This window comes from Cygnus atratus, chromosome 25 (genome assembly GCF_013377495.2).
Source record: "Cygnus atratus isolate AKBS03 ecotype Queensland, Australia chromosome 25, CAtr_DNAZoo_HiC_assembly, whole genome shotgun sequence".
NCBI lineage: Eukaryota > Metazoa > Chordata > Aves > Anseriformes > Anatidae > Cygnus > Cygnus atratus.
In genome coordinates this window covers 4,698,431-4,767,976 of record NC_066386.1, presented here as the reverse complement: position 1 = coordinate 4,767,976, position 69,546 = coordinate 4,698,431, and the positions used below count along the sequence as shown (strand labels likewise).

Below are 69,546 nucleotides of genomic sequence, written 5' to 3'. Positions count from 1 at the left end.
GAGGAGAAAGGCCTTCAGACTCACCTTGTTCCCAGGGAGATGGAGGTGAGAGGAGTGGATGAAGAGAGTGAGGAGATGGGGCCTCTTTTATACCTCTCCTGCATCGCCCCAGGCCCACAGTCACTCTACGCAGGCTGTAATTTTCCATCAGACTCACCTCAAATGCAAAATAGCCTTCCTAATGGCACAGGTTGTGCTTTGGTTTCCGTCAACTCTGCCATTTCATTTCCTCATTTCAGATTTGCCCAATTGGCATCAGAATCTCCTTTTAAGTAACAAGATGAGAGGTCAAGCATTTCCCTGGGCGGGAACACGTCAGTAGGGCAGCAGATGAGTCCTAAGTGCTGGAGGGTGTATTGGGTTTCCGTGGCAAGGTTTTGGTAACGGGGTTCTGCAGGGGTGGTCTCTGTTAGAGATGTCACAGAATCACAGAATTGTAGGGGTTGGAAGGGTCCTCAAGAGATCACCGGTTCCAACCCCCCTGCCAGAGCAGGTTCCCTAGAGCAGGTTGCCCATGTAAGCGTCCAAACGGGACTTGAATATCTCCAGAGAAGGAGACTCCATAACCTCCCTGGCCTGGCTATTCCAGTGCTCCATCACCCTTACCGTGAAAAAGTTCTTTCGCATGTTGGTGCGGAACTTCCTGTGATCATTTTTTTGGCCATTGCCCCTTGTCCTGTCCCCACAAACCACTGAAAAGTGGTTGGCCAGATCCCTCCGTCTCCCACACTTAAGATATTTGTAAACATTATTAAGATCCCCTCTCATTCTTCTTTTCTCAACGCTGAACAGACCCAGAAGCTGCCCCATGTTAGATAAGAGCCAGTTTCAGCTGGCTCCAAACTGGCCTGCTGCTGTCCAGAGCCAAGCCAATATGCAATGTTTTTTTGGGCTGTGTGAGAACAGAATTAAGAAAAGGAAAACTACTCCTGCACAACAGCAGCTGGGACAGCGAGGAGTGAGAAACAGCCCTGCAGACACCAAGGTCAGTGAAGAAGGAGAGGGAGGAGGTGCTCCAGGTCCTAAAGCAGAATCATAGAATCATGGAATCATTGAGGTTGGAAAAGACCTCCAAGATCATCTGGTCCAAGCATCCCCCTACCACCAATATCATCCACTAAAGCATGTCCCCAAGTATCACAGCCAATCTTTCTTTAAACACCCCCTGGGATGATGACTCCACCACCGCTCTGGGCAACCCCTTCCAATACCTAACTACTCTTCCTGAGAAGAAATTTCTCCCCATTTCCAATCTGAACCTCCCCTGGCGCAACCTGAGGCCATTCCCTCTAGTCCTATCACAAGTTATCTGTGAGAAGAGGCTGACCCCCAGCTCCTTTCAGGTAGTTGTAGAGGGCAGTAACATCTCCCCTGAGCCTCCTCTTCTCCAGACTAAACAACCCCAGTTCCCTCAGCTGCTCCTCCCAGGACTTGTGCTCCAGACCCTTCACCAGCTTTGTAGCCCTTCTCTGGACACACTCCAGGGCTATGATGTCTTTATAAACAAAGATATTAAAGAGGATGGGCCCCAACACCGACAACCCTGGGGAACACCACTCGTGACCGGTCAACAGCTGGATTTGACTCCATTCAATCAGAAGTTCCCCTGCGGCCCATGGAGAGGCCTCTAGTGGAGCAGACTGTCCCCCTGCAGTCCATGGGTAGCACAGTGGAGCACATCTCCACACTGCAGCCCATGGAAGATCCCCCAGTGGAGCAGGTGGATCTTGCCTGAAGGAGGCTGTGGCCCATGGAGAGGACCACAGTGGTGCAGGCCCTGGGCCAGAGCTGCAGCCCGTGGACAGGAGCCCACACAGGAGCAGGGGTTCTGAGGGGAGCTGCCGCCCATGGGGGAACCCGTGTTGGAGCAGTTTGCTCCTGACAGATGGACCCCGTGGTACGGACCCATATTTGCAGCAGTTCTTAAAGAGCTGCTGCCTGTGAGAAGCCCATGCAGGAGCAATTTGGGAAGGAATAAATCTTGTGGGAGGGACCCTAATTTGGAACAAGTGTAGAGAGTTACTGTGAAGGAGGGGCAGAGTCGAAGTTTGATGGACTGACCACAGACCCCATTGCATGTTCCCACATGAGGGGAAGAATGTAGAAGAGGGTGGATGGGGGGAAGGTGCTTTTAGTTTGATTTTAGTTTTTCACTGCTCTAGCTTGTTAGTAATAGGTAATTAATTACATTAATCTCTCAATTCTGAGTCTGTCTTGTCCATGACAATAATTAGTGATTGATCTCTCTGTCTTAATCTCAACCCTTGATCCCTTTTCATCGCACTTCCTCCCCCTTTCCCTTTGAGGAGGGGGAATTAGAGAGCAGTTGTGATGGAGCTCAGCTGCCCAGCTGAGTAAAACAGCCATAGAGTAGGTCAGAAGGGGTAGAAGATGAGTCCCAAGTGCTGGAGGGGTCCTGCATATATATCCTGCTGCCTATGCAGTGCCCTCCTGGATGACCAAAGCCTCCTTCGCCTGAGGACACAGCACATCCTTCTACCACTTGGCCTGGCTCCCAGACTGCTCCACCAGTCACAGCTCATTGCCTGCATAGGCAGATGGGCTGTGCTGCAGTTTTGAAATGCCCTGGCACAAGGCTGCTCCTTCTGGGGTGACATGTTGTCTGCTTGTTTGACCTTGTTCCCTCTTGTGGCAGTGTCCTGGGCTCTTCAGGCAACCCATGTTGTCAGCTGCTGTGAGGAAGGCAAAGGTTGCTCTCTTGAGCCCAATGATTGCCCACCAAGTCCTGGAGAATGAGGTCCATTCTCACTACCAGAGGACTGAGTTGTGCATGGGGACAGTGTCTTGCTCCACCACTCTCCTTGCCATACCAAGCACTTTGGCCAGACTCGTTCCCTGACCAGTAGCACACCCAAAGACCTGCCCTGTTGTGTAAAACATGCTGACCATCCTGTGAGCTGCCTGAGTTATGAGAGTACTTGCCAGAAGGTCATGCTGGAGGATGATGGCTGTTGGGGCTGCCTGGAGCGTGGCACAGCTCAAGTTCGGGCTCGCATGGAGCTGCCTGGCCAGAGGGGGATTTGGCATGCATGATGCTCAGGCCTGCAGACAGCAGGCACTCTTGCTTGGCCTCACGCCAGAAGCGTGGCATGTGACCAATCCCAAATTAGAGCATGACTTGTCCTGGGCAGGGAGAGTCTCTCCCAGGAAGCTTGCTTGCTGAAGGCATTCCCTTGCCCTCCTGGGGTGTGTCCCAGCTGCCTCCCATGTCTGCAGGGCAGGGAAGAGCTTTGTTCATGCAGCAGGGATGCATTGCCTCCTTGATGGAGTCTGGGAGATGTTTCTGTAGCCAGGGCCCTTGTGAGCAAGTCCCCTCCCTAATCATGCCCAGCTGAGTGGCAGTGCTGGTTCCTTCCAGCCCTCGCTTGCTGAGGGGGAGCTTCCTTGCCGGGGGGTGCTGGCGTGTGCTGTGGCCTGAGGAGGGCTTTGGGACATGGCGGAGGAGGCGTGCTGAAGCTCTAATGCTAGGAGAAGACATATTGCCTGGGACCTAGAGATGAGTCCCAGCCAGGGGGAAGATGTTTTCTGCAACCCTTTCTTTCCCTCCACAAAACACTCAAGAGAGCTCCTACACACAGCCCCATCTCTTTAGCCAGGAGGCTGAGGCCTGTGTGTCCCTTCCCTTCCACCGCCTATGTCTGAGCCTGCCCTGGGGGCAGACCTACTCAGAGGAGGTCCAGGGGATCCAGGATCAGAGGGTAGTTCAGTCCCCAGTCTGTGGTGCTGCAAGAGCTTGTTCCTCCTCCTGTGCAGGACCTGCCTTTTGTCCTTCTAGAATGCCATGAGGTTCCTGTGGGCTCATTCCTGCAACCTGTCTAGGTCTCCCCTTGTGGCAGCCCTGCCCTGGAGTGCATCAGCTGGACCTCAGTTGCTGTCTTTTGCCAAGTTAGTGGAAGTGGTAATGGCATCAAGGCAGACAGCTGAAATCATTGGCACAGCCTGGATGCCTGGGGAGGCAAAGACAGGTGACCGTTGGATGGACCCATGCAGGAGGGAGGAGAGAGTAGCTTGTGGCGCATCTTTAATGAACAGGACCTTGGATGCTCTGCTGAGGATTGCAGCTCCATGAGGAGCGGGGCCTCTTTCTGCAAAACCCATCACCAACCATTCCTGCAAAGTGCACCAAGCCGTGTCCTGTCCTCTGCCTGAATGCAACAACAGCAGCACTTGGGCTCCTTTTCTGCTCATAGTGATACGATTCTGCTGGGGTATTCCTTGGGTCCCTCCTAGCAGCACTAGAAAATAGCCTGTAAAATGGTAAAATAGCATGGTAAAAAAAGCATGGTAAAATAGGCATGTCAGAAATGAGGAAATGAAATGGCAGATTTGATGGAAACCAAAACAAAATATATGCCATTAGGAAGCCTATTTTGCATAGGAGGTGAGTCTGATGGAAAATTATGGCCTGCATAGAGTGATTGTGGGCCCGAGGCAGTGCAGGGGAGGTATAAATGCAGCCCCATTTCCTCTGTGTCTTCATCCACTCCTGTCTCCTCCATCTCCTTGGGATCAAGGTGAGTCTGAAGCTCTTTCTCCTCTTCTCCTTCCATGGAGATTTGTTAGCAAATGCCTGCCCCTTCATATTCTCCTGGATCTTGGGAGCGCTAGTCATGGGGGAGGGAAGGTATCAGTAGGTGTGTCATGGAGAGGAGCTGGGGCTTGGATGAGGTGTATCTGACGCTGTGGGCTATGTAGGGATCTTTGTGGATCTTGACTTTCTTACCAAGGACATTGCAGACCAAGGGAGGGGGAAGGCTGTGGGCCTCCTTACACAGCTGTCAGTTTATGAAACAGCATGTGCTGTGGTTCTCCCCTGGTGGGCTGTATGATGCTCCTCTCTCACCTATGTGCTCCTCCTGTCCCTCTCTCCCACCAGGTGCACGTCCTGTGCCGAGACATGTCCTGCTACAACCAGTGCCTGCCGTGCCTGCCATGTGGACCCTGTGGCCCCACCCCGCTGGCCAACAGCTGCAATGAGCCCTGTGTCCAACAGTGCCAGGACTCCACCGTCGTCATCCAGCCCTCTCCCGTGGTGGTGACCCTGCCCGGCCCTATCCTCAGCTCCTTCCCGCAGAACACCGCCGTGGGATCCTCCACCTCTGCTGCTGTTGGCAGCATCCTCAGCTCTCAGGGAGTGCCCATCTCTTCCGGGGGCTTTGGCCTCTCCGGCTTTGGCAGCCGCTACTGCGACAGGAGGTGTTTCCCCTGCTAAAGCTGCTGCTATCTGAACTGGGGCCCCTTCAGAGAGTGACCTCATTTCCCTCTTTTGACTCAAATATTAAAGTTCTGCTGCATCCCAGTCTGCAGTGCTTAGTTGTCTTTCCCCTGTAGACACTCCAGACATCTTCTGTCAGGACTGATGCTGTTGCTCTGGGGACATCAGTGGGCATGTGGGGCACATTGGGACCATTCACTTTTCCAAAGGGTGAGGCCCTGTGCAGTAGGGCCCCTTGGGAAAGCACTGTCACTCACATGTGAGGGAGGTGCCCATGAGTTCTGCAGGGCCCCTGGCCATCAGGTCCAGCTTTGCTGCCTCTCTGTCCTGGCATGCCATCTCAGCCTCAGTGCACATCCTGCTGAAGGTGGCATGTGGCCACTGCTTGCCTCCAGTGAGGAGACAGAGCTGCAGGAGACCCTGGGAGGGCAGCAGCCGCAGAGGTTCTTGGGAAGGGGGCAGCAGGGGAGAGGGAGAGAGGCGAGAGGAGGGGTGGCAATTCCTTCTGCTCTGGGGGCAGCTGTGCTGGGCGGGGAGACTCGTGCAGAAAATGGCCCCAGAGCAGGCCAGGAGAGGGAGTGGGGGAAGCAGGCTGTACTGGCTCTGGCTGTGATGGAGGCAATTGTCTTCACCATAGGCAATATGGTGCTGTGTTCTGATTGTGTGGCTAAAACAGTGGAGGTGATGCACCAATGATTTAGCTCAGTGTCAAGGCCTTCTATGTTTCCGTCTCTGCACCCTGACAGAGCAGTCTAGCATTTGCCTGGGACAGAGTTAACATTCCCCATAGCAGCCCCTAGAGTGCTGTGCTCTGCACTTAGAGCTAGAACAGCATTGCTATCTTACCAGTGTTTGTGCTACTGTGGAGCAGTGCTGGCATAGCATCAAGACTCTCTACTAGCCCCCAAGGGCAGGAGGTGGGGAATGGGTGAGTGGTTGGGAGGTGTTATCTGCAGGGCAGCTGAGCTAAACTGACCAAAGCGCTATTCCACACCATGTGTTGTCACACCCAGTAATAGAAGCAGAAGAAGAATGAGTGCTCTTGTTATGAAAACATCTGTCCTCCCAAACAACCACTATGGTTATTGAGGCCCAGGTTCCCAAGACGTGGCTGAAAATCGCTTACTGTTTGGAAGGAGAGAATAATTTGTTTCTCTTTTCTTCCTTGCATCCTTTGCTTATTTTTTCCTTAAATTTCATTGTCCTTATCTCCACTTGTGAGACGATTTTATTTTTCCCATTGTATTTTCTCCGCCCCTTCTCATCCATTTATGATGGGGAGTAAGAGAGCAGTGTGGTGGAATTCAGTTGGCCAGTAATGAGAAACCATCAGTGTAGGCAGGTGCTTAGAAGGGGACACAGCTAGGATGGCTGACCTAAATTGACCAAAGGGATATTGCATACGGTATCGCATCACGCTCAGTAACAAACCAGGGTACAGTTGTTCCAAAGTAGCCATTCTGAAGTGACTTGCTGGGCATCGGTCGGGAAGGTGGTGAGACACAGCCTTTGCATCACTTGCTTTTTCTCTTTTGTTTCCCATTTCCTTCATAGAATGTCTTTATGTTGACCTGGGACTTTTTCTCACCCTTGGTCTTCCAACTCTCTTTGGCTGAGTGTGCAGTGTGAGCAAGTGGGTGGTGGGTGCTTAAATGCTTGCTGGGTTCAACCCATCACACAGGCTCACAGGCAGTGCCTTGTCCTCCTCACCCTACTCCTTCCGTCTGTTCCCTGGGCTTCCTGCAAAATTTTGTGGGGAAGAGGGAGGCAGGGAGAGACTGAGGGCAGGAGGAGAGGCAGCGGGTGCTGACTGAGTGTCTCTAAGGGCCGTCCACAAGCTCCCCAAAGCAGCACTGAAGTCACCCAGAGCCCAGTCTGGCAGATGCCTTCCTGCCAGCCTGCCCTCACACCACATCATCCATCTTGCAGCCCCTCTATGGCAGCAGACCGAAAGCTGGTCCAGGAAAAGTTGCTTGGGTGGTAAACCCATCCAAAGAGAAGTGAATCCCAGCGCTTTTCCCAGACACTGAGGACACCAATGACATCCTGGGCTGTATGAGCAGAAGCATAGTCAGGAGCTCAAGGCTGATGACAATTGCACTCTGCTCAGCATTCCTTCAAATGCATCTGGAACATTATACCCAGTTTGGGGCTGTGTAGCAAGAAAGACATTGACCAAGCACAGCAAGTTCTGCAGTGTTATTGTTAGGAAGGGATTTCCTGTCTTCTCCTGGGCAGCTATGCCCTCCTCCTTGCCAAGGAAGTAGTCGTCCCTTCTTCCTTACTATGCTGTTATGCTAATTAGAGAAGAAGAAAGAGTGTGCACACCAAAATGAATGCAAGCCTTTGTTAACGATTGCTAAGAACGAGCATCACCAACCACCCATTCCCAGAACTACCAGTGAGCAACACCTCTCTCCCCAGGCATCCTGGAAGAGCAGCTGCAGGGGAAGGACAACTCAGAGGCGAAGGCTGGGATGCAGCAGAACTTTAATATTAGAGTCAAATGGGGGAAACGAGGTCACTCTGAGAGGGGGGCCCAGTGCAGGAAGCACCAGAGGCAGACGAGAGTGTGAGCTGTGTGGCCATGGTGGTCATCCTACCAGCTGTCCATCAGCCCACTTACTGTAGGAGAAGTGCCAGCAGGTCCTCTCTAGGTTGACGCTGTGGGGCTCAGAGCCCAGTGGAGCAGTGCTGAGCAAAAGAAGGACACAGGTGGGAAAGGAGAGAGTGGAGGAGGGGAAAGGCAGACATGATTTTTCCAAGAGCCCAGACTGGCTCCATCCTCTTGCAAGGGTTGCTGGGGATGGTTTGACCCCTCTGAATACAACAAACCAATGGTCTGTGCACAGTCCACTGCCAGCTTCTGGGTCCCTGGGGGTCTTTCTCCAGAGCCATTGCCAGCAGCTTTAGCAGGGAAGGCACCTCCTGCCGCAGAAGCGGCTGCCGAAGCCGGAGAGGCCAAAGCCCCCGGAGGAGATGGGCACTCCCTGAGAGCTGAGGATGCTGCCAACGGCAGCGGAGGTGGAGGATCCCACGGCGGTGTTCTGCGGGAAGGAGCTGAGGATGGGGCCGGGCAGGGTCACCACCACGGGAGAGGGCTGGATGACAACGGTGGAGTCCTGGCACTGTTGAACACAGGGCTCATTGCAGCTGTTGGCCAGCGGGGTGGGGCCACAGGGTCCACATGGCAGGCATGGCAGGCACTGGTTGTAGCAGGACATGTCTCGGGGCAGGAGGTGAACCTGATGGGAGGGAGAGACAGGAGGAGCACATAGGTGAGAGAGGATCAGTCTGCCAGTCCACCCCAGGAGAGCCGTGGCACATGCTGTTTGGGGAGCTGGCAGCTGTACAATGAGGCTCAAGAAATCCTCCTTAAGATTCAACCCAAAAGGTCTGCCAAGAGCATCCAGACTGAGCCAGGTCCTCCCCTGGCCCATTGCTCGGGATACATGTCAGTAGAGCCCAACTTTTCTCCATGATACACATGCTGTTCTCTTCCCTCTCCCATGAGTAGCATCCCCGGGAACCAAGAGAGGATGAAGGTGCAGGCATGTGCTAACAAATCACAAGGGAAGAAGAAGAGGGGAAAGGGCTTCAGACTCACCTTGATCCCAAGGAGATGGAGGAGGCAGGAGTCGATGAGAGACTAAGGAGATGGGACCACTTTTATACCTCCCCTGCACCGCCCCAGGCCAACAGTCACTCTATGGACACCGTAATTTTCCATCAGACTCACCTCCTATGCAAAATAGGCTTCCTAATGGCACAAATTTTGTTTTGGTTTCCATCAGCTCTGCCATTTCATTTCCTCATTTCTGACATGCCTATTTTACCATACAGGCTACTTTCTAGTGGTGCTGTAAGAGACTCACGGAAGACCCCAGTAGGTTCTTAGTATTGGGCAGAAAAGGAGCCTGAGTGCTGCTGTGGTTGCATTCAGGTAGAGGACAGGACATGTCCTCTGGGATTGCAGAAAACTTTTCCCCACCTGGCTGGGACTTGTCTCTGGTCCCAGGAAATACGTCTTCTCCTAGCATTAGACCTTCAGCACACCTCCTCTGCCATGTCCCAAAGCCCTCCTCAGGCAACAGCACAAGCCAGCACACCACTGGGGGAGCAAGGAAGCTCCCCCTCAGCAAGTGAGGGCTGGCAGTAACTGGCACTGCCACATGGCTGGGCATGCTTAGGGAGGGGACTTGCTCACAAGGGCGCTGGCTACAGAAACATCTCCCAGACTCCATCAAGGAGGCAATGCATCCCTGCTGCATGAACAAAGCTCTTCCCTGCCCTGCAGACATGGGAGACAGCTGGGACACACCCCAGGAGGGCAAGGGAATGCCTTCAGCAGGCAAGCTTCCTGGGAGAGACTCTCCCTGCCCAGGACAAGTCATGCTCTAATTTGGGATTGGTCACGTGCCGCGCTTTTGGCTTGAGGCCAAGCCAGAGTGCCTGCTGTCTGCAGGCCTGAGCATCATGCATGCCAAATCCCCCTCTGGCCAGGCAGCTCCATCTGAGCTCCAAGCTCAAGCTGTGCCATGCTCCAGGCAGCCCCAACAGCCATTACCCTGCAGCATGACTTTCTGGCAAGTACTCTCGTAACTCAGGCAGCTCACAGGATGGTCGGCATGTTTTGCACAACAGGGCAGGTCTTTGGGTGTGCTGCTGGTCAGGGATTGCGTCTGGCCAGTCCCCAGGACTGATTCCCCAGGACTTGCTGAGCAATCATTGGGCTCGGGAGAGCCAACTTCAGTTTTCTTACAGCAGCTGACAACGTGGGTTGGCTGAAGAGCCCAGGAGACAGAGTTCCCTCAGAGACAAGTTCCCTCTTGTTCACAAGAGGGAACAAGGCCAAATAAGCAGATGTCGCCCCAGAAGGAGTAGCCTTGTGCCAGAGCATTTCACAGCTGCAGCACAGCCCATCTGCCTATGCTTCTGCCTTGCCTAATGAGGTGTGTGAATGGTGGAGCAGGTTGGGAGCTAGGCCAAGTGGTAGAAGGATGTGCTGTGTCCTCAGGCGAAGGAAACTTTGGGTATCGAGGAGGTCACTGCATAGGCAGGAGGATATGTGCACTTCCTTGTAAAGAGGGTCCAAATGTGGTCAATGTATTTCCACAGACACATGTCCCATGCCTGCATAGAGCCCCTCAAGAACGTGGGACTCATATTCAGTCCCTACTGACATGTTTCTGCCAGGGGTAATGCTTGACCTCTTATCCTTGTACTTGAAAGGAGCCTCTGTGGCCAAATGGGCAAGTCAGAAATGAGGAAATGAAATGGCAGAGTTGGTGGAAACCAAAACACCACTTGTGCCATTAGAAAGGCTATTTTGCATTTGAGGTGACTCTGCTGGAAAATTATGGCCTGCGTAGAGTGACTGTGGGCCTGGGGCGGTGGAGGATAGGTATAAAAGTGGCCCCATCTCCTCAGTCTGTCATCCACTCCTGTCACCTCCATCTCCTTGGTATCGAGGTGAGTCTGAAGGCCTTTCTCCTCCTTTTCATCCCTGGGGATTTCTCATAACATGCCTGCACCTTCATATTCTCCTGGATCTTGGGAGTGCTAGTAATGGGAGAGGGAAGGGAGCAGCAGTTGTGTCATGGAGAGAAGCTGGAGCTTGACTCAGGTGTCTCCAAAGCTATGGGCTAGGTTATTCTTGACAAGGACATTGGAGACAAAGGGAAGGAGAAAGCTGTGGGCTTCCTTAGACATCTGCCAGCTCCCCAAACAGCATGTGCTGTTGCTATCCAGTGGTGGGTTGGACACTGCTCAACAATCACTGCCATGTTCCTCCTGTCCCTCTCTCCCACCAGGTGCAAGTCCTGCCTTGAGACATGTCCTGCTACAACCAGTGCCTGCCATGCCTGCCATGTGGACCCTGTGGCCCCACCCCGCTGGCCAACAGCTGCAATGAGCCCTGTGTCCAACAGTGCCAGGACTCCACCGTTGTCATCCAGCCCTCTCCCGTGGTGGTGACCCTGCCCGGCCCCATCCTCAGCTCCTTCCCGCAGAACACCGCCGTGGGATCCTCCACCTCCGCTGCTGTTGGCAGCATCCTCAGCTCTCAGGGAGTGCCCATCTCCTCCGGGGGCTTTGGCCTCTCCGGCTTCGGCAGCCGCTTCTGCGGCAGGAGGTGCCTTCCCTGCTAAAGCTGCTGGCAATGGCTCTGGAGAAAGACCCCCAGGGACCCAGAAGTTTGCAGTGAGCCCAAGTTACTAGACTGAGCACAGAGCGTCAGCTTCTTCTGTTCGGGGGGGTTAAACTACCCCAGTACATCTTGCAAGAGAATGGGGCCAGCCTGGGCCCTCGGAAAGCATGGCCCATGTCTGCCTTTCTCGTTCTGCACTCTCTCCTTTCCCACCTGTGTCCTTGTTGCTCGGTGCTGCTCCACTGAGCTCTGAGTCCCACAGCGTCAGCCTAGAGAGGACCTTCTGGCCCTTCTCCCTCAGTAAGTGGGCACATGGACAGCTGGTGGGATGCCTGCCATGGCCTCCTATCACAGGCTCTCTTTTTCAATTCGTGCTTCCTGCACTGGGACCCCCTCTCAGAGCGATCTCGTTTCCCTCTTTTGACTCGAATATTAAAGTTCTGCTGCATCCCAACCTGTGCCTCTGAGTTGTCCTTCCCCTGCAGCGGCTCTTCCAGAATGCCTGTGGAGAGAGGTGATGCTCATTGTTTTTTCTGGGATTAGGTGTCTGGCAATGCTTAACACCTTGTGGGTGTTTGGGTGTTTAGCGATTGTTAACACAGGCTTCCATTCATTATTCTTCTTCATGTGTAAGATCACCCTCTGGATTCAAAATATCTGCTTACTTAGGGCTGCGTGGCCATGGCAGTCATACTGCCAGCTTTCCATCTCCTCTCTCTACTGTGGGAGAAGTGCCATAGGGTGCTTCCTATGCTTATTTTGTGGGGTTGGGATGTAGAAGAGGTTTTTTTAGTCAAACCCAGACAGTATCAAAACTTTCTACAGAGGTTATGGATATGTAGTGAAGGTCATGGGGACTCAGGCGGTCTCCTTAATTCTGCTGGAGTGGTGAAAGGATGTGAGACAGTTAACATGGACAGTACAGGTCAATAATTGGCTGCTGAACTGATGTCAGTGACAGAGTTTTGTGTTCTATGATCATAGGACCTTGTTTGATGGTCAGTGTATTCTTGCGAGAGATGGGAAGCTCCTTACTAAGTGGGGCAAAGATTTTTTTTGGTCAACAGAATGTCTGACCTCAAAAGGAGGGAAACTCCTTTTAAAGTAGGAAATAGGGACAGTGTAACCAGCAGCCTTGTGAGAATGATGGATAGGGTTGCTGAATAAAGGTCATGGAGTGATGTGATAGGAACAGATCACAAAATCAACAAAATGGAGTTTAAGCAGGATCACCTCCAGCAGTTGTGGATTAGCAATGGTTCCTACTGTGCAGCCTTATGGAGATATGTCCTAAACTATCCCTAGGAATCCAACATGTTGATGTGCCCCTCTTAAGTGTCTGTAAGCTAACGTATACAGTATAGGGAATAAACAATATGAGTTTGAGATGGGTACATGGTTGTAGGTCTATGGTCTTACTGGGATTATGGAGACATGGTGGGATGGCTCCCATGCCTGAAATCTTGCAGTTGAAGGATAAAGGCTCTTTAGGAAGGACAGGCTATGGAGACAAGGAGTGGGCATTGCCCTCTGTGTCAGAGACCAGTTGAAATACATGGAGCTCTGCCTGGGGATGAATGAGGAGCTGACTGAGACTTTATTGGTTAGGATTAAACAGATGAAAGAGTGAGGTAACATTATAGTGGTATCTGCTACAGACTACCTGGTGAAACAGGCAAAGTAAATGAGGCCCCCTACAGACAAATAGGAGCAAACTTGCTGAGAGTGCACTCTATTCCTTCATCCAAGACATCGATAAATATATTGAATAATATTGGTCCCAGTAATGACCCTTGAGGGACTCCACTAGATACAGGCCTCCAACTAGACTCTGTCCCATTGACCACAACTCTCCGGCTTCTTTCCTTCAGTCAGTTCACAGTCCACCTCACTACCTGATCATCCAAACCACATTTCCTCAGTCTAGCTGTGAGGATGCTGTAGGAGACGGTGTCAAAGGCTTACTGAAATCAAGATAGACCACGTCCACTGATTTACCATCATCGATCCACCTGGTTATGTCTTCATAAAAGGCTATCAGGTTGGTCAAGCATGACTCCCCCTTGGTGAAGCCATGTTGACTGCCCCTAATGACCCTTTTGTCCTTGATAAGCCTAGAGACAACACCAAGGATAAGTTGTTCCATCACCTTTTCAGGGATGGAGGTGAGGCTGGCCAGTCTATAGTTACCCAGATCCTCCTTCTTGCCCCTTTTGAAGACCGGAGTGACATTTGCTTTCCTCTAGTCCTCAGGCACCTCTCCTGTTCCCCATGACTTGCCAAAGATGATGGAGGGTGGCCTAGAAATTACTTCCATCATCTCCGTCAGCACCTGCAGGTGCATCCCATCAGGACCCATGGATTTATGGATGTCCAGCTTACCTAATCAGTCCTTAACCCAGTCCTCATCAACCAAGGCAAACTCCTCCTTTATCCTGACTTCATCTGGGGCCTCAGGAGTACGGGACTCCTCAGGACAGCCTCCGGCAATATAGACAGAGACAAAGAAGGCATTCAGTAATTCTGCCTTCTCTTTATCTTCTGTCACCAGGGCACTCGTATCATTCATCAGAGGGCCTACATTGCCTCTAGTGTTATTTTTATTTGCAATTTATTTGTAGAAGCCCTTTCTTTTGACGTTGACCCCTCTTGCAAGTTTTAATTCTAAGGAGGCCTTAGCTTTCCGAGTTGCCTCTTTACATCCTCTGACAACAGTCTTATATTCTTCCCAAGTGGCCAGCCCCTCCTTCCATGATCTCTAGAATCTCCTCTTCCACTTGAGTTTGGCCAGCAGTTCCCTGTTTAGCTATGCAGTTCTCCTGGCTCCCTATCTTGGCTTCCTAACTGTGATGCAAAAGTGTCCTTCACTGTCTGGGATTTAGTGTCTGTCTGTCAGGCAGCATTTATGACCCCTTTCTCTCCTTCAAAACCCAGTCATCTCTTCACACTTGCACGCACACACACACTCCCTTCTTTCTGCCAGCCTCTCTCAACCTCTCTGCTCTGTCTTGGGCACTTTACTCCACATTCCCCTCCCTTTTTCCTTCTCAACAGAAAGGCAAAAGAACTGATCTTTCTGTATTTTTTCCTGTTATGAAGCCCAGAATGAGAGGGTCCTATGGCCCCTTCTGCTCAGTTCAGGAAAAAATGCAGTTTAATTAGAGAAAAAGAAAAAAAGGAAAGGAAAGGAAAGGAAAGGAAAGGAAAGGAAAGGAAAGGAAAGGAAAGGAAAGGAAAGGAAAGGAAAGGAAAGGAAAGGAAAGGAAAGGAAAGGAAAGGAAAGGAAAGGAAAGGAAAGGAAAGGAAAGGAAGAAAAGAAAAGAAAAGAAAAGAAAAGAAAAGAAAAGAAAAGAAAAGAAAAGAAAAGAAAAGAAAAGAAAAAAGAAAAAAGAAAAGAAAAGAGAAAAGAAGCAAAGGCAATGAAAGCAAGGGCAAAATATAATTATTCCCTATTTCCCATCAGCAAGAAATGTTTGAGGAAAAAAAAAAAAGAGAGAAAGAGAAAGGGAAAGAGAGAAAAGAGAAAGAGAGAGACAAAGACAAAGACAAAGACAAAAACAAAGGACATCCCCAGCTCCCTCAGCCTTTCTTCAGAGAATAGGTGCTCCAGCCCTTTTTGTGCGCCTCCTTTGGCTCGCCTTTGGACCTGATCTAACAGGTCCACATCCTTCTTGTGCTGGGAGCCCCAGCCCTGGATGCAGTACTCCAAGTGAGGCCTCACAAGGGCAGATTAGAAGGGGACAATCACCTCCCTTGACCTTCTTGCCACTCCTCCTTTGATTTTGAAGGTCTCCAAGGAGTTACCTTCCACAACCTCTCCGTGCAACCTGTGCCAATGCTCCATAACACACATGGTAAAGAAGTGCTTCCTGATGTTTAGATAGAACTTCTTGTTTTCCAGGATGCAGTTGGCCTTCTGGACTGCAAGTGCACAAGGCTGGCCCATATCAAGCTTCTCCTCCACGAGAACCCCCAAGTCCTTCTCTGCAAGGCTGCTCTCAATGAGTTCTTCATCCAGTCTGTGCTCATGTCCGAGATTGCCCTGAGCCAGGTGCAGCACCTTGCAGTTGGACTTGTTGAACCTCATGCGGTTCACATGGGCCCACTTTTCTAGCTTCTCCAGGTCCCTTTGGATGGTGTTCCTGCCTTCTGTTGTATCAACTGCATCACTCAGCTTAGTGTCATCTGCAAACTTGCTGAGGATGCACTCAATCCCACTGTCTAAGTCCTGGGTAAAGTTATGAAACAGTACCAGTCCCAAGACAGACCCCTGAAGGACACCACTCATCACCATCCTCCAACTGGACATAGAGCCATTGGCCACAATTCTCTGGGTGCATCCTTCAAGCCAATTCCTTATCCACTGTGTGGTCCACCCTTCAAATCCATATTTCTCGAATTTGGAGATCAAGATGTCATGTGGGACTGTATCAAAAGCCTTACAGAAATCTAGGCAGATGACATCCATTGGTCTTCCCTTGTCAACTGGTACAGTCACCCCATCATAGAAGGCCACCAGATTGGTCAGGCATGATTTGTCCTTGGTGAAGTCATGCTGGCCATCTTAAATCACCTTCTCGTATTGCACGTTGTCTATCATTTGATAAGTTCAAGCAAAGCCCCAGCACAGTGCAGCAAGTGTCATTGCCAGGGTCACAGCATACTTCTTTCAAACGTTTATATGTTTGTTTATATGTAAACAATATATTCATCAGTGACTCGAATGAGGGAATGGAGTGCGCTGTCAGCAGGTTTGCTGATGACACTAAACTGGGAGGAGTAGCTGACATGTCAGAAGGCTGTGCTGCCATCCAGAGGGACCTAGACAGGCTGGAGAGTTTGGCGAGGAGAAATCTAATGAAATATAACAAAGGCAAGTGTAGAGTCCTGCATCTGGGCAAGAACAACCCCAGACACCAGTATAAGTTGGGGACTGCCCTACTGGAGAGCAGCGAAGGGGAAAGGGACCTGGAGGTCCCAGTGGACAGTGGGATGACCTTGAGCCAGCACTGCACACTTGTGGCCAAGAAGGCCAATGGCATCCTGGGGCATATTAGAAGAGGTGTGGTTAGTAGATTGGGAGGTTCTTCTCCCCCTCTACTCTGCCCTGGTGAGACCACATCTGGAATATTGCATCCAGTTCTGGGCCCCTCAGTTCAAGAAGGACAGGGAACTGCTTGAGAGAGTCCAGTGCAGAGCCACGAGGATGATTAAGGGAGTGGAGCATCTCCCTTACAAGGAACGGCTGAGGGAGCTGGGTCTCTACCTTGGAGGAGAGGAGTCTAAGGGGTGACATTATTAATGTTTATAAATATGTAAAAGGTGAGTGTCAGGAGCTAGGCTCTTCTCAATGACATCTAATGATAGGACAAGGGGCAGTGGCTGCAAGCTGGTTCCACTTAAATACTAGATGAAACTTTTTCACGGTTAGGGTGACAGAACACTGGAACAGGCTACCCAGAGGGGTTGTGGAGTCTCCTTCTCTGGAGACATTCTACACCTGCGTGGACAAGTTCCTGTGTGACCTGATCTAGGTGTTCCTGCTCCGGCACGGGGATTAGACTAGGTGATCTTTCAAGGTCCCTTCCAATCCCTAACATTCTGTGATTCTGTGATTCTTGTCCCACAAGCACCATAAGCCAGCCCACATCAAGTTGGGGACAGGGCAAATGGATGTCACTTTGTCTCTGATGAAGTGACTACAAATACTCCTGAGTAATGCTCAGTTTAGCGTATTTCTCATTACAGCGTAGCTCTTCTGTGCAAACACATTGGCAGCTATTGTCCAGTGTTCCCTCATCTCATGCAGACATTCTGAGATCTCGATCAGAAGATTTGCGTTACAGCTAAAAGGCACCACAGGAATGCATTATTTATTCATCCCAAGAAACTGTGGTGATTATTCATGCTTCAAGGAGGTAGACACCAAGGCAACTTGGAACGAAATTGACTGAGGGATTACCAGACTTTTAGCGGCAAAGTGAGCCTAATGTCTTGTGGCAAAGGCCGGTCCTAATTAATAGGCAAAGCTTGGCCCAGTCTTCTTTATGCTGATCTACAATCTGCTTTTCCTCCAATAGAGGTTCAGACCTTAATCTGCGAAAAAATTCAGAAAAATTTCAGGCTGGGAGCAGTTAGGACTGCCTGCCCATGCCTCACTGAAGTCTGCCAGTCCTTTCAGGGTTGCCAGAAAAAAAAACAGGACCATGTCCCACTTTTGCCTCCAGAGGGTGCCGTGGCAGCTTGCAGAAAGAGGAAGTGGAGCTTGAGAGTTCCCATCTTCTCTACCAGTCAGCTCAAAGCACTCTCCAAACCTCATCCCAAAGGGGAACACAAAACTCTCTTCCTGCTGCTTAGGCAGACTTCCCTGGGACCCACTCCGCCCTGTGCCTCACCTCTGTGCCTTGTTTGTCTAGTTTGGAGAAAAGAAGGCTAAGAGGTGACCTCATTGCCCTCTACAACATCCTGAGGTGGGGAAATAGAAAGGGAGGGTCAGATCTCTTCTCCCAGTAACCAGTGATAGGATATGTTGGAATGGCACAAAGCCATTCTAAACTTCAGGTTAGACTGGCAAAGGAGATCTGCATGTCTGAGGAGGCAGGAAGGAACCTACTGACAGTTTCCAGTCTGAAACTGCAGTACTCAGGCCAAAGGAGAAAAAATAGGTAGACAGGACACACATAATCACAGAATGATTAAGGTTGGAAAGGAGTTTGGAGGTCATCTGATCCAACCCCCCTGCTCAAGCAGGGATACCCAGAGCAGGTTGCCCTGGATATTGTCTAGGCAGCTTTTGAAGGTCTCCAAGGAGGTACCTTCCACAACCTCTCCATGCAACCTGTGCCTGTGCTCCATAACACACATGGTAAAGAACTGCTTCCTGATATTTAGATAGAACTTGTTTTCCAGTTTGTGCCAATTGCCACTTGTCCTAACACATTACAACACTGAAAAGAGCCTGGCTCCATCTTCATTGCACTCTCCCTTCAGGTATTGTCTTCTGCAGGTTGACACAACACTCAGCCTTCACCAGAGAAGAAGTGTACATCATGATCAAACCAATCAAATGTATGACATGCAAATAACTTCTTCTGTTAGAGTAATTCCATAGACAGCATGAGTATTATGTCATGAAAAAACAAGTGATCCTTGCTGATGGAGAACAGTTCATGTAAGAAAACTTACTGAGTAGAGAGCATGACATGGTAAAGATTTACCTAGCAGCACTAGCAAGACTAGCAGACACTGGTGAGATAGAACTGCTTGGCTGAGAAGGAGAAGTGTGGTGGGAGTCCTGCCAGTGCTGGAGGGGGAAGAGGGAAGGCCTGACCCTCTGACAAAACTGGGAGCTTTCCTGCAGGAAGAGCAGGTGCTGCACATGGCAACATGAGACACATCCTAAGCAACAGGTATCAAAGGGGGAACAAAACTCTACAGGGTTCTAAAAACCCCAAACCCAGTCTAAGACAGAGTTTCAAAATCATATGTTTCCAACGGAGAAAAAGGGCAGTGAAGAAAGGACAGAAGGAGGACCACACAGAGCCCCAGGCTGGGATGCAGCAGAACTTTAATGATTTGAAAAAGCCCATTAATGAAATTCTTGCCTTCCCCTACTCCATACAAAGTTCAGTTGGCCCATCTGGTGCCAAGGCACATGTTGGGCAGAGGGTGTGCAGGGAGGCCCATGGGCCTCTTGGTCTGTCCCCCAAGGCACTGGGCAAAGAGAGCTAGGCCCAAGAAAGCTCTTTCCCATCCCAGAGACCTTGAGTGCCCTCAGCCCAGACCCGGACTCCCCCCATGCCAGACCTTCTCCCTGCTTAACCTCCCATGACAGGCAGCCCCAAGCCCCACCTCAGGACCGAGCTTCCAACTCACTTGTTTCCGAAGGAGAAGAAGGGCAGTGAAGTGGATGAGAGAGCAAAGAGTCGGTCTGGGTTTTATACAGGTCCTGCAATGCCCCAGGTCCAGAGGAATCCTCTGGGGAAGTAATAATTTTCCAAGAAGCTCATCTGAAATGCAAAACATCCCAGCTAATGATACGGGGACTGTGTTTTGGTTTCCTGCACTGATGCCTTTTCATTTCCTCGTTTAGCTGTACCTGCACCACCTTGAAGGCTTGAGGTGGGAGGCCCAAGGATTTCTGGGATAGCAGTGCATTGGTGCCATCAGGAGATGAGTCCCGAGTCCTCCAAGCTCTCTCTGATGGTGCTTAAATGTGGCCTCCACAGGCAGGTGGTCTGCCCTACTGCTTTTGACTCTCATTCCCCTAATGCAGCTCTGGCGAGGCATTGGTGCACCTGTTGGGCCACCTCATCTGCCTGGGCTGCTTCTGATGAGGACCCCCTAGCAAAACCATCAGTGTGTCTGGGGCCTTGGCCAGCCCCAGGGTGCTCAAGCATTGCCCTGCCCAGCCAGAGGGGTTCCCGGTGTGTCCTCAGGTGATTCCACAACTGCTCCTGTGTATCCTAGAATCCTAGGTTCGTTGTGGTTGGAAGGGACCATATGAGATCATCTACTTCCACACTGCCTGCCAAGGGCAGGGACACCTTCCGCTAGACCAGGTTGCTCAAAGCCACATCCAACCTGGCCTTGAACACTTCCAGGCTTGGGGCATCCAGAGCTTCTCTGGGTAACCTGGTCTAGTGCCTCATTATTGTCACAGTGAAGAATTTCTTCCCATTAGCTAATGGAATCTACCCCCTTTAGTTAAAAGCCAGCATCCTATCACTGCACTCCCCCATAAAGCGTGATTCTCCAGGTTTCTTGTAGGCCTCCTTTATGTATTGGAAGGCTTCTCTAAGCTTTCCAGTTTTTTGGGAGGAGGGAAATTGCTCTAAATGTCCAGAAAAGTGCTGGATGGAGAGGGCTAAGGACTGGTGTCATCATGTGGCAGAAAACCAGCCCTGCTCTGCAGGAATGTGTGCTGTGACACAGGTACTGCCCTGTCTCTGGCTTTGTGCTGTGTGGCAGGAGAAGACCACCAGGGACCCTTTTACCCTGCTGGAGATGGCTGTGAAGGTTTTGTCCCTGGCCACCTCCTTTGCCTCCTTTGGCCTGAGCACTGCAGTTCCAGTCTGGGAATGGGCAGGTGGTTCCTACCTGTCTCCTCAGGCCTGCGGCTCCCCTTTGGCCATGCGGCATGAAATTTAGAATAGAACAGTTCCAATGGAAGGGGCCTACAAACATCTTCATGTCCTGTTGCCTGACGGCTTCAGGACATGCCTTCCATCCTTTCTATCAGTTTTCTTGCCCTCCTCTGGACACATTCAAGTCTCTTAATATCCTTTTTATATTGTGGAGCCCAGAACTACACACAGTCTTCAAGAGGAGGCCAGGTGGGAGACTTGTTTCCAGAGATCACATATTTTCTTTTTCTGGTCTACTGGAAGTAGGGAAGAGGTCCCCCTTTAGACAAGCCGTCCTTCTATCCGCCTTTTCTTGACTTGCGACACAATGGGATTGCCTCCCTCTGGGTCATTTAAAGTTGATTCTTGAAAACTGGCTGTCTCTCAGGGAACTCCAAGCCCTCTGGAGCAGATTGCCAGGGGACGCTGCTCACTAGCTTCCTGAGTAGTTTAGAGTTGATCTCTTAAAATTTGCAGGGGGGGTGGGGGAGGGGAGGGGGAGAGGGAACGCTGCAATGCACTTTTTCTCATTGTGCCAAAACCTTTGAGCTCAACTATTTTGTGATCATTATGGCAAAGACAGGCACCTAGTGTCACATCTCCCAGTAGGCCCTTAGGGGCAGCTGTTTTACAAGGTGGTGTGAGTGCCTTCGAGGCAGTTCAGAGCCCTTGTGCCCAAGAGGATTTGGAAAGGCTGAGCTGTGGCATGGCTGCACCAGCTGGAAGCTGCTTTGCTGAAAAACCTGGTCCTGGCCCTGGGGAGCCTGGGGCCCAGCTGAGGTGGCAGCTCGATTCTCTTCCTTTGGCTGAGCAAGCGTGTTCAGTGCGAGGCGATGTGCGCAGAAAGGCTCCCTGAGGCAGAGATGTGGGATCCTAGGCAGCCCACGGAGCGTTTTGCTCCACCCTTTGTTCTGAGGTTTGGAGGCAGCTTGGAGCTGTCAGAGGGACCCATGAGCTTGCAAGCTTCTCCAGGAGCTGCCTGGGCACCTTGTTGTGTGGAGAACGTGACACGGTTGAGGTTATCCAGTGGGCCCTGGTGGGACTGGCAGGCTCTGTTGAGACTCAGCTGCCTGGCTGGGGAGGTGCAGGGCAGTGGGTGTCCTGCCAGTGCTGGAGGGGGAAGAGGGGAGGCCTGACCCTCTGGCAAAACCAGGAGCTTTCCTGTAGGAAGAGCAGGTGCTGCACATGGCAGCATGAGGCTTGTCATAAGCAATGGGCATGAAAGGGGGAACAAGACTCTCCACGGCTCCTCAGAGATAAGACATAGCCCCACGTGCACTGCTTACATACATGTGCCTAGAGACGGGGAGTGTGCTATCAGCAGGTGGAGCAATTCTGCATTTAGAAACTGCACCTCCTCTAGGCATGCTGGGGGAAATGCTGGCATGAAATGACCAGGGATAGACAAAACGCCTGAAGGACCTGCAAAGAAGGCTAAGCCAAGGCAAGGAGTGCTGGAAAGGCTGCCACCCTCCCTCCCACAGACACCTGGAAGAGGGAAAGGGGTCCTCCAGATGCAAGAGCCGCCTGCCAGGGAGGGCTCACAGGTGCTGCTGGATGAGGAAGCGTGCCCCAGTGCCACTGCCACTGCCCCCTGTGGTCAGGGAGGTCATGTCCTCACTCGGGTACTGGTTAGGCTCTCCATCCACAGGATGTGCTCAAAAGCCAAGGAGGGCATTTCTGTGCAGAGGTGAAGCATGGCAGGTCCTAGTGGCTGCTTTCTCAGCTGCAAGGCACAGTGTCTGACAGGAGCCCCCTGGCTGTTTCTCACCTGCTGGGAATGGGCATGGATTTCATTTGTCCCTGCAAGATCTGCTCAGAGCAAAAGCTTTCTCCCCGGCAGCCTGGGAGAGTGTCTGGAGAGGGAAGGACCACGCAGAGCCCCAGGCTGGGATGCAGCAGAACTTTAATGATTTGAAAGAGGGGAGCGAGGACCTCTGAGTGGGGGCCACGGTTTGGGGAGCCCCAGGGGAGCTAGGAGTCTCTGCGTCTTGGCCAGGGTGGACTTTGCACTGGGTGTTCGTCTGCGTGCCCCACAGAGGGAGAGGAGAAGCAGGCCCTTCCAAGACCGGCTTAGCAGGCACCAACAGTCCAGGAGAGCAGAAGGCAACAGAGAAAAGGGGAAGAAAGAAGAGAGTAAGCAATGGGAAAGTTAGGCATGGGCCACATTTTCAGGAGTCCCAGGAGAGGCTCCAGCCGCCTGCCTTTGCAGGTGGAGCCATCTTGGTGGTCAGTCCATTACCATCTTCTGGGTTGGTGGTGGCCACCTGCAGCAGCCTTAGCAGGGGAGGCAGGTTCTGCCGCAGTAGCGGCTGCCCAGGCAGGAAAGGTCACAGCATCCGGAGTTGATGGGGACTCCGTCACAGCTGAGGATGCTGCCAACGGCAGCGGAGGTGGAGGATCCCACAACGGTGTTCTGCGGGAAGGAGCTGAGGATGGGGCCAGGCAGGGTCACCACCACGGGAGAGGGTTCAATGACAACGTTGGAGTTTTGGCACTGCCTGACACAGGGCTCATTGCAGCTGTTGGCCAGCGGGGTTGGGCCACAGGGTTGGCACGGCAGGCACGGCAGGCACTGGTTGTAGCAGGACATGTCTCGGGGCAGGAGGTGCACCTGGTGGGAGAGAGGGCCCGGAGGAGCATGGGGGTGAGGGAGGAGCAGCCTGCCAGGCCACCGTGATGGTGCCAAGGCATGTCCTGGGCAGAGGGTGTGCAGGGAGGCCCATGGGCCTCTTGGTCTGTCCCCCAAGGCACTGGGCAAAGAGAGCCAGGCCCAAGAAAGCTCTTTCCCATCCCAGAGACCTTGAGTGCCCTCAGCCCAGCCCTGGACTCTCCCCATGCCAGACCTTCTCCCCGCTTTCCCTCCCATGACAGGCAGCCCCAAGCCCCACCTCAGGACCGAGCTTCCAACTCACTTGTTTCCGAAGGAGAAGAAGGGCAGCGAAGCAGATGAGAGAGCAAAGAGTTGGTCTGGCTTTTATACAGGCTCTGTACTGCCCCAGGTCCAGAGGAATCCTCTGGGGAAGTAATAATTTTCCAAGAAGCTCATCTGAAATGCAAAACATCCCAGCTAATGATACGGGGACTGTGTTTTGGTTTCCTGCACTGATGCCTTTTCATTTCCTCGTTTAGCTGTACCTGCACCACCTTGAAGGCTTGAGGTGGGAGGCCCAAGGATTTCTGGGATAGCAGTGCATTGGTGCCATCAGGAGATGAGTCCTGAGTGCCAGAGGGGTCACGTGCAGGCTGGGGACATTGGCCTGGGGCAGTTGTGTGGGGTTGTTTGCAGCCTCAGGGGCAAGAAGAGCCCAGCTGCGCCCAGGCCTGCAATCCCTGCTTGGATGCCAAGGGGCTCCCGTGTGGGAGGATGTGGCACATCCCCCTCTCGTCCAGCCTCCAAGCTCCAGAACAGCTCCAGAACAGCACACTGTGCAGAGAGCTTCTCCTGCTCCTCTCACTCTGGCCCCCTGCGCTCCTGCCGGGTCAGAGACAGAAACCCCCTACAACCGAAGTGGTGGCAGCGTGCGCAGTGCTCGGGAAGGAGAGATGGCAGCCGCCAGCTGCAGTGATCCCCAGAGAGGAGCAATGCCTTTATTCTCTGCACGGCAAGGCAGGTAGCAGAGGTGCTCCTGCCCCAGCAGCCAGAGATCCCTTGGTCCTGCCACAGGGACCTGGCATTTCTCCCTCACAATGCATAGGGATGTCTTCTGTTTCTTTGTGGGTTTTGTTTTTGTTTTGGACACCCCTAACATAGCCAAGGAATCCCTGAGCAGTGTTAATGCTAGGTTTTATTTTTTAAAAAAGAAAACCTAAAGTGGTTTACTGGTTGGTTACTTTTTTACAAACTCAGATACACAGTCCTTCCATTTCATAATCTCCTATCAAGTCATTTCTGTACCTGCTTGGACTTCATCTCAAAAATTTAGGAGTTCAAGCTCACCTCATTCACGAGAAAGGGAAGTATAGGTTACCAACACCTTCAAGGATTTCTCACAGTGGCTAGTTTTGAGACCAAGCTCTTATTGTCCACGACCTTCCTCAAACCCAAACACATGACTATTTTTGACACAAGGTCCTGGAGATTGGATGAACACCTGCTACAAACACTTGTAAATAGACGTTTGAGGGCTATGTTCATGCCTCAGGAGTGAGTCACTACATTTTTAACCTGAGAAAAGGTGTTGAATTTCTGAGTTTTATTAAAGCTGGAAAGAGACCACTGGGAGGAAAGTTCTGGGTCCAGCTAGACCCTGGGAACCTTTCTGCCTGGTCCTACCTGCATCTAGTCAGTACCTATAGAAGAAGTGGACATGGGTGTGCTAAAAGGGGGACTCCTACCTACTCCTAGGATACAGATCCCATGTCCAGCTGGGTGCTGTATGGCCAGAGAAAGTCATCATGGATACCTCCCTTAATGAGGAATAGCTGGGCTGGTTGAGATTGCCATAACACACCAGATGCTGGAAGGCATCCAGCAGTCTCTTATTGCTGGACTGTTGACTGGATGATCTCTTAATCTACTACGTTAATTTTCAGGTGCACGTGGCCCCTTTGGCAGTCTTACCTGGAGTTTAGAGGCAGTGGTTCTACAGCAGGGCAAGTCTGCCAGAGAGGATGCTCAAGCACCATCTGACTTGGAGAGTTGTGAGAAGCCTGGATGTGGTCTCACTGTGCAAGTAAGAATTTCTTGGTGCTGAAATACCTGCCCTTAGCCCTAGGAAACTTATGGCATAGCAAAGATTGCAGCTTCATTCCTTTCCTCACAATGAGCACCAGGCCTCTCAGATGCTGCTGTGGGTGAATAGGTACAGACCTTTGGTGGATTCTGGGTGTTTTTGTCTGCACCTGAGTGTCCTAGTTTTGGCTGGGATAGATTTAATTTTCTTCATATAGGCTTGAATAGTGCTGTGTTTTGGATTTGTGATAAAAGTAATGTAGATGCACCAATGTTTTAGTTGCTGCTGAACAGTGCTTGCACAGAGTCAAGATCTTTTCTGCTTCTCATGCTGCCCTTCTGGAGATGAGGCTGGGGATGCACAAGAATCACAGAATCATAGAACCGTTAAGGTTGGAAAAGACCTCCAAGATCATCTGGTCCAACCGTCCCCCAGAGAAGCTGGGAGGGGACACAGCCAGGACAGCTGGCCCATACTGAGCAAAGGGGTATTCTCTACTGTATGATGTCATGCTCAGCAATAAAAGCAGGGAGGAAAGAAGGAGGAGTGGAGGACATTTGGAGTTACGGCGTTTGTCTTCCAAGTAACCATTATGCATAATGAGCCCTGCTTTTCTGGAAATGGCTGAACATCTGCCTTGGAGAGCTCCCATGTGATTTTCTGTGTGTGGGATGTTTTGTTCCAAGATAGCACGTTGTTGCTCTCAGAATTCAGCATTACACAGAAAGAGAGTGTGTGTGTGTGTGTGCACGTGCCATGTGGAGCTGTTCCACCTCCCCCTCCCAGCACTGTTTGCATGTAGGTCTGAGCTAATGTCCACCAATGACACCTTGGAAGTGCTTTTGAGGGACTGGGCATGCTGACTCCTGATGGGGTGCAGCTGTCCAGGTGGGGCAAGAGTGTTCTCAGCAGTAAGCTGGTTGGGCTTATCAGGAGGGCTTTAAACTAGATGTGGTGGGGGAAGGGGATGCTCCTCTGAGTGAAGAAAGCATACCTGAGAACACTATCACCCTAAGTAACGGCAGGGAAATACTTGGGAACTGTCCCAGTGCAATCAGGAGGGTTCTAGAAACATAATATGACTGATTGCCCAGCTGAAATGCCTCTACACCAAAGCATGCAGCATGGGAAACAAGCAAGAGGAATTGGAAACCATGGTGCAATTAGACAAATGTGACCTGATTGCTATCATGGAAATGTGGTGGGATGGATCACATAATTAGAATATTGGAATAGAGGGCTACGAACTCTTTAGAAGAGATAGACAGGGAATGAAGGGAGGGGCTGTTGCCCTCTACATTAGGGAAGGAATTGATTGTGAAGAGTTGCCTTTGAGAAACAGCCACAGCCACAGACAGGTTGAGTGCTTATGGGTGGGAGTTAAAGACCGCACCAATAAAGAACAGTTTGTGGTTGGGGTCTACTACAGGCCGCCCGATCAAGGCAGTCTGGATGAGGCATTCTTGCTTCAACTACAAGAAGCGTCACACTCGCACGCTCTCATTCTCGTGGGGGACTTCAACCACCCAGATGTTTGTTGGGAAAACTACACAGCAGGCTGTAAGCAATCCAGAAGATTCCTAGAGTGCATCCTGGTCCAGGTACTAGACAAACCAGCCAGACGAGAAGTGTTACTTGACCTCATGCTCATTAACATGGAAGAGCTCATTAAAGAGGTCAAGACTGGAGGCAGTCTGGGCTGCAGCGACCATGTCCTAGCTGAGTTTGTGATCTCGAGGAATACAGGCTTGGCAAAGAGCAGAGTCAGGACCCTGAACTTCCAAAGAACAAAATTCCAGCTGTTTAAAGACTTCATAGAATGAGATCCCATGGAACACGGTCCTTAGGGACAAAGGAGCTGAAAAGAGCTGGCGGCTCTTTAAGGATGTTTTCCTTACAGTGCAAGAACTCTCCATCCCCCTGCGTAAAACAGTGGCCATGGAGGGCAGACAACTGGGATGGCTGAGCAAGGTACCTGCAGGTCAAACTGAGGCACAAGAAGGAAATGCACAGGCAGTGGAAGCAGGGTTACGTGGCCTGTGTACAGGGCAGAAGAGTACAGGGATTTGGTCCGGATGTGCAGGGATGGGATGAGGAAAGCCAAGGCACAGATGGAACTGAGCTTGGCGAGGGATGCAAAGAACAACAGGAAGGGATTCTATAGATATATTGCTCAGAAAAGAAAGGCCAAGGAAGAGTCCCCCATCTGATGGACGAGAAGGGAGAACCGGTAAGGACAGACATGAAGAAGGCTGAGGTACTCAACAACTTCGTTGCCTCAGTCTTCACTGATAGTCAGGCTTCCCAAGTCTTTTGTTTCCCTGAACCAGGCTGGGGCAGAAAAGTCCCACCCACTGTAAGTGAAGAGCAGGTTTGAGACCACCTAATGAAATTAAACACATGCAAGTCTATGGGGGTCTGATGACATGCATCCAGGGTCCTGAAGGATTTGGCTGATGTAGTTGCCAAGCCTCTCTCCATCTTCTTTGAAAAGTCCTGGCAGTCAGACGAAGTCCCTGATGACTGGAAAAAGGGAAACATAAGTTCCATTTTTAAAAAGGGTAGAAAGGAGGACCCAGGGAACTACAGACCAATGAGCCTCACCTCTGTGCCTGGCAAGATCATGGAAAAAATCCTCCTGGAAGCAATGTTAAGACACATGCAAGACAAAGAGCTGATCCAAGACTGCCAGCATGGCTTCACCAAGGGTAAATTGTACCTGACTGACCTGGTGGTTTTCTACGATGGAGTGACTGCATCAGTTGGTAGAGGAAGACTGACTGATGTCATCTAGCTGAACTTCTGCAAGGCCTTTGACACAGTCCCACATGACATCCTGGTCTACAAATTGGAGAGATGTGGATTTGATGGATGGACCATTCAGAGGATAAGGAATTGGCTTGAAGGATCTCACCCAGGGAGTGGTGGCCTATGATCTATGTCCGAGTGGAGGCCAGTGACAAGTGGTGTACCTCAGGGGTCTGTTCTCGGACTGGTACTCTTTAATATCTTCATCAACAACATAGACAGTGGGATCGAGTCCACCCTCAGCAAATTTGCAATGACACCAAGCTAAGTGGTGCAGGTTGATATGATAGAAGGAAGGGATGCCATCCAATGGGACCTGGACAGGCTTGAGAAGTGGATCTAATGAGCCTAATGACCACGTGAACCTAATGAGGTTCAACAAGTCTAAACACAGGGTGCTGTACCTAGGTTGAGGCAATCCTGGACATGAGCAGAGACTAGGAGAAGAACTACTTGAGATAAGCCCTGCTGAGAAGGACATGGGGGTTCTGGTGGACGAAAAGCTCAACATAAGTCGGCAGTGCATGCTTGAAGCCCAGAAGGCCAGCCGCATCCTGGGCTGCACCAAAAGAGAAGTGGCCAGCAGGTCAAGGCAGGTGATTGTCCCCATCTACTCTCCACTTGGAGTACTGCATCCAGGTCTGGAGCCCCCAGCACAAGAAGGATGTTGATCTGTTGGAGCGGGTCCAGAGGGGGGCCACAAAGATGATTAAGGGGCCGGAGCACCTCTCCTATGAAGATAGGCTGAGAGAGCTGGCACTGTTCAGCCTACAGAAGAGAAGGCTCTGGGATGACCTCATTGCAACCTTTCACTACTTGAAGGGGGCTTATAAAAAAGATGGAGAGCAACTCTTTGCTCAAGCAGATATTGACAGGACAAGGGGGAATGGTTTTAAACTAAAAGAGGAGAGATTTAGATTAGAGGTTAGAAGGAAATTTTTCACTCAGAGGGTGGTGAGGCACTGGAACATGTTGCCCAGAGATGCTGTGGATGTCCCATCCCTGGAGGTGTTCAAGACCAGGTTAGATGAGGCCCTGAGCAACCTGATCTAGTGGGTGGCATCCCTGGCTATGGCAGGGAGGGTGGAACTAGATGATCTTTGAGGTCCCTTCTAACCAAGACCATTCTATGATTCTATGATTCTATGGTGAGACCTTCCCAGCCTTTGCAAAAGAGACAAATGCCATTAAGAGCAAGCTGGTGTGACTTATCTAGTTTTGTTCAGATCCAGAATCTTGAGAAAAGAGCAAAACAGTCCAGTAAAGCTGTCAGCAAAACTGTCATGGATTCAAAGAGTGACTGGACCAGCTTCTTCTGCTCTTATTCTTCTCTCAGCCTCCTCTGATGAACACTGTGGCAAAAGGGAGCCCTTGTTGGGAGACAGGACCGCTCTTGTGGTTTTACCTCCTAGCCAGGATAGCCTGAGGAAGAAAACTTCCTTCTTAGCCTTGCATCTGGGCATAAGCCAAACCCTCTTTTTCTGGGCATAAGCCAAACCAAAGCATGTGAAAAAAAACAACCACAAACTTTAGCCTGGGACTGGGTGAGAAGTTCTATTCATCTCAACTCCTATACATGCCACAAGCTGTTCTATTGCTTTTCATGTCTCTCCTCCAGCTCATGGGAATCACCATGCTGGAGGGAATCCCTGAGCCCTGGTGGTTTCTCCTTCTGACAGAAAACATCTGTTCTCTCCCATTTCTAGGTATGAGCTTGTCCCATTGTGCTCAGTGCCCTTGGCATGCAAGCCCTTAAAGTCCTTTTGGTGGAGCAAAAAACAGACTGATTCCTTTCTGGCACATTTTTTTTTTTTTTGAGAAGCCAGGAATGAACAGCTGTTCTAAATACAAGGGGCTAAAGCTCTGTCTCCTGTCCAGAACCATCTTTTGGGTTCCTTCTCTAGGATTGCCTGCAGCAGCTTTAGTAGGGGAGGCATGCTCTGCTACTGTAGCAGCTGCTGAAACAGGAGAGGTCACAGCACAGCTGTCACAGCTGGGATGATTGGCACTTGTCTGAGCAGGACATGTGTCCGTGCTGCGGGTGCACATGGGAGAGAGGGCAGGAGGAAGCAAATACAGTCGCATATGAGGAGCAGAACTGCACCGAGTCATGGGTTGAGTCAAGACGCCTACTGGTCTAACATTCACTGCCTAGCTGAAAGCCTAGGATCCACGTCAACCAAGTCCCAGCCTCACTCTGTAGAAGGCTTACTCTCTCCTTCCTTCTCCTATGAGAAGAAGCTGCTATTCCCAGGCTAGGACAATTGGTACCAACTCAGACATTCATTGAGGAGAGAGCTGATCTTGAAGAAGGAGAAGAAGCATCACACACACCTAATTCCCAATGAGAAGGAGGTAAGAGAAGTGGATTAGAGAGCAGAGTTGGGCTAGCTTTTATAGTAGCTCTGCACTGCCCCAGGACCAGAGGCACTCGTTGTGGAGGTAATAATTTTCTGACAGTCTCCTGTCAAATGCAAAACATCTCAGCTAATGATATGGGTTGTGTTCTAATTTCCTGCATTGTTGCCTTTTCATTTCCACGTGATTCCCATAAGAAGTCTTCTTTAAGTGCCAGATAAAAGGCCCAAGGACTTCTGGGGCAGAAACACATCAACGCAGATTGGAAGACTCAGATCAAGTGCTGGAGGGGTCCATACAGGCAGGTGATGTGGACGTGGAAAGGGGCACTGTTCTTGAACCTCTTGGCTGGATTACCAAAGAATCCTGTGTGACATGGGCTCCCTTGAGGATGTGCCACATCCTTTTATCTTGCTCACTCCATCTCTCTGATGGATACTTATTGTTGCATGCAGGTGGGCTTCTGCTATGGGGTTTGACCATATCCCAACTAACAGTGCCTTCAGGAAAATGTCACTGGGATCTTTTGCATCACCCCCTCTCTGTGCAGTCTTTGAGGGTCCTCAGACAATATCAAAAGCATGTCTGGGGCCTGGTCCTTCCCCAGAGTATTTTAGTCATATTCTGCCAGTGTGGTCCACTGCATCTCCTCAGCAGAGTCCACAGTTGCACAATTGCTGATGTTTTCCTGTACATAATTTTTGTGTGCTTGACTGCATGCTGGCTTTACATAAGCATGAGATTTTTACAAGCATGTGAGATTTTTTCCATGATTGCATGCATATGTGCATGTGCACAGGTATGTCTGTACTTGTGTGACCCCTCATCATGAAGGCATGTGCAGGTCATAACAAGGTGACTCCTCCATGATGTATGCATGAGTACCACAGAGTATCATTTCCCCTTTTCCAGACAGAGCCCATTTGTAGCTGAATGGTGATAGCTTCAACCTGGCCGAGAAGTGTCCAGAGGACTAGCACTGAAATGCAGTCCCTGTCTTGCTTTATATACAGAGAGAAAGGCCAACAAATCATGCCCACCTCATTTAAGCCACATCTGTGAGTGCATCCCCTGATGATGCAGTGTTGCTGGTGGCTGGGATGGGGCACAGTCTCCTTGTGTCCTTGCCAATGCCAAATGCACTTCTGCAGCTCATCCACCGAGGGCTGAATGAGTCTGGGACCGAGACCCTTGGGCCAAATGGGTATTGAATTAGAGGAGCAGAGGTCTAAATATTGCTCCATTGTGAGATGTAGGACAGACACCCTGAGTTGCACAGGGAGAGCCAAACAAGTGGAGCCTCCTTTGGTTTTCACTCACTAGAGCATCCATGTCCCCCATTAAAATCTGAGTCTGAGTGCCCAGAAACTGTGTCTGGGAAGACAGGAACATGCACACAAAGCCTGCTGCAGTTCCAAGAGGGGTGTCAGGTAAAGTCCTTTCCAACAGGGACTGCAGGCAGTTTGTAAGGGCTTCAGTCAGGGCTGAGTCCCCTTCCCTTGGGAGCACCTTTAAAGCCGAAGTTCTAGAGGTTGACCCTAACCTGAGTTACAGCTCCAGCTGTGACACATCTGTGCCTGTATCTGGCCATGGACCCCACTTATCTCAGATTGGACTTCGTCATGTGGATGACTTCCCAGCTTGACCTGAGACCTGCCTCTTCTCTATGAACACAACTGGTGATCACTGGACTTTGTGTGACTGTGCCAGACTGTCACAAGACCTCATCCTGACCTTGACTGACTCACTGACTTGCTTTTCAAGCTCAACAACACAAATATGTAAGACAAGAATCAGTACACACTTGCAAACCTGTGATCTTATTGGGGTTTTGGAGATAAGCTGCAATAGCTGTCATGATTGGACTGTGCAGTGACTGTGCAAAGCAGAAAGCAGAATTACAGCCCTCCACTCCATGAGAACAGATTTCTACCCTTTCAGGGACCTGCTGGGCAGAATCCTATGGGAAAATGCCCTGGGAGGTCTAAGAGGCCCCAGGGGGTTGAGTATTAAAGTGGTTAAGATCTGATAATAAAATAATGGAAATCCTTATAACTAGTTCCTTCCACTTAACTTGCTTCCAAGCCTGCTGCTTTGCCGCCCCCTTCCGCTTGGGCTGCTTGCAGGGCCCCAGTGGCCCCACAGCTTAGGTGCCCATGCCAGGGGAAGCCCCTGCCTGCACTCCTGCACACCTGGGGTTGCTGCTGGTGGCTCGGCTCCCGCTGTTCCTTCCCATGGAGCCGCCCTCAGGCCCTGAGTCCGAGCAGTGGCTCCTGCTTGCTCTGTGATTCCAGCTGCCATGCCAGGCACCACTGCCTGCCTTGTATGGGACCCTTGACTGGCAATGCCAGCTCCATGGGCAGCACCAGCTGGCGGGGCACAGGGCTCAGGGTGCTGTTGGGGCACCATGTCCCCATCCCCCGGCACATGACCTGCTCCTGCTGCTGGCTTTCCACACCTGCAGCAGTGTTGGCCACAGCCGGGGGATCAGTGCTCAGCACCCTGGACCTGTTTTCCGCGACTGCAGTTTCTCCTCCAAGCAGGGATGTAGCTGGAGGAGGTCTGCACACTCTGTGCATCACTTAACAAAACTGATGTTTACCAGAGGCCCATTGGAGACTTTAGTGAAATGATGGGCAACGGTGGAAGTTGTGATGTATTTCTGCTCTCTTATTCTTCTTGTTGTATGCTGTTTGTTAGGTTATCCTCTTACACTCGTGGACCTTCTCCTGTTCTTGTTCCTAGCCTTCCCCCATCCCTACCCTATTCATTCGCAATGGGATGAATCTCCATGGCTCTAATTAGAAGTGCAATGCGACAAGCAAAATACCAAGCAGTCACAGGCATTAGCATCTGTCAGGAGAGGGGCTAGGGGGAAAGCAAATTCATCCTGAGGGGAAGGCCACTCAACACAGTGGAATCACAGGGGTTGGACAATAGTTGCTGTTTTGGAGCTGCTCTGTCTGATTGGAGCTGGGGACATGCAATCTGTGAGACACCTCAGCCCTGCAAATCTGTGTAACCAGGGAGCTTCATAAGGCACTCTACAGGTGTGACAGAAGAATAGGGGACTTGCCCTACCTATCCTTGCCTTTACATGCAATGATATGCCTCCTGATTCTGGAAATGGATGGGAAGGGGAAGGAGGCTCTGGGCTGTAAGCAATGCAATTTCTCCCACCATCCCCACTCCTTCCATCCCTGAGGCTCGCTTCTGTCTAAGATTTCTCCCACAGCCCAGCTTCATCTACAGAAAGAAAAGCTCCTTTAAGTGATTGTAGGCCAAATCTGTGACAGCTACAGGGGCAAGGCAGTGATAGGGTCAGTGTCAGGGTTGTGGGCACAATGGAGGTCTTCAGAGTGGGATTGATCACTGATCTATTGATGACCGTCGTAGTAATTCCAGAGCTGCCTGGCTGCTCTGAACATCCTGATCACAGCTACCATATGAACACAGCAGCTTCCTGCTGGGCACTGGGCTATTGACTCAGAAGAGCAAAGGAGTGCTGGAGGCTTTCCCCAGGCAATACCTCTTTGGCTGTAATGCACAGCTAGAACAATGCTCTCAAGTGCTCTGTATCCTGAGCACACTTCTGTGTACCTGACAGCTTGGGGCATTCCTGGCATCTTCTGTAGAATAACTGCCATGCCCCTGGCAAATCCCCTCCCTGGCCTTCTGCCACAGGTTTACCTCATTGTTACATACCCCTTAAAGAGCAGCCCTGTTTCTTCATCATGTGTTGGTGTCTTGTTTTTAAGAGGGATGTGGTGAATTGACTTTGGCTGGTCACCAGGTGCCCACCAAGCCACTCTCGGACACCGCTTCCTCAGCAGGACAGGGGAAGAAAATACGATGAAAAAAACTCATTGATTGAGATAAGGACAGGAGATAACTCACCAATTACCATCGTGGGCAAAACAGACTCAACTTTGGGAAGATTAATTTAATAATGACAACAATAATAATAATTTAATATAATAACAATACAATATAATTATAATTAATTAATATGTAGGAATAAGCCAACTGTTAACAGAGTAGGACAGTGAGAACTGAAAGAAAACTAAAACAGATTTAAAATAATTTCCTGTCCACCCCCTCTCTTCCCTAGCTCAAATTCAGTCTTGATTCTTCTACCTCCCCCTCTCTTGCTCCAAGTGATACGAGGGGAGGGGGAATGGGGGCTGCGGTCAGTTCATTATGCTTTGTCTCTACTGCTCCTTCTTCCTCTTTCCTGGCTCAAGCATGGAATCCCTCACATGGGATACAGTCCTTCATTAACTTCTCCAGCATGGGAACCCATGGGCTGCAGCAGGACAGCCTGCCCCACCATGGGTCTCTCCACAGGCTGTAGGGGAACAACCTGCTCTGTGCCTGGAGCGCCTCCTGCCCTCCTTCTGCACCTTGGTGTCTGCAGTGTTGCTTACATTTTCTCATTCCTCTCTCTCACTGTTACTATGCAGCATTATTCATCCCTTCTTAAGTATACTCTCACAGAGGTGCAAACATCACCCAGTGGCTCAGTTTGGCCAGCAGCAGGTCCCTTTTTGAGCTGTCTGGAACCGTCTCTATTCCACATGGGGGCATCACTTGGCCTCTTCTCTCAAGATCACCCCTGCACACTGCTCCTTTGATCTACACAAATACTTACATTTCCACCCACAATCTCCATTAGTGGCACCTTGGGTATTCAAAACAGGCAATTAGAAACAACACAGTTGAGAAATCTGTGCATCCAGGAATTACTAGGTAGAGAGTTGCAATGAGAGTCAGGCATTTCATGGCAACGGTCAGTTCCAGCAAACTAGAAACATTTGTCAGAGGTTTGCCAGGCTCTCTGCTCTGGTCTACCATGTGGAGTTATCTTAATTTGAAGAATGGGCTGGTTTTGACCCTCTGACACCAACAGAAATAGATTTAACAGACCACAGCTTTGGTGTGGGGTCTTGGTGTGGGTGAGGTCTTATGGGTAACACACCCAAAGGAAGGACACAGAATCTGTAAGAGAAGGTGGAATGAGAAACAGGCTGCATGGGAGCAGTACAGTGACATTTCCTGCACATCATTTCTGCTAGTCAGAAGAACCTAAACAGGCTGGAGAAATGTGCTGAAGAAATCTTCAAAAAATTCAACAGGAACAGGGTTAAGCTCTTGCATCTTGGGAATAACAACCCCATGTACAAGTACTGGCTGAGGGCTAACTATCTAGGAAGCAGTTCGGCAGAAAAATATGTGGGGTTCTAGTAGATAAGTTGAACTAGAGTAAGGACTGTGCCTTTGTAGCAGAGAAGGCAAATGACATACTGAGGAGAACCTGACATGCAAAGACAGGCTAAAAGAACAGGGCCTTCTCACCTTAGGGAGAGAAGAGAAAAGAGAAAAAATGAGAGGGGAGAAGAGGAGAGGAGAGGAGAGGAGAGGAGAGGAGAGGAGAGGAGAGGAGAGGAGAGGAGAGGAGAGGAGAGGGGAAGAGAGGAGAGGAGAGGAGAGGAGAGGAGAGGAGAGGAGAGGAGAGGCTCAGGGTAGCTCTTGGCTTCTCCAACTACTTGATCAGAACAGAAAGAGAAGATGAACTCAGACTCTGGAAGTCCCAGAAAGAGGGCTATACAAAAGGTATACCAATTGGATCATGAGGAAAACATCCTCAGACATGCTGGGGGATTCTTTGCAGTGATTTCCCACTGACCTATTTGTCCCAGACTGTTCTCACACAGCCATAAAAAGGGCTGGGTGACCATCAGGATGGAAGGACAAGGGCCCCTGCAGATCTTTGGATATGATCTCTGCTCTGTTTCTGTCTTCCCCAGGCTGCTAGATGACTTCAGGCCCTTCACCCCCTTCCTAGCTACCCAGACTACTTGCCCCAGGGAGCTTATGGATCTGCTGACTGCCCAGGGCCTCCTGTAACACTGGACTCCTCACATGAGAGTAGCAGAAGTTGTACTCTCCTTCTGCAAGATATGCTCTGAAGCCAGGGGAATATTTCTGGGCAGAGAAGCTGCAAGGAAAAGGTGATGGTGGACTATGAAGTAGTCTGAGGTATCCTCAGTTGTAAGGGACAGTACCTGAAAGGGATCGAGTGCAGTGAGTCCCACAATCCTTTTCCTCTGGGAATGATGAAAGGATGCTCTTGTGTCCCTGTTTTACCTCTCCCAGAATAAATCCTTTCTCCCTGGACAGCTTTTGGAGGGTGCCTACAGAAGCAAAGACCACACAGAGTCACAAGATGAGATGCAGCAGACTTTAATGAGTCTAAAGAGGAAAACAAGATGGCTCCAAGGGGAGGCCCCAGAGAAAGGATCACCATGGGCAGCTGAGAGAATCAGTGCTCCGTGGCCAAGGGGCAGTTCCCACAGGGCTGCCATGTGGCTGCCCTGCAGAAGGAGAGGGGCCACCAGGTGCCCCCTATGCTGGCTTTGGGGGGTTTCATGGCCCAGGGGAGAAGAAAACAACAATGAAAAATGAGGGAAAGGAGAGAGTGGAGAAAGGGAGAGAGGCATTGACCATGTTTTCAGAGAGACCAGGCTAGTCCCTTCCAATGGGCTACCACCCTTTGCAGGATGAGCAGGGGATGCTCAGTCCCTCTTGAAAGCAATGACCAAGAAAGATCTCCGTCATCAGTCTGGCGTCAGCTTGTGGGTTCCTGGTTACGGGGTGTCCTCTTTTGGGCTGTCACCCATGGCTTTAGCAAGGGAGGCACCTTCTTCCACAGTAGCAGCTGGTAATACAGGAGAGGTCACAGCACCCAGAGTTGATGGGGACTCCATCACAGCTGAGGATGCTGCCAATGGCAGCAGAAGTGGAGGATCCCACAACGGTGTTCTGCGGGAAGGAGCTGAGGATGGGGCCAGGAAGAATCACCACCACAGTAGGGGGCTCGATGGCAACAGTGGAAGCCTGGCACTGCCTGACGCAGGGCTCATTGCAGCTGCTGGCCAGAGGGGTTGGGCCGCAGGGTCCACATGGTGAGCATGGCTGGCATGGCTGGCACTTATCAGAGCAGGACATGTTCTGGGGCTGGAGGTACACCTGGGGAAGAAGCAGGGAGGAAGCAAAGCAACAGGGAAACAGCCTACAACCAACACCTGCTGGAGTGTGGAGCTGGAGGCTGTGTGGGTGGTATGAGGGCTTCTTTGTCTGAGCCCACCACAGTCCTTCAAACAGACCCAGAGATGTTCCTGCCTAGCCTATTGTCAAAGAGCCACTGCTGCCCAGATTCAACCTTTTCCCATGAGAGACCATGTGTCCTCTGCCCTCTCCCACAAACAAAATCTCAGAGCACTAACATAAGACCAAGGAATAAGTATTAGCTAAGATGTCCTTGAAGGCTAGAAGAGAGGGGGAGAAAAAAGGGGATTCCAACTTACCTGGTTCCCAAGGAGAAGGAGGTGAGAGAAGTGGTTGAGAGAGAGAGAAGTTGGACTGGCTTTTATACTGACTCTGCACTGCCTCAGGCCCAAAGACAATTTTTGCATAAGTGACATTTTTCTAACATGCTCATAATGAACGGAAAACATCTCAGCTAATGACATGGGATGTGCTGCTGTGCTCCTCTTTGCTGCCTTTGCATTTCCTGGTTTATGTCATGCCCATTCCTTCATGGATGCTTCTTTTGAGTGCTGGGATGAGAAGCCCCGGGATTTCCGGGGTAAGAATGCATCAGTGTGTGCAGAATACATGGATTAAACACTGGAGGGGTCCAGAGATGTCAGTCTAGGGCTCTCTGGTGGGGCTGTTTGCTATGCTCTTCAGGGGAAGAGGCCCAGCTCCTCCAAGCCCTGAAATCCTCATTTGGTCACCTATGGCCATAAAAAGAGGAATAACACTCTGCACATTTCTTTTATGCTTGCAAGTTACCTTTACGTATATTATTTTTTACGTTGATGTTTAGAGAAAGAGACAACTTCTATGGAAGAGACCATATTCCATGCAGACCTTCTATCCCAGAATTATTGAATAAAATGAGGTCTACCAAAGTAGAAAGGGACAAAGTCCTTAAAGCCACACAAAGAAGATTAGGTCAAAGCAAAGATAAGTTAAAAGCTGCAGGAGGACCAGGTATGGGCAGATCATGTGGCATGAATTATGGAGAAAATATTTGGTGAGAAGTGTAAACAGAGGGAGAAGCAGGAAAACTTGACAATCCCCTGTCAAATGAGAAACTGACTGTTACTACACGCCAGTAGCAGCTATAGAGACAACTGATGGAGTTAATGCCTGGTGAGATACTTCTGAAAGCAGTATGCACTGTCAGACTGTTGTATGGGTTTTGACATGAGCCTGCAGTATAAGGCTGCAGTATAAGGATCCAGATTAATGGATCAACATTTTCTAGATTATAAAAAGTGAGACAGAGCGTGGGGACAGGGAGGAAAGTGATAGTTGGAGAGATAGAGTCAAGCAGTGTAAAAATGAGTTTCTGGCTTCCCAGGTCATGCACAGAAGTTCCAGTTCGTAACACAACACCCATCATGGTGTGGGACTGCATTAAGATGCAACACAATTTCTCCACCAGCAGCTCTGATTCCTACATCTTCTGATACATGATCAGTCCCCTAGGTGGATTCATGGAGGTTCTTCTCTGCATTGTCTGCAGAGAACTCCCTGTTACTTCCTCCTGTGTGGGATACCAAGCCCCAGGCTAATAGTGTTTGTCTCTGGGTGCTGAACACACACTACTGCCTGCAGCACTGCACAGAAAGGCACGAGGGGTGCCCTGGGGAGTGGTTAGTTCACTGCTGTTGTTTGGATGTAGATCTGATGAGTCTGGGTCTCTGCCTCTCCAGTCTGTGCAGTAGGGAGAGTTGTCATTAAGAACACGCTGGGTGACTTTTACAGCTGAAACCAGACCTGGAGCCTTGGGAAATAAGCCAAATGGTCCAGCAAAACTGTTCAAAAGAAGACCTAATTTGGGGAAACTACTGATGGCCAGTGCTTGAGAAGAGGGCTCTTCGTAAGAGGTATTTCTGCTTTTGTGTTTTCCCTCCCGCCCAGTGTAGCCCAAGGAGGGAAAATCTCTTCATAGACCTGCATATAAGGATCAAATAAATCCTCAGCAGACAAACAAGACCCATCAGCCAAAGAGTGGAGGAGATTCCCTGTCCAACCCCTTGAGCTGTCCCACTGCTTTTAACATCTCTCCTCCATCTCTGTAGCTGGCTGCCTTGGGGACTATTTTCTCGTTTTCTGTACATACAACTCTTGGGTTGCAATGCCTGCATTGGGAACCAAAAAGCTCGCTCTGGAGAGCAGCTGTGGTGGAAGCTGAGAAAACCAGCCATGGTCCCTGAATTTTTTGTTCTGTGCGGGAGTAAATGTGAAGGCATTTACACTGAGACCTTCTGAGGTGAGACACAAAGGACAACCTTTTACACCAAGGATGGTGGTGGGTGTCAGGTGGAAATGTCAGAAGGACAGACTAGACAGCAAGAAACAGAAGTAGGCAAAGAGAATGAAGCACTGGAATAAAAAAGAGGGCCTGTGCCTGTGGGTGATGAGAAGGTAGACGAGGTGAGAAACTGATCATTTGCATCTCAGCAGGAGGTTGAATTTGGTTCTCTCCTCATGCTTGAGAAGTGCCCAAAGACATCAGGATTCAGGGTTTTATAAGAAAAGTCACTTCAACAGTAAATAGACTGGAATGTATGGGCACTACTAATGCGCAGCAAAATGGTATTTTATATGTCTCAAACTCTTCTTGTATTAAAAATCCCAGTGATAGGACTGTTAGTTGTGTTAATCATTCCCTGTTCCTTTATAATGTCCCCTAAAAATGAAAGCAATGCCTTAGTACTACTCTAGATTTTGGAGGGAGACCGTTCAATGGCTGAGCAATCATGGAGAAGTGCGGGCAGAAGAAAAAAACCAACCTGCTCAGGTAACATGCTTGCAGTTTCTGTTCTACAGGTGTTCTGCTGTTGGGTCTGGAGAGCTGGAAACACATTCTGGCTGGGGGAAATTCAGAGAAGAGTTCTTCATGTGCCCATAAGCATGACTTCTGCCACAACCTCATGCCATGAATCAGCACTGCCAGATCAGCAGTGAAAAATGCTGGCCAGTTGCCAATGGCTAAAGTTTCCTTAACACGGGTTTTCAAAGGAATCGTGAGACTGCTCATCACAGGATTATCCTCTGAAGTCATGACTAAAGAGACAGCAGTTCCTCTGGGGACAGGCACCTTTTGGATTCTTGATGTAGGTCTGACAGTGATGTAGGCAGAGGTCAGACAGCGGATGTCCGGTGACCAATGGCTGAAGATGAGTCAGCAGTGTCTCTTTGCGGCAGAGGTGACCAAATGCACTCTGTGCTGTGTCAGCAAAAGTGTAGCCAGCAGACCCAGAGAAGTGATCCTTCTCCTCTATTTGGCACTCATGAGACAACACTGGGTTGTGTGTTCAGTCTGGGGCTCCTTGGTCTACAAAATCTACTGGTTTGTGGGAGGAGGTCCAGTAAAAGCCACCAAGACAGTTGGAAGGCTTTGCGGACACATTAAGAGAGGCTGAAGGAATGGGGCCTTAGGAATAGCAAAGGTCAAATTGTAGCCACCTTGTGTGTGTCTACCACTACATGCTTGGAGGATCTGGTAAAGATGTAACTAGGCTCTTCTCAAGAGTGCAGAGTGATAGGATGAGAGATGACAGACACCATTTAGAACTGGGCAAGTTCTATTTAGATATTATAAACTTTTTTTTTTTAATTATTTTTTTTTGCCTGAAAAGTATCAAGTATTAGAGTAGGTTGTCCACAGGTTGTCTCCAGCCTTGGAAAATTTCAAGCCTTGACTGGGTACAGCCCTGTTCAACCTCATCTGATGAGACATTCTCTGAGCAGGGAATCCAAATGGATAATCTTCAGAGGTCTTGTCCAACCTAAATTAGATTGTGATTCTAAGGAACTAGTAAGAATAGTTATGGAAGAGTAAGAATAGAGATGGGATGTGATGGTGTGGTACTAAACTTCATGTATTGGGTCAGGAGTTGCCTTGTAGGATAAAGGGAGAAAGTTCACAGTGCCTGCCTGGGAGGCCTGACAGGGTCACATGGGGCCTGCAGGGTTTGGGAGTGTCCACCATTGTGTTTGTGAGACCTGCAGCCCTGGGGTGTGCTGAGAGGAGTTTGCTCTAGATGCCATGCAGGAGCCAGGAGACACCGACTAGGCAAAGCCTTGAGTTTGGTGAGAGAAGGGACACAGACATTGAGGAAGGATAGACTCCCACGATGTTTGCACAGGAGGATGTGTCAGAGAGGTCAGTCACCAGGTGCAGGCCAACCCCCCTTTCACTCCTTACATTGAAAAGGCAGAAGTCCTAATCTTTCTGCATTTTCTTTTCCTCTGCTGTGCAACCTAGGATGAAAGAGCTTTAAGGCACTTTCCTGTCCAGCCTGGGTGCATGGGAGGACAGCTTTGGGGTGATGACCTCCTGGAGGACTCCTAAAGGAGGACTGCCTTTTCTGGGTGCATCTGTGTGTGCCTTTGGACTATCCATGTCTCCTGGGATTCCCTTTTTATGCTGAGGTTGCACATGATGCATTCCATGGGATGAAGGTTCTATGATTGTATGAAATGTCCTGATGGCCTTAATGCTTCAGCTCTCAGAAAACTGAAGAACACAGAATATTATTATTTTGTTATTGCTGCTTTTGTTATTATAATTAGCATTATTATGCAGAGATTTGTTGAAGGCTGTTTTTGACTTCCAAGTCCTTGTTGGAACCTAGTTAGTTCTTCCCTGGGGTTGCATGTCATTCCACCCCAGCAGGACACAGCCACACACCTGGGGTTGCTTCACTGCAAGGTTCTTCACCTGTTTCTGGGGACCTGGAGAGGAGGCATTGTTACTCGGTAGTAGAAGAAGGAAAGGGGAGAGATGGTAGAAACAGGAGGGGCTATCTGTTCCCAGAAGAAATAGAATCATCACCAGAGAACTGGGACCATAGGATGTGACGTAAAACCTCATAAACTCTAAGCAGTCCATCAAGAGTGTGCAGAAGGGCAGACATTTCTTGCTACAGAGGGGAGGATCCACTGGAGGATCAGAACAGGAACAGACACTTCCTACCATGGGGACCCCAGACCCACCAGGTTCCCCAGCTGTGAAGTTGCTTTCTGCAGAAGCAACATGTATCATTACTGGAGGAGGGAAAACCCCAAGCAGGGGTATCTCAGGCATGCTTAGAACAAGAATTTTCCCCTCCCCATTCTCTTCTTTGTTCCCCTTGCCCAAGTCACTTCCTGCAGGTCTGTTTTTTTGGGGGTCTTGGTGGGAACCTGTTGATTTCTGAGTTTCTCACACATACAGGAGGTTTGATCTCAGCGTCCACCTCAGATATCTTGTCCTCACTGCCTTTCTGAGGCAACCACAGTCTAAGCATTGCCACTGACTGCACAGAGATGCTCTTGAAGTATAGGGAGAATGAATGATAGATCAGCCAGATCCTCTTTCCCAAAGGGACTGGTGTGAGAGGAAGGAGAAGATGAAAGTGCTTCTGTCCTGTAACTGTTCTCCCCATATACCCCTGAACAAGGCAGATTGTGCCATTTGAAGTGCAAAAAGCTCGTGGTCCATTCTGATCTATGGGCTCTGGTGTGCACTAAAAGCTGGAAGCAACTGGTCAGAGACTCACCTGAGCCTGGCATTACCATGCCATTCTTTGTCCTCTGACTTTTTCCCAAAGTTCTGTCAGGGTGGACTGTTCCCAAGTGGGCATTTCTAGAGCACATTACAGTGCAGGCACACAACATAAGCAAGAACCGGATTCCCCCAGACCCCAAGAAACAGAGGATCCCCAAGTGGGGAGGAACACAGGAGATGATCCATGGTTTTCTTGTGCATTAGACATATTCCTGTGACTTTTTCCACCACTCCAAGGGACGCTGCCTGAAAGGGACCTGTTGCTATGTGTCCTTCTGTCACATTCCTCTGGGAATGATGAAAGACCCCCTCCTGTGCTCACCACATCCCCTGCCAACCAAGGCAATGCCTTTCTTCCCTGGCAAGATGAGACTACCATAAAAAGCATCATGTGGAGGGTGTGGGTGGGATGCAGAAAAATTTAATGACTCTGACGAAAGAAACAAGGTCACTTCTAGAGGAGGAGACGGAAGTGCAATTTAGTGCACCCTCAGCAAATTTGCAGATGACACCAAGCTGAGTGCTGTGGTTGATACAATAGAAGGAAGGGATGCTATCCAAAGGGACCTGGACAAACTTGAGAAGTAGGCCCATGTGAACCGCACGAGGTTCAACAAGTCTAACTGCAAGGTGCTGCACCTGGGTCGGGGCAATCCCAGACAGGAGTACAGACAGGGACAAGAACTTAGTGAGAACAGCCCTGCAGAGAAGGAAAGGGGGGGAACTGGTGGACGGAAAGCTCAACACGGGGCGTCAGTGCGCACTTGCAGCCCACAAGGCCAACTGCATCCTGGTCTGCATCAAAAGAGGAGTGGCCAGCAGGTCAAGGGAGGGGACTTTTCCCTTCTACTCTGCCCTTTGTGGCCCCACTTGGAGTACTGCATCCAGGTCTGGGGCCCCCAGAACAAGAAGGATGTTAATCTGTTAGAATGGGTACAGAGGAGGATCACGAAGATGATCAGAGGGCTGGAGCACCTCTCCTGTGAAGAAGGGCTGAGAGAGCTGGGGCCTACAGAAGAGAAGGCTCTTAGGTGACCTCATTGCGGCCTTTCACTACTTGAAGGGGGCTTATAAAAAAGATGGAGAAGGACTCTTTATTTTGGTAGATAATTATGGGAGAAGGGGGAATGGTCTTAAACTAAAAGAGGACAGATCTGGACTAGACATTAGGAGGAAATTCTTCACTGTAAGGGTAATGAGGCACTGGAACAGGTTACCAAGATTAGTTGTGGATGCTCCATCACTGGAGGTGTTCAAGACCAGGTTAGATGAGGCCCTGGGCAGCCTGATCTAGTGGGTGGCCTATGGCAGGGAGGTTGGACCTAGATGATGTTTAAGGTCCCTTCCAACACAAGCCATTCTATGATTCTATGATTCCATGAACTCTGTGCCTATCAACCATGGCAGAGATCCCACAGGGCATCCATCTGCCTACCCCACAAAGGGAGAGGGGCCAGCAGATCCCCCAGGCTGGGTATGGGAGGGGGTCTTATGGTGTAGAAGAACATTAGAAAGGAAGAGAGTGGAGAGACCAGAAGACATGCAAGTTAGGCTTTGGTCATGTTTTCAGAGAGACCCTGCTTCTTTCCTTTGGAAGGGAGACACTGAATGCTCAGCCTCTCTGACATCGATCTATCCTCAGTCTGGAATCAACCTCTGGGTTTCCAGGGGTCCTAGTGTGTTCTGACACCAATAGTTTAGCAGGGGTTGCACCTTCTGAAACAATAGTAGCTTGTAATACAGGAGAGGTCATAGCACCCAGAGGTGATGGGGATTCCGTCACAGCTGAGGATGCTGCCAACGGCAGCAGAGGTGGAGGATCCCACAGCAGTGTTCTGCGGGAAGGAGCTGAGGATGGGGCCGGGCAGGGTCACCACCATGGGAGAGGGGTCAGTGACGATTGAGCCCTCAATCTGCCCCAGGCAGATTCTGGCATTGCTGGTAGTGCTGGGGAGCATGACATAGAAACCCCCAGCTGCCATCCTTCTTTTATTCCCCACTCCACTGACAAGCACTGGATGTCCTGGATATGGGAGGACTGTACCCAGCTGTTAAATTTCTGGGGCCAGCCATGTTGCTTCACCAGCAGCTGTTTCTTCCTTTCCCTTTTGCAGCAATCAGCTTCTCAATTTTGTACATTCATTTCTCACCAGGATTCATTTTTTGAACTCCTTCAGTAGTTGATTCCTTCTGGACACGACCAAGCAGTTCTGAACAAGATACTGTGTTGCCCCTTTTTAGAAATCCAGGCATAGTAACACAAGGGAATACTGAGGGAGAGCATCAAGAACATGGCTTGGGCTGACCAAGCAGCCTTTAAATTTCAGTTTGAGAATCAGAAAGCTGAAATTAACAATGGAAAGAAAATTTCCTACAAGGAAGAATAGCAATACTTCAAGTAGAGAAGGAAGACATTTAAAATTCTTGTCTGGTCATCTTCCAAGCGTTCAGCCACCTTGTTCAGAAAAAGCTGAACAAGGAAAAGTAGAGAAAAAGAATGTTTGCTTCTTAAAATTTTGTTTGTCTCCATTGTTTGTTTCTCTTGCAACATTCTTAAGCTTCATTTTTCTTCATCTTGTTTGAAAAAACCATTGTGTTCTTTGCTGATGGTCGTGTATGGGAGTATTTCTGTTGTCTCACTGGAATTTCTATGATTTGGGATCTTCTTTTTGGGCAGAAAATTATTGTACATGATACAGTACTGTGGGACACAATGAAATCTTTCACTAGCAACATGGATAGCAAAAAGAACTTAAAAATCTCTTTGAAATCTTAGTAACTAATTTTCTGTCAAATACTGCAGATTTATCAGACCTACTTGGTTATTTGAAACTGAAACAAGAGAAGAAGGCAGGAACAAGGAAAAAAAAAAAAAAGAATCTGGACTTCCAGGAGGGTCATGAAATAAAGAGTGGGTGAATGGATGCCTGGAGAAGGATGGACAAATGTTTGTATGGCTGTCTATATGGAAGTAGAGTGCAAGGAAGAGAGGGGAGATGGAGGGAGAATGAAAGTGGCAGTGTTCAAGAAAAGCCATGAGAAGAGCCACTTAGGCAAGGAAAAGGCTTTTTGTTTGATGTTTACTGCTGCTCTTATTGCAGCATTAAACCTCAGTCTGACATGAGCTCCTTCTGAAATCTTTCAGCCGTGGCAAAGGAGAACAGGACCTTTGGGACTGGATTCATTCTCCTGAGCTCAACAGACCATCCTGGCTGTCACATCATCCCATTGGTAATTATCTTCTCCACATCTCTTCCAAGCCTGTTGGGAATGGCCTTCCCTTTGTCACCGTGGGGAGTGACCAGCCCCTGAGGATCCCAATGTATTTCTTCCTCAGCCCGCTTACCTTCTTGGAGATCTGGTATACCACCACCATTGCTCCCAAAACACTGGAAACTTTCCATGTCATCAGGAAATGTCATTTGTGTTTCTAGCTGCTTGGTACAGTCATTTTTCCATTTCTTCTGGGTATCACTGAGTTTCCAGTCCTTCTCAATATTGCACTTTGATTACCACACAGAAGGCATTGCATTGCACTTCAGTCATAAGAAAGAAACTCTGCTTCCTGCTCTCCTTAGGAGCATGGGTGCATAGTTACCAGGATTCTCCACTTCTGCTGTGGTTTCAGGCCTATTCTGAGCCTGGACTGTGGGCTAAAATGCTGAGCGAGTTCCTAGACTTTATCCTTTCTGTCCTCATCTGAAGCATGCTGCTTTTCATGGCAGACTCCTACATCTGCATCCTCTTTGCCATTCTCTCTCTTCCCTTGTCTTTCACTCACTAAAAGGCATTCTCTGCTAGTGCCTCCAATCCCACCATGGTTTCCGTTCTCTGAGGACCTTTCTGTCAATATTTGCACTTTGCTTGACAGTGCACTGCAAGTGAGACTTGCATGGCTTGGGAACTGGAATAGATTCTCCAGGGAAGTGGTTACAGCACCAAGCCTGCTGCAGTTCAAGAAGCGTTTGAACAGCACTCTCAGACCTGTGATGTAATTTGTAGGTAGTCCTGTGTGGAGCTAGAGGAGAGGGACTCGATGATCCTTGTTTGTCTGTTCTAACTCAGGATATCCTGCAGTTCTGTTATTCTATGGTTTTCAGACACAATGAGATGCTATGTGCTTTTTTAAATGTTGGCCTTTTTCTCCTCTCCTTAACTTGTGCTGCAAGCTGGGAATAGGAAAGATGGAATCAACAATTTGACCTGTTCTCTAGAAGGATTATGTCGTTTTCAAGGACAAAGGTAAATCTCCAAATTGTGAGTGTGCTCCTCCATCTCAGACTTCAGTGTTAGCCAGGACATAATTCTGGCTCAGGAGCACCTATTGATTATTGCTCTAAGCTGGGCAACAGATGTGTTACGTGTAGAAGGTCTCGGTCCCAGGGTGAGAGCTGGGGCTGGAGCGCAGGCCAAGGCCAGACCCCAGAGAGGTCTGACTGAAGGCTCCATCCAGTGAGCTCCATCCAGCCCCGCAACACCTAGGAGCCTGGTGTGGTGGTTTTACCTTGCTGGGTAGCTGAACTCTATCACAATCACTCTCTCACTCCCTCTCCTTTGAAGAAGAGGGGGAGAAGAAAGTATGCTGGAAATTAAAATAACAACTCACAGATTGAGATAAGGATAATTTAATTAAAGGGAAAAGGAAGAGGAAAAAAAAAAGAAAATCAAAGGCTGCACAGAAGCACACAGAGAGAGAAAAGAAATTACTCTCTACTTCTCATCAACGAGCAATGTTGGGCCACATCCTGGGAAGCAGGCCCTCTATATGCATAGCAGTTGTTTGATAGGACAGACGTCTTCCCAATGAGAGCTCCCCCTCTGCATCCCCTTTCCCACCTTTTATTGCTGAGTGTGACATCATATGGTATGGAATATCCCTTTTGACGGTTTAAGTTAGCGGTCCTGGTAATGTCCCCTCCCCACCTCTTGCCCACCCCCGCTCTGCTGACTCTTGGGGGTGGGGTTTGAAGGAAATCTTGATGTTGTGTCAATTTTGCTCAGCAGTAAACAAAACACTGGTGTGATAACAAAACTGTTCTAGCTAAAAATCAGAAGCACAACACTGTATGGGCTGCTGCTGGGAAAGTTAACTTCATCCCAGCCAGACCCAGTACACCTGGTGAGGCCAGGTTGACAAAATTAGGCCAGGCACAGACACACATGCAGCAGAGCTTGGTCAGGGCTGTACTAGGCCTGTAGCTTGTGCAGAGACCCTGGGCCAGGGGCCAGGACAGAGCTGGGAGCCGTGGAAGCCCTGGGCTTTGGTGGGCTTGGTTCTGATGCTCATTGCCCTTACACTGCCATTTGAGCAAGCACTGCCTCCCAGAGAACCTGGCCTGGGGATAGGTTCTCCTGCTCACCCCATGGAGCAATAACACCATCCTCTGTCCTGGTCCTGTGATGCAAGCAGCATGTGGAGTCCATGTGAAAGCAAAGCCACAGGGCCCCAAGGTGTACAGATGTGGGAAGGCCCTGGCCTGGGTGTGGGGAGCAGAGGTGCTGCATGGAGCACAAGAACCATTTCATCCTCATGGCTTTGGGAATGACGGAGGAGCTTGGAGCCTGGGAGAAGAACCCCCAGCATTTGCCCTGTGGTTGGGTTGCTGCATGCTTTGTGCCATTCAGGACCTGTACACAGATCCTGCTGAGTGCCCAATCAGGTCCCACTCTCACTGCAATGTCTCAGTGGGGCTGGGGATATCTGCACCAACAGAATGCCTTTTCTGGAGCAGAGTGGTGTTGTGGCACCTATGGGGCCCTGGAGTTTCTGGGCCTGATGAAAGCTGTTCCATGCTTGGGGAAGAGAATCCAAGACTAAGCAGCCATGGGTGTTTGGACACCAATCCCTGTCCTGGGCTTGCATTCACGTAAAAAGTAGTTGGGAGTGGGAGCTCCAGTGTGTGGCCTCCTGTAGCTGGTAGCAGCATGAATGTGTGGTTTCCCTCAGGACTATGCATCTTGGCAACAGCTGGGCCATGCCAGATTCTGTGCTCAAGGGTGATAGGACTGCACAGGCAAGCTGTACCTGCTATTCATGCCCAGAAGCGCTGCTCATGATCAGGTGGTGGAGGAGAGGGGAAAGTGGAGTAGAGACAGAGGACCATCCCCAAGACAATTACCCATTCCCAGTTCCTGCCATCTTTTGGGAACATCTTTGTCTGAGTCCCCATCCCCAGCACAGCTCCACCCAAAGCAAGATGAACACTCTTCCCCAAGAGATGGCGCCTCCAAGGTCAACGGAACATGCCTAGGCAGAAACGTCACAAGTCAAGGACTGGTGGCCATTGGCTGTGGAGGAACTATGGATGTCTTCCTCAGCTTCAAGAGACCGTGCCTGAAAGATGAATTGCTACGGTGTGCCCCAACCTCCGATGCATAGAGGAGTGAGGCAGTGCCTGCAGCTAATTCCCACCAAAGCAATGGCTTTCTCCCTTGGCCATCTCCATGTAGATAGAAAGACCAGACCAGGACACATTCAGGGATGCTGCAAACATTTATTGAGTCTCAGGAGGGAAATGAGGTGACTGAGAAGGGAAATGAGGTAAGGAGGCCCTGAGAGCGGAGAGCAGGAGGAACAGACAAAGGTTTTTCAGCTTCTCCTACAGCACAGTTCCCACAGGGCATCCATCTACCCGGCTCACAAATGGAGAGAGGCTTGCAGGTCAATCCAGGCTGGTTTCTGGGGGCCTCACAGAAAGCAGAGGGTAACAAGGAAAAGAGAGAAAAAGAGTGAGTAAGTGCAAAACAGGAAAGGTAGACATTGGCTGTGTTGTCAGAGAACCCAGGCTGTCCCCTTCCTGTCTGTCATTACAGGACAAGCCAAAGATGGTCAGCTTCTCTTAAAACAACAGCAAAAAGTTCAGTTTTTCTGTCCAGCATCATATTCTGAGTTCCTGGGGTCCTGGTCTGGGGCACTGTCTGGCATCTTTAGCAGGGGCGGCAACAGTAGCGGCTGGCAATACAAGGAGAGGTCACAGCACCCAGAGTTGATGGGGACTCCATCACAGCTGAGGATGCTGCCAACGGCAGCAGAGGTGGAGGATCCCACAACGGTGTTCTGCGGGAAGGAGCTGAGGATGGGGCCAGGCAGGGTCACCACCACGGGAGAGGGCTCAATGACGACGGTGGAGTTCTGGCACTGCCTGACGCAGGGCTCGTTGCAGCTGCTGGCCAGCTGGGGTGGGGCCACAGGGCTGGCACGGAAGGCATGGCCGGCACTGGTCGTAGCAGGACATGTCTGGGGGCAGGAGGTTCACCTGGGAGAGAGGGCAGGGAGGAAGGCAGAACATGGGGATGCATGAGGAGCAGCCTGTCACCACACCAAGAGGGAACCAAGGCACAGGCCATGCTGAGAGCTGGAGGCTGTGCAGGGATGTGCGAGGGCTTCTTGGTGTCATCCTGACAGGGCACAAAAAGAGCCACCAGGGACTATCTGGCTACAGCTGAGGTTCTAGCCAAGAAGCCATTGTAGTACATGTCCATCCTCTTTCCATGACAAACCTTCTCCCCACTTCCCTCTCCCACTACCAGCAGCCCCAAGATTTGGCATGGAACAGAGCTGATTGCAGCTAAGAGGTCCATAGAGCTGAGACTCCCTTCTGGAGAATGAGAGGGACAAGAAGGGGCTTCACACTCACCTGGTTCCTAAGGAGGAGAAGGCCAGAGAAGTGAATGAAGGAGCACGGAGCTGGGCTGGCTTTTATAGTGGGCCTTAGCTGCCCGATATCCAGAGGCATCCCTTGAAGCTGTGATTATTTTCTGACAAGCTCCTCTTGAATGCAAAACATCCCAGCTAATGATATGGGCTGTGTGTTTCCTTCCTGTGATGATGTTTTTCATTTCCTGCTTTATGCCCATTCCTCAATTAAGGCAACTTTTGAGTGGCAGGTAGGGAGGCCCAAGTACTTCCGTGCAACACAAGTCAGTGTGGGCAGAAGACTCAGCTCACATGCTGGAAGGGTCCAGTAAAGGCAAGTGATGTCAGCCTGGGTGACTCCTTAGGGGCTCTTTGAAGCTGTTTTTCCCAGAGGTGGCCCAGCTCCCAGGTTGTGACCCTATCCCACCAAACACTGCCCTCAGGGAAAACCTTCCGACATGTTTTGCCTCCTCCTGCTCTCATACGGGAATACCCGTTTGTGGGGAAAGTTTGTGCAGGGCCCTTTATGGATCTCAAAAAAAAACCAAAACAAATCAAACAAACAAACAGACAAAAACCCAAACCAGTAAACAAAAAAACAAGGACACATGGGTAATTTAGTGTCTGTTTTTGTAAGACAGAATAAGAAGAGGATCCTAATATGAAGGAAGCTTATTTCTGTCATGACACCCAGCAGAACAGGTGGGCATGGGGCACTCCAGCAGATTCCCTTATCACAGTTAGTCTCCGAGGATAAGCAGAATGACTTTGACATGTTAGCGCTATGCTAATTATGTAACCTATCAGAGGCTATGGGATTGTACAAACATGTAAATATACTGTGAAGGGATTGTATAAAGAGTGGCGTGGAAAGGCCTTATGGTTGCCAGCTTTTGAGGGAAGCCACTGCATACCCAGACTTGTGCAACTCTGAAATAAACAATCCCTTGACCTAGTGTGTGGATTGGCTCACTGCATACCACATAACGAATCCAATCTTTTTATTGGACAACAATATCTGCCAGCCATACACTTGTGAGTCTCTTTCCTTGATACCTGTGTCTCCTCTACCACCTCCCCCTTTCCTTGCCTGCCTTGCCTGCACCTGCCTGCTAGCACTGTGTTTGGCCCCAAAGCCCTCTCGGGATGTCTGAAGGCTCTGACTCTCAGGGACGCCTGAAGGAACAACCCCGCAGGCCCTGCAGACTGCTACTGTCCCTGCCAAGCCTTCAAGGCTGTGTCAGGTTTCTGCCAACAGATGACCAAATACACCTCAAAGAGCCAGGGACCTTGAGGTATATTGTTTTGCTTCTTTGTCACAATCACTGAGGGCTCATCTGCCATGCCAGAAGCCACTTCTGCAGACGCTTGTCTACTGTGAGGAAAAACAACAAAGTATCACCAACACCATGAAATTGCTCTCCTTCTTTCAGAATCCAAATCAGCTTCTTCAGCTGCTCAGGAAATCTCTTTTCACTCCATGGGTGACCCTTTCTTGTCCAGGGCTTTTCCCCTCCGCTACAGGGTGTCTCCCAAATCCTATGCCTCTTCCTCTCAGCCTCGATCCTCCTCTTGATGTGGATGTTGAGCAGGTTTTGCCTTGTGTGAACAATCAACCATGCCATGCTCAAGGTACGATCAACCTTACCTGTGCCATGGCCAACAGATGTTTGTTCATCCTGTGCTTGAAGGGAGGACACAGTGGAAACCTCAAGGATCTTTTAAGCCTGCCAAAGATCTCTTCCTGTCTCCAAGCGTGTCCCCTCTGTCTTGTGCCTTGGGATGTACAGGAGAATCACACTGCTGTGATGCTCCTGATAGTGCCTGTCAGTCAGGGATTTCCACCCCTGGACAATGTCAGGTGCTCCTGGGAGTCAATGCCGGAGCCAGGCATATCTCCTCACACCTGTCTATAGACGCCTGCCAGCATTGTCTCAGAAATGCATCGCAGAGGGGACAGATTCCCATTCAGCCCATGTCAGGCTGGTTCTCCTGAAGGCAAAGGGTACATCTGTCACTCCTTCACCTGAGGGATTTCTGAGCAAAGGGGTTTCAGAGTGCAACCAGCGAAGTGATTTCCAGTTGCACCAGAGGGATGCTCAGCTTAGTGGGTGCTTCATCCAAGCTCAGCTCCCTTGTGCAAACACAGAAGCAGCTCCACTTGCCAAGGACATGTGCTCAGAACTTCACCCAAGGTTTATATACTGCTAACAGTCTCCTGGGGCTTTCAGAGTAGGCAATAAGGGCAATTAAGAAACCTATGTCCCCAGGACTTACCAAGCAGTTAGGGTATTGCAACACAGGCCAGCCATTCCAGGACAATGGGCCATCCCAACAAACCAGAAATGTTTGTCAGAGCTCTGCCTGGGTCTCTTTCTTGCGGTCTACCTCACACCTCAGTCCTGGCAGGGTCAGACCTTCACCTGGGCTAAACTGGTTACTTTCTCTTGTAGCTGTAGCTGACTGCATTGCTCTGACACCAGGAAAGGCAAAGGGTTTACCCCAGAACACCTTTGGATCCTCCCTCTTGCCTGCATGGTTGATTCCTTCTGGACATGACAAAGCTGTACCAAGCTGGGCCATATGTGGATCCGTAAGGAAACAGCGCTGTAATCAAGCAAGGACATGGTGCCCTGTTGATGGGAGCTGTTACAGAAGTAACCTCTCTGTAATGGGAAAGTGCTGACATCAGGTGGCAGCTAAGCACTGACAGGAGAAACGTCTGCCAGCCTGAGAACTGGGCCTTGAAATCATGGGCATCCTTAAAGTGCATCTAGGCACCAGAGAAACGCAGGACATCCCGAAGATACCCTCAACAAATGCAAAAGAAGAAACACAGGAACAACTTCTTGCCTGAGAAGGAGCAAAAAAAAAATGGTCTGGGAAGGCAGAAATAAGTGTGAGGAGGTCCCTGTGGGTGCAGGTGTCACACTGTCATGGCCACGTCCCCAGGGGGAGAGGGCAATCAACTCATACACAGAGCTTCTCTGGAGCAGATGTGGTCCCGACACTGGAGGGGCCTCAGAGGTCCTGGGCCTGAGGAAAGCTTCTCCATTCTTGCAGGCAAGTGGGCACCCCAGAGCAGCATGGGGGCATGGGCACTGCTTGAGCTGCCACGGCCCAAGGGGTTGTTGGGTCCTCAGGAACTTTAGGTTGCCGTGTGTGGCCCAGTGTGCCTAATACCAATGCTGAGTTATGAAGGGGGTCGGTCCTGCACGTGTGCCAACACCTGGGCCCTGTCAAGTGCTGTGCTGGGAGCGGTTGGGATGCATGGTGCACATGTTTCTGCTGCACATGGTGATGTCTGCTGGCCATAGCCCTGAGGTGGGGCAAAGGACTGGAGAAGAAGGTAGAGCAGAAGCGGTGGGGTGTCCCTGCACTTATTCCACCCATCCCCACAACTGCCATCCATCTTCTATCCCCTCCTGCTTTCCCAGTACAGCATTGCCCTGAGCAAGAGGAAGCCCATTCCCAAGAGCCTGCAGGGTGCCTTGCCTCCATGGCCTCCCACACACTTGTACCTTTTTCCGTGAGGACAGCAGAGGTTGTGCTCCCTGTTTACTGGACCGGTGTGGGTGGCTGTGGGCAGAGACACTGTAAGAGAAGGGTGGATATTTCCTCGCCAGGGCCCAGGGGCCAGAAGACATCCCCCCAAGGGGATGTGAAGTGCCCAAGAGAGGACCCTCTGCAGTGTGTTGCAACCACCCATTCTTCTGGGAGTCGGGAAGGGGCTCCATAAACACCCATCTTATACCGACAGAGGGCAAAGCCATTCTCCCAGAACAGCTCAGGAGGGCATACATGGAGGGATGAAACACCTACAGCCAAGGCTGGGATGCAGAAATCTTTAATGAGTGTACAGAGGAAAAGGAGGTCCCTCTGAGCTGAGGCCCTTCAGTGCAGGGATCTCCAGGGCCAACTGAGAGGCAGCATCCCTTGCCCACGGCAGAGTTCATGCAGGGCATGTGTCTGCTGTTACTGCAGTGAGAAGGCTGGCTCTGAGAAGCCCCACAGCCCAAGGGAGAAGAGCACAAAGAAAAGGGAGAGAAGGAGGTAGGTGGAGGGATGGAAGGAGAGGCATGGGCCATGTTTTCAGAAAGTGCAGGCTGGCCCCTTCCTGCCAGCATGTGCCAGAGGAGCTGAGAAAGGTCAGACATTCTGAAAGGAATGGCCTGAAGATTCCTCCTTTGTGTAGCACCATGTTCGTAATCCCGGAGAGAAGAAGCCCAGGGCCATGGCCACTGGCTTCTTTAGCACGGCAGGCACCTTCTGCCACAGTAGCGGCTGGAAATGCCCGAGAGGTCGCAGCAGCCGGAGGTGATGGGGACTCCGTCACAGCTGAGGATGCTGCCAACGGCAGCAGAGGTGGAGGATCCCACAACGGTGTTCTGCGGGAAGGAGCTGAGGATGGGGCCGGGCAGGGTCACCACCACGGGAGAGGGCTCAATGACGATGGTGGAGTTCTGGCACTGCCTGACGCAGGGCTCGTTGCAGCTGCTGGCCAGTGGAGTCGGGCCACAGGGCCTGCATGGCAGGCACTGGTTGTAGCAGGACATGTCTGGGGGCAGGAGATGCACCTGGGAAAGAGGACAGGGAGGAAGTAGAGCACACGGGCAGGTGATTTACCAGCCTGGTTACCCCATCACAAAAGAGCCAAGGCAACTGCTGAGGGTGGATGTGGAGGCTCTACCAGGAGGCTCATGGTCTTCATCGCTTTGTCCTGACAGGGCCCTTCAAAGAGCAGCCTGGCCCAGGAACACTCTTGCATAGTACATAAACCAAAAGCCGCCTCAGCCCCATGTCCCAGCCTCTGTCTACACAGAGTTTCTGTATCCACCCCTCTCCCATGGCAAGGAACTCCAAGGCCCAGCATAGCACTGAACCACCATCAGATGAGATGTCTATTGATGCAAGATCCCTTCCACTTCGGAAGAGGAGGAGAGAGGGCTTCAGACTCACCTGGTTCCCAAGGAGGAGGAGGTGAGAGAACTGGATGGGAGAGCAGGGAGCTGGGCTGCTCTTTATACTGGTCCTTCATTGCCGTAGGCCATGAACCACCCTTAACAAAGGTAATAATTTTTTATCAAGCTCATCTTGAATGCAAACTATCCCAACTAATAATATGTATGGGCTGTGTGTTGGTTTGCTGCACTTCTACCTTTTCATTTCCAGATTTAGGTCTTGCCCATGCCCCAGTGAAGGATTCTTTGGAGTGCTGGGATGAAAGGCCCAAGGATTTCTAGGGCAGGAACGCGTTAGTGAAGGCAGAAGACTCAAGTGATAGACGTGTCTTGAGCAGTCAGGTGATGTCTGTCTGGGTCACTTTGTTGGGACTGTTTGAAGTGCCATACTCGGGAAGAAGCTCCCACAAGCTTCAGTTGGTTTCTGAAGGACTCCTGTTCATGAGGACGTCACATCGTTCCCTTTCCTTCCCTATTTAATTCTCTCTTGGTCCCTTGTTGCCTCCCCGGGTGTGTGATTTGTTCTACTGGCTTTTGATCCCATCCCCATTTACACTGCCCTCCAGAATTTATATTCTTTCCCTTTTCAACCCTGCCCAGGGTCTTTCCCTTTTCAACCCTGCCTGTGCAGTCTGTGAGCTGAGGATGGGGCCTGTCAGAGCCAATATCACAGAAGAGGTTTGGACGATGACAGTGGAGTGACACTGGCACTGCCTGCTGCAGGGCTCATTGCAGCTGCTGACAGTGGGGTTGGGCTTCAGGGCTTGGCACAGCAGGCACTGGTCGTAGCAGGACATGTGTTGGGACAGGAGGTGCAACTGGGAGAGAGGGCAGGGAGGAAGCAGAGCACAGGGACATGTGAGGAGCAAAATGTCTTCATCCAGACATGATCTGAAAAGTGTGGTCAGGACCAACAAGGCTGCTGCCTCTCTCTTAGGTGAAAATCCTACTCAGCCAGGTCCCACATGGTCTCTGAGTCACACCTCTCCTGACTGTGACCTCTCATGACCACCATCGCCAATACCTAGCACAACATGTATCGGTATTACTGGAAAAGGATATGGGGAAAGGGCTTCAGATACACTGGGTTCCCAAGAATAAGAAGACGAGGGAGTCAAGGATCTCAGCTGGCTTTTCTGGTGACCCTTTACTGCTCCAGGCCCAGAGGTAGCCTCCACAGAAGTGATAATTTTCTAGGGTGCTCGTGATGAATGGAAAACCTCCCAGTTAATGACATGGGCTGTGGGGCTGTTTCCCCCTCTACACTGTCTTTTCATTTCCTGGCTTATGCCACACCCGTTCCCTCTTAGAGGCTCCTTCAGAGTGCTGGGATGGAGAGGCCCCAGGATTTCAGGACTGAGTCAGCGGTGGCAGAGGACTTGGCTCAAGCACCAGATGGGTCCAGTGCAGACAAGTGATGATGGCCTGGGGCACTGTGGTGGCGTTGTTTGTGACTGTGGTAACAGGAAGGGGACCAGCTGTTCCCAGACCTGCAATCCTTGCCTGGTCACCTGAGGGCTTTCCTGCATGTGGACGTGCCATGTCTTCCTCTTTCCCTCTCTCCCAACTTACTCCAACAGTCCCATGGGGTGGGCTTCCAGACAGGTGGGCTCTATTGCGGGGTTTCCAATCTCTTCCCATTAAAGCTGCCCTCTGGAGAAATGGGTTGACATCCTTGGACTCCTCTCTCTGGGTCGTCCCTGCGCATCCCCACACTGTGCTGTCCTCTCCTCTGGAGCCTTGTCCTGCTCAGAGTGCACAGCCCTGCCCTGCCAGAAGGTCCCCAGCATCTCCTCTGTCACCTGCCCTTGGCCTCTGCCTCTACCCCACCAGGAATGTGTGTGCACATGCGTGTGGCAAAGCCCTTGTGAACCCGTCAGAGGCACTGAGTGCACATGTGTACCTGATGTCTGCATGTGTACACATGCATGGCCTCATGTTCCTGTGCATGCAGTGTTTGCACCTGCATTTGTCAGGGTGTATATAGAACTATATGTGCATGCATGCACATGCATGTTTGCATGTGTCCATGGATCTGTGTGTGAAATGTGTATGCAATTCTTGGTATGTGCTAGTGTGCACATAATTCACCTGACCCTAGGCATGTGTCCAGCTGGTCCCAGGGCCTATAGTGTCATCTTGGTGTCATGACACCAGGACTACCAACTCCTGGTGGGGAGCACCTTTCTCTGAGGAGGGAAAGGATTTTTGTCCAGGAGTTAGCAGGGCTGATTGATAGGGGTTTAAACTAGATTTGAATTGGGAAAGAGACAAAACCAGGCCCACCAGTGATAAGCTAAGGGACTACGTGACAATTTTTGAGGAACTGCATGCTAGTGAGGCCCCACAAGGTCTTCTAGTCTGCCCCACAAGGGGCTAAGTTGAATGAAATACATCTGAATTTTCTTATACATACACGTGCGGCATGAGAAGTAAGCATATCAGGTCCCTGAAATGCTTGTATACTAATGCACGTAACATGGGAAACAAGCAGGAGGAGTTGGAAGCCACAGTGCGATTAGAAAACTACGATCTAATTGCTATCACAGAAACATGGTGGGATGAACCAGGGCAATCAGTGCAACAGCGGGAGATTTAATTGGCTGAAAGCAGGAACTAGCCCTCAGTAGTCGAGGTCAGCCGCTTTGGAGCTGGCCCAGCCGCAGCAACTAATTACGAGTTACAGGGGGATTTTGAACCCTTGCTTCACCAGCAGTGACCCGGGACAGCGGCACGACCAGGCAGCACCGCCAGCTCTCGAGAGAGAGGCTGACAGGGAGTGGAAATTGCCAGGACAATGGTGACTACTCCCACACCCTCTGCCTAGAAAAAGCCTCCAGGAGGACAGGGACACCCTGCTGCCCACCATGAAGAGGGAGGGGCCATCAGCACATGCGCACTGGTGAGCAGCTGGTGTGGCAAGGAGCAGGAGCTCTGCACCAACTATCGGCAGTCTGCGAGATTACAAACCTACCATGGTGTCCACTAGGCAGAGAGCTCAATCCAAAAAGGCTGCGGCGACCCAGATGGAGGGTCTGCCTAGAGACATAGCTGTTCAGGCCTCTGGCTGCAGGGAGTGCCTGAGCCTGCCGCTGCCAAGGGAGGGCAGCGAGGAAACTGCCTGTTCTCAGGGGGAAAGTCTTCTCACCATGGTGGCTGAGCTCAAGGTGGAGGTGGAGAGACTCAGAAGCGTCAGGGAGTGTAAGCAGGAGATTGATTGGTGGAGTAACTCCCTGGTGTGCCAGAGAGAAGGACGCCAGGGGGATGCCACCCGGAGTGTAGTGGAGCCCCTGCCCTGTCACTGTTGGGCAGAGGGAGGGGACCAAAAAGAAGAGGAGGGTTGGAAGCGAGTTCCAGTTTGGCTTCGTGGGCACCCCCCCTTCCCTTCCTCCCTATCTTCCCCAGGTACCCCTCCATAATAGGTTTGATGCCCTGGATCTTGAAGGAGAGGTAGGCAAGGATGTCGTGGAAGGCCTGCCTATGAGGTCACATAGAAAAAGGCAGTTGACACCACACCTCAAGACTGACTCCAAAAAGAAAAAAGGAAGGGTAACTGTAGTAGGAGATTCCTTTCTGAGAGGAACAGAGGGCCCAATATGTGGAGTCGACCCTCATCATAGGGATGTCTGCAGTCTATCTGGAGCCCAGATATCACCAGGACACTCCCCAACCTGGTGTACTCAACAGACTACTACCCGCTTCTGATCTTCCAGATAAGTGGGGAGGAAGCTGCATCCCATAGTCTGAGGGGAATGAAGAAAGACTTAAAGGCCTTGGGATGGTTGGTGAAGGAGTCTGGAGCGCAAGTTATTTTCCCCTCTCTCCTTCCATTCTCAGGTGATGACGTAGGACATAATAGAAGGATCCAGTCCATAAATGCTTGGCTATGTGACTGGTGCTGCAGGCAGGGCTTTGGGTTCTTAGACAATGGCTGGTTTTATAAGACAATAGGCCTGACAGTAAAGAAAGCAAGAAAGGTTGATCTCACAGAGGCAAAAGGGTTCTGAGACAGGAATTAGCAGGGCTCATTTGGAGAGCTTTAAACTAGATTTGAAGGGGGATGGGGCTGTAGCTGGGCTTGCACCGGTGGGGCAGCATTATAGCATTGAGGAAGACCGGGCAGCCTCCCACCTTCCTAGGGTTAAGTTGGCATGCTCAGCTCGCACGCTGAAGTGCCTGTACACCAATGAACGCAGCACGGGGAATAAGCAGGAGGAGTTAGAAATCCGTGTTCGGTCAGGAGATTATGATCTGGTGGGAATTACAGAGACATGGTGGGACAGCTCACATGACTGGAATGTGGTCATGGATGGTTACGTCCTTCTCAGGAAAGGCAGACCATCAAGGCGAGGTGTCGGAGTAGCTCTTTACGTGAGAGAGCAACTACAATGTATGAGTACTGTCCAAGGGTGGATGAGGAGCGAGTTGAGAGTATGTGGGTGAGAATTAAGGGACAGGCTGGCATGGGTGATACTGTTGTGGGTGTCTATTACAGGCCAACAGATCAGGATGAGGAAGTTGACAAGGCCTTCTACAGGCAGCCAAGAGCAGCCTCGCAATTACAGGCCCTGGTTAAAGGGGGGGATTTCACCTACGCTGACATTTGCTGGAAGGCCTACTCAGCCAGCCATCCTCAGTTCCTCCAGTGCATTGATGATAACTTCCTGATGCAAATGGTGGATGTGCCAACTAGGAGAGGAGGGCTGCTGGATCTTGTCCTCACTAACAAGGAGGGGCTGGTTGAAGCGGTGAAGGTTGGGGGCAGCCTTGGTTGCAGCGACCATGAGATGGTAGAGTTCAAGATCTCATCTGTCACGAACAGAGTACCCAGCAGAATTGCAACCCTGGACTTCAGTAGAGCCAACTTTGGCCTTTCCAAGCAATTGTTAGGGGGAATCCCATGGGACTGGGTACTTGAAGTTAAAGGGGCCCAAGATAGTTGGTTAGAATTCAAGGACTGCTACTTCCAAGCTTAAGATGAGAGCATCCCAACAGGTTAGAAGTCAAGAAAGAGAGCCAGGAGACCTACATTGTTAAACCTGGAACTGCTGGGCAAACTCAAGTCGAAGAGGAGAGTTTACAGATCATGGAAAGAGGGGCTGGCCACTTGAGAGGAATATAATACTGTTGTCAGAGAATGTAGGGAGGCAACTAAGGCCTCCTTAGAATTAAACCTTGCAAGAGGAGTCAAGGACAACAGAAAGGGCTTCTTCAAGTATTTTATTCTTCTGGGTACCCCGGAGGCCCCAGAGGAAATCAGAATAAATAAGGAGTTTGCCTCAGTTGATGACTGGGTTAAGGACCGATTAAGCAAGCTGGACATCCATAAATCCATGGGTCCTGATGGGATGCACCTGCGGGTGCTGAGGGAGATGATGGAAATCATTGCTAAGCCACTCTCCATCATCTTTGGTAAGTTGTGGGTAACGGGAGAGGTGCCTGAGGACTGGAGGAAAGCAAATGTCACTCCGATCTTCAAAAGGGTCAAGAAGGAGGACCTGGGTAACTATAGACTGGCCAGCCTCACCTACATCCCTGAAAAGGTGATGGAACAACTTATCCTTGGTGTTGTCTCTAGGCTTATCAAGGACAAAAGGGTCATTAGGGGCACTCAACATGGCTTCACCAAGGGGAATTCATGCTTGACCAACCTGATAGCCTTTATGAAGACATAACCAGGTGGATAGATGATGGTGAAGCAGTGGACATGCTCTATCTCGATTGTAAAGCATCTGACAGTCTCCCACAGCATCCTCACAGCTAAACTAAGGAAGTGTGGTCTGGATGATCGGGTAGGGAGGTGGACTGTGAACAGGCTGAAGGGAAGAAGCCAGAGAGTTGTGGTCAATGGGACAGAGTCTAGCTGGAGGCCTGTATCTAGCGGAGTCTCTCAGGGGTCAGTACTGGGACCAGTATTATTCAGCACATTCATCAACAACTTGGATGAGGGAATAGAGTGCAGTGTCAGCAACTTTGCTGATGACACTAAACTGGGAGGAGTGGCTGACACGCTGGAAGGCTGTGCTGCCATCCAGTGGGACCTAGACAAGCTGGAGAGTTGGGTGTGGAGAAATTTAATGAGATATAACAAAGGCAAGTGTGGAGTTCTGTATCTGGGCAAGAACAACTCCAGACACCAGTATAAGTTGGGAACTGACCTGCTGGAGAGCAGCGTAAGGGAAAGGGACCTAAGGGTCCTGATGGACAGCAGGATGACCATGAGCCAGCACTGTGCCCTTCTGGCCAAGAAGACCAATGGCATCCTGGGGCATATTAGAAGGGGTGTGGTTAGTAGATTGAGAGGTTCTTCTCCCCCTCTACTCTGCCCTGGTGAGACCACATCTGGAATATTGCATCCAGTTCTGGGCCCCTCAGTTCAAGAAGGACAGGGAACTGCTTGAGAGAGTCCAGTGCAGAGCCACGAGGATGATTAAGGGAGTGGAGCATCTCCCTTACAAGGAACGGCTGAGGGAGCTGGGTCTCTCTAGCTTGGAGGAGAGGAGACTGAGTGGTGACATTGTTAATGTTTATAGGGTGTAAAGGGTGAGTGTCAGGAGGATGGATCCAGACTCTTCTCAGTGACTTCTAATGATAGGACAAGGGGCAATGGATGCAAGCTGGAACATAGGTGGGTCTGCTTAAATACGAGAAGAAACTTCTTCACGGTGAGGTTGACAGAACACTGGAACAGGCTGCCCAGGGGGGTTGTGGAGTCTCCTTCTCTGGACACATTCAAAAGCCACCTGGACGCATTCCTTTGTGATGTGATCTAGGTGTTCCTGCTCTGGCAGGGGAATTGAACTAAATGATCTTTCAAGGTCCCTTCCAATCCCTAACATTCTGTGATTCTGTGATTCTGTGAATCACACAGCTGGAACATTGGAATGGAGGGCTACAAGCTTTACAGGAGAGACAGGCAGGTAAGGAAGGGTGGGGGTGTTGCCCTCTATGTTAGGAAATGGATAGATTGTGAAGAGTTCTCCCTAAGAAAAAGCCACAAGCAGGTTGAGAGCCTGTGAGTAAAAATTAAGGACTGGACCAACTAAGGGCATTTTGTGGTTGGGGTCTACTACAGGCTGCCTTATCAAGAAAAGTCTGTTGAAGAGGCCTTCTTGCCCCAACTACAGGAAACATCGTGCTGACAGGCTCTCATCCTCCTGGGGGATTTCAACCACATGAATATTTGCTGGGAAAGCCACATGGCAGGCAGTAAGCAATCCAGGAGACACGTGGAGTCCATTGAGGAAAACTCCCTCGTCCAGGTACTAGAGAAATGAATCAAAGGAGAAGTGTTACTGGACCTGGTGCTCACCAGTGTAGAAGAGCTCATAAAGGAGGTTAAGATTGGAGGAAGCCTAGGTTGCGGTGACCATGCCCAGGTAGAGTTTGTGATCTTGAGGGATATGGGCCTGGCAAAGAGCAAAGTCAGGAACCTGAACCTCTGAAGAAGAAACTTCCAGCTGTTAAAAGACCTAGTGGATGATATCCCATGGGACACGGTCCTTAGGGACAGAGGATCTGATCAGAACTGGCAACTCTTTAAGGATATTTTCCTTGGAGCACAAGAGCTCTTTATTCCCATGTGTAATAAATCAAGCAAGAAGTTAGGAAACCAGCATGGTTGAATAAAGATGTGCTGGTCAAACAGGCAAAAGAAGGAAATGTACAGACAGTGGAAACAAGACCGTGTTCCCTGGGAAGAGTACAGAAGCTCTGTCCAGATGCGTGGGGATGGGATGAGGAAAGCCAAGACAGAACTAAACTTGGCAAGGGATGCAAATAATAACAAGAAGGGGTTCTACAGGTACATTGGACAAAAAAGAAAGACTAAGGTAAGTGTAGTGCCTCTGACAAATGAAGATGACGAACTAGTAACGACAGATGTGTAGAAGGCAGAGGTACTTAACTTCTTTGCCACAGTCTTCTGACTGGTGGTAAGGTGGAATCCTTCTGGAGGCAATATTAAGGCACATGCAGGACAAGGAGGTGATCCAGGACAGCCAGCATGGCTTCAACAAGGGTAAATTTATGCCTGACCAATCGGGTGGCCTTCTATGATGAAATAACTGCATCAGTCAACACGGGAAGACTGATGTCATCTACTTGGATTTCTGTAAGGACTTTGACACAGTCCCACATGACATCCTAATCTCTTAATTGGAAAGATATGGATTTGAAGGGTGGACCATCTGATGGATAAAGAATTGGCATGATGGCCACACCCAGAGGGTAGAAGTCAATGGTTCTATATTCAGATGGAGACTGCTGATGAGTGGTGTCCCTCAGGGGTCTGTCTCGGGACTGGTGCTTTTCAATATCTTCATCAATGACATAGATGATGAGATCGAGTGCACCCCTGTACCTGGTAGCAGCACGAACTTGTGAATTCCCTCAGGACTACACATCTTGGCAACAGCTGGGCCATGCCAGATTCTGTGCTCAAGGGTGATAGGACTGCACAGGCAAGCTGTACCTGCTATTCATGCCCAGAAGCGCTGCTCATGATCAGGTGGTGGAGGAGAGGGGAAAGTGGAGTAGAGACAGAGGGCCATCCCCAAGACAATTACCCATTCCCAGTTCCTGCCATCTTTTGGGAACATCTTTGTCTGAGTCCCCATCCCCAGCACAGCTCCACCCAAAGCAAGATGAACACTCTTCCCCAAGAGATGGCGCCTCCAAGGTCAACGGAACATGCCTAGGCAGAAACTGTCACAAGTCAAGGACTGGTGGCCATTGGCTGTGGAGGAACTATGGATGTCTTCCTCAGCTTCAAGAGACCGTGCCTGAAAGATGAATTGCTACGGTGTGCCCCAACCTCCGATGCATAGAGGAGTGAGGCAGTGCCTGCAGCTAATTCCCACCAAAGCAATGGCTTTCTCCCTTGGCCATCTCCATGTAGATAGAAAGACCAGACCAGGACACATTCAGGGATGCTGCAAACATTTATTGAGTCTCAGGAGGGAAATGAGGTGACTGAGAAGGGAAATGAGGTAAGGAGGCCCTGAGAGCGGAGAGCAGGAGGAACAGACAAAGGTTTTTCAGCTTCTCCTACAGCACAGTTCCCACAGGGCATCCATCTACCCGGCTCACAAATGGAGAGAGGCTTGCAGGTCAATCCAGGCTGGTTTCTGGGGGCCTCACAGAAAGCAGAGGGTAACAAGGAAAAGAGAGAAAAAGAGTGAGTAAGTGCAAAACAGGAAAGGTAGACATTGGCTGTGTTGTCAGAGAACCCAGGCTGTCCCCTTCCTGTCTGTCATTACAGGACAAGCCAAAGATGGTCAGCTTCTCTTAAAACAACAGCAAAAAGTTCAGTTTTTCTGTCCAGCATCATATTCTGAGTTCCTGGGGTCCTGGTCTGGGGCACTGTCTGGCATCTTTAGCAGGGGCGGCAACAGTAGCGGCTGGCAATACAAGAGAGGTCACAGCACCCAGAGTTGATGGGGACTCCATCACAGCTGAGGATGCTGCCAACGGCAGCAGAGGTGGAGGATCCCACAGCAGTGTTCTGTGGGAAGGAGCTGAGGATGGGGCCAGGCAGGGTCACCACCACGGGAGAGGGCTCAATGACGACGGTGGAGTTCTGGCACTGCCTGACGCAGGGCTCGTTGCAGCTGCTGGCCAGCGGGGTCGGGCCACAGGGCTGGCACGGAAGGCATGGCCGGCACTGGTCGTAGCAGGACATGTCTGGGGGCAGGAGGTTCACCTGGGAGAGAGGGCAGGGAGGAAGCTAGAACATGGGGATGCATGAGGAGCAGCCTGTCACCACACCAAGAGGGAACCAAGGCACAGGCCATGCTGAGAGCTGGAGGCTGTGCAGGGATGTGCGAGGGCTTCTTGGTGTCATCCTGACAGGGCACAAAAAGAGCCACCAGGGACTATCTGGCTACAGCTGAGGTTCTAGCCAAGAAGCCATTGTAGTACATGTCCATCCTCTTTCCATGACAAACCTTCTCCCCACTTCCCTCTCCCACTACCAGCAGCCCCAAGATTTGGCATGGAACAGAGCTGATTGCAGCTAAGAGGTCCATAGAGCTGAGACTCCCTTCTGGAGAATGAGAGGGACAAGAAGGGGCTTCACACTCACCTGGTTCCTAAGGAGGAGAAGGCCAGAGAAGTGAATGAAGGAGCACGGAGCTGGGCTGGCTTTTATAGTGGGCCTTAGCTGCCCGATATCCAGAGGCATCCCTTGAAGCTGTGATTATTTTCTGACAAGCTCCTCTTGAATGCAAAACATCCCAGCTAATGATATGGGCTGTGTGTTTCCTTCCTGTGATGATGTTTTTCATTTCCTGCTTTATGCCCATTCCTCAATTAAGGCAACTTTTGAGTGGCAGGTAGGGAGGCCCAAGTATTTCCGTGCAACACAAGTCAGTGTGGGCAGAAGACTCAGCTCACATGCTGGAAGGGTCCAGTAAAGGCAAGTGATGTCAGCCTGGGTGACTCCTTAGGGGCTCTTTGAAGCTGTTTTTCCCAGAGGTGGCCCAGCTCCCGGGTTGTGACCCTATCCCACCAAACACTGCCCTCAGGGAAAACCTTCCGACATGTTTTGCCTCCTCCTGCTCTCATACGGGAATACCCGTTTGTGAGGAAAGTTTGTGCAGGGCCCTTTATGGATCTCAAAAAAAAACCAAAACAAATCAAACAAACAAACAGACAAAAAACCCAAACCAGTAAACAAAAAAACAAGGACACATGGGTAATTTAGTGTCTGTTTTTGTAAGACAGAATAAGAAGAGGATCCTAATATGAAGGAAGCTTATTTCTGTCATGACACCCAGCAGAACAGGTGGGCATGGGGCACTCCAGCAGATTCCCTTATCACAGTTAGTCTCCGAGGATAAGCAGAATGACTTTGACATGTTAGCGCTATGCTAATTATGTAACCTATCAGAGGCTATGGGATTGTACAAACATGTAAATATACTGTGAAGGGATTGTATAAAGAGTGGCGTGGAAAGGCCTTATGGTTGCCAGCTTTTGAGGGAAGCCACTGCATACCCAGACTTGTGCAACTCTGAAATAAACAATCCCTTGACCTAGTGTGTGGATTGGCTCACTGCATACCACATAACGAATCCAATCTTTTTATTGGACAACAATATCTGCCAGCCATACACTTGTGAGTCTCTTTCCTTGATACCTGTGTCTCCTCTACCACCTCCCCCTTTCCTTGCCTGCCTTGCCTGCACCTGCCTGCTAGCACTGTGTTTGGCCCCAAAGCCCTCTCGGGATGTCTGAAGGCTCTGACTCTCAGGGACGCCTGAAGGAACAACCCCGCAGGCCCTGCAGACTGCTACTGTCCCTGCCAAGCCTTCAAGGCTGTGTCAGGTTTCTGCCAACAGATGACCAAATACACCTCAAAGAGCCAGGGACCTTGAGGTATATTGTTTTGCTTCTTTGTCACAATCACTGAGGGCTCATCTGCCATGCCAGAAGCCACTTCTGCAGACGCTTGTCTACTGTGAGGAAAAACAACAAAGTATCACCAACACCATGAAATTGCTCTCCTTCTTTCAGAATCCAAATCAGCTTCTTCAGCTGCTCAGGAAATCTCTTTTCACTCCATGGGTGACCCTTTCTTGTCCAGGGCTTTTCCCCTCCGCTACAGGGTGTCTCCCAAATCCTATGCCTCTTCCTCTCAGCCTCGATCCTCCTCTTGATGTGGATGTTGAGCAGGTTTTGCCTTGTGTGAACAATCAACCATGCCATGCTCAAGGTACGATCAACCTTACCTGTGCCATGGCCAACAGATGTTTGTTCATCCTGTGCTTGAAGGGAGGACACAGTGGAAACCTCAAGGATCTTTTAAGCCTGCCAAAGATCTCTTCCTGTCTCCAAGCGTGTCCCCTCTGTCTTGTGCCTTGGGATGTACAGGAGAATCACACTGCTGTGATGCTCCTGATAGTGCCTGTCAGTCAGGGATTTCCACCCCTGGACAATGTCAGGTGCTCCTGGGAGTCAATGCCGGAGCCAGGCATATCTCCTCACACCTGTCTATAGACGCCTGCCAGCATTGTCTCAGAAATGCATCGCAGAGGGGACAGATTCCCATTCAGCCCATGTCAGGCTGGTTCTCCTGAAGGCAAAGGGTACATCTGTCACTCCTTCACCTGAGGGATTTCTGAGCAAAGGGGTTTCAGAGTGCAACCAGCGAAGTGATTTCCAGTTGCACCAGAGGGATGCTCAGCTTAGTGGGTGCTTCATCCAAGCTCAGCTCCCTTGTGCAAACACAGAAGCAGCTCCACTTGCCAAGGACATGTGCTCAGAACTTCACCCAAGGTTTATATACTGCTAACAGTCTCCTGGGGCTTTCAGAGTAGGCAATAAGGGCAATTAAGAAACCTATGTCCCCAGGACTTACCAAGCAGTTAGGGTATTGCAACACAGGCCAGCCATTCCAGGACAATGGGCCATCCCAACAAACCAGAAATGTTTGTCAGAGCTCTGCCTGGGTCTCTTTCTTGCGGTCTACCTCACACCTCAGTCCTGGCAGGGTCAGACCTTCACCTGGGCTAAACTGGTTACTTTCTCTTGTAGCTGTAGCTGACTGCATTGCTCTGACACCAGGAAAGGCAAAGGGTTTACCCCAGAACACCTTTGGATCCTCCCTCTTGCCTGCATGGTTGATTCCTTCTGGACATGACAAAGCTGTACCAAGCTGGGCCATATGTGGATCCGTAAGGAAACAGCGCTGTAATCAAGCAAGGACATGGTGCCCTGTTGATGGGAGCTGTTACAGAAGTAACCTCTCTGTAATGGGAAAGTGCTGACATCAGGTGGCAGCTAAGCACTGACAGGAGAAACGTCTGCCAGCCTGAGAACTGGGCCTTGAAATCATGGGCATCCTTAAAGTGCATCTAGGCACCAGAGAAACGCAGGACATCCCGAAGATACCCTCAACAAATGCAAAAGAAGAAACACAGGAACAACTTCTTGCCTGAGAAGGAGCAAAAAAAAAATGGTCTGGGAAGGCAGAAATAAGTGTGAGGAGGTCCCTGTGGGTGCAGGTGTCACACTGTCATGGCCACGTCCCCAGGGGGAGAGGGCAATCAACTCATACACAGAGCTTCTCTGGAGCAGATGTGGTCCCGACACTGGAGGGGCCTCAGAGGTCCTGGGCCTGAGGAAAGCTTCTCCATTCTTGCAGGCAAGTGGGCACCCCAGAGCAGCATGGGGGCATGGGCACTGCTTGAGCTGCCACGGCCCAAGGGGTTGTTGGGTCCTCAGGAACTTTAGGTTGCCGTGTGTGGCCCAGTGTGCCTAATACCAATGCTGAGTTATGAAGGGGGTCGGTCCTGCACGTGTGCCAACACCTGGGCCCTGCCAAGTGCTGTGCTGGGAGCGGTTGGGATGCATGGTGCACATGTTTCTGCTGCACATGGTGATGTCTGCTGGCCATAGCCCTGAGGTGGGGCAAAGGACTGGAGAAGAAGGTAGAGCAGAAGCGGTGGGGTGTCCCTGCACTTATTCCACCCATCCCCACAACTGCCATCCATCTTCTATCCCCTCCTGCTTTCCCAGTACAGCATTGCCCTGAGCAAGAGGAAGCCCATTCCCAAGAGCCTGCAGGGTGCCTTGCCTCCATGGCCTCCCACACACTTGTACCTTTTTCCGTGAGGACAGCAGAGGTTGTGCTCCCTGTTTACTGGACCGGTGTGGGTGGCTGTGGGCAGAGACACTGTAAGAGAAGGGTGGATATTTCCTCGCCAGGGCCCAGGGGCCAGAAGACATCCCCCCAAGGGGATGTGAAGTGCCCAAGAGAGGACCCTCTGCAGTGTGTTGCAACCACCCATTCTTCTGGGAGTCGGGAAGGGGCTCCATAAACACCCATCTTATACCGACAGAGGGCAAAGCCATTCTCCCAGAACAGCTCAGGAGGGCATACATGGAGGGATGAAACACCTACAGCCAAGGCTGGGATGCAGAAATCTTTAATGAGTGTACAGAGGAAAAGGAGGTCCCTCTGA

General features: G+C 50.5%; 3 protein-coding genes and 5 pseudogenes across 3 annotated transcripts; 2 read left to right on the top strand and 6 right to left on the bottom strand.

Annotated features, from left to right (window-relative positions):
• The window catches only part of LOC118258240 (feather keratin 1-like), a 727-nt pseudogene extending 623 nt beyond the window's left edge, over positions 1 to 104 (bottom strand).
• Positions 105 to 4,411: 4,307 nt separating this feature from the next.
• On the top strand, positions 4,412 to 5,233 carry LOC118258259 (feather keratin 1-like; annotated as a pseudogene).
• A 2,912-nt stretch (positions 5,234 to 8,145) lies between these two features.
• LOC118258281 (feather keratin 1-like) lies at positions 8,146 to 8,966 on the bottom strand (annotated as a pseudogene).
• A 1,518-nt stretch (positions 8,967 to 10,484) lies between these two features.
• On the top strand, positions 10,485 to 11,385 carry LOC118258280 (feather keratin 1-like; annotated as a pseudogene).
• An 11,402-nt stretch (positions 11,386 to 22,787) lies between these two features.
• Positions 22,788 to 46,358, bottom strand: LOC118258279 (feather keratin Cos2-3-like). Its single transcript, XM_035566939.2, has 2 exons — positions 46,329 to 46,358; positions 22,788 to 23,123 (listed from the first exon to the last, which is right to left on the bottom strand). The coding sequence occupies exons 1-2, from the start codon at positions 46,356 to 46,358 to the stop codon at positions 22,788 to 22,790; spliced, it is 366 nt and encodes a 121-aa protein (XP_035422832.2).
• A 3,551-nt stretch (positions 46,359 to 49,909) lies between these two features.
• LOC118258278 (feather keratin Cos1-1/Cos1-3/Cos2-1-like) lies at positions 49,910 to 50,718 on the bottom strand (annotated as a pseudogene).
• A 4,150-nt stretch (positions 50,719 to 54,868) lies between these two features.
• LOC118258251 (feather keratin Cos2-3-like) lies at positions 54,869 to 55,656 on the bottom strand. The gene is made up of 2 exons (XM_035566916.1): positions 55,578 to 55,656; positions 54,869 to 55,176 (listed from the first exon to the last, which is right to left on the bottom strand). Exons 1-2 carry the CDS (start codon positions 55,654 to 55,656, stop codon positions 54,869 to 54,871), a joined length of 387 nt encoding a protein of 128 aa, XP_035422809.1.
• Positions 55,657 to 64,955: 9,299 nt separating this feature from the next.
• On the bottom strand, positions 64,956 to 65,762 carry LOC118258293 (feather keratin Cos1-1/Cos1-3/Cos2-1-like). The gene is made up of 2 exons (XM_035566954.1): positions 65,664 to 65,762; positions 64,956 to 65,282 (listed from the first exon to the last, which is right to left on the bottom strand). The coding sequence occupies exons 1-2, from the start codon at positions 65,760 to 65,762 to the stop codon at positions 64,956 to 64,958; spliced, it is 426 nt and encodes a 141-aa protein (XP_035422847.1).
• Between the last annotated feature and the right edge of the window lie 3,784 nt (positions 65,763 to 69,546).

What these genes read in the sequence shown, in the direction of transcription:
- LOC118258279 (XM_035566939.2), bottom strand. Translation starts at nt 46,358, where the DNA reads ATGGTGGTGGTATACCAGATCTCCAAGAAG. An exon ending in TATACCAGATCTCCAAGAAG is followed by an intron (nt 23,124 to 46,328) that starts GTAAGCGGGCTG and finishes CTCTCCCACCAG; the next exon opens with GTGCACCTCCTGCCCCGAGA.
- LOC118258251 (XM_035566916.1), bottom strand. Translation starts at nt 55,656, where the DNA reads ATGAAGGACCAGTATAAAGAGCAGCCCAGCTCCCTGCTCTCCCATCCA. An exon ending in TCCTCCTCCTTGGGAACCAG is followed by an intron (nt 55,177 to 55,577) that starts GTGAGTCTGAAG and finishes TCCTGCCCCCAG; the next exon opens with ACATGTCCTGCTACAACCAG.
- LOC118258293 (XM_035566954.1), bottom strand. Translation starts at nt 65,762, where the DNA reads ATGCCTCTGGATATCGGGCAGCTAAGGCCCACTATAAAAGCCAGCCCA. An exon ending in TTCTCCTCCTTAGGAACCAG is followed by an intron (nt 65,283 to 65,663) that starts GTGAGTGTGAAG and finishes CCTCTCTCCCAG; the next exon opens with GTGAACCTCCTGCCCCCAGA.